At 39.6% G+C, this 72,089-nt stretch overlaps 2 pseudogenes; both read right to left on the bottom strand.

Moving 5' to 3' along the window:
• Positions 1–53,345: 53,345 nt before the first annotated feature.
• Positions 53,346–54,445, bottom strand: LOC149181401 (uncharacterized; annotated as a pseudogene).
• On the bottom strand, positions 54,444–56,934 carry LOC149181400 (protein unc-13 homolog; annotated as a pseudogene).
• Between the last annotated feature and the right edge of the window lie 15,155 nt (positions 56,935–72,089).

The raw sequence follows: 72,089 nt of genomic DNA, 5'->3' as shown, positions 1-72,089 counted from the left end.
TTTCTCCCATCTCTGGAAGACTCTACAAGAGTGGGTGTCTCCACTCCTTGATCCTCTGCATGTGGCTACTCCAAATCATCCTGAGGTTCCTCCTTTGGAGCTAAAAGCTCCTCAACCGCATGTAGTTGAAGCTCCCTCTCAAGGGAAAATCTCACGACCTTCTCTTCATTGAATTTTACATCTTTGTGAACCAATGTCACCCTGTTGGTCGACAGGTACACCCAATAGTTGTGAGGTGTATCAGTGTACCCCACAAATATCCCCAACTCAACTGTTGGCTCAAGATTTTTCCGTGCATATTTGGTTACATCGCAGTAGATTGATGAACCAAAAATTCTGAAGTGTCCCACATCTAGTTTCTTCCTTGAAAAAGCCTCTTCTGGTGTATTCATCCCAAGAATTCGATGAGGGCTTCTGTTCTGCAAATAAAAATTTGTGTTTCATGCTTCATCTCACAAGTGTAGTGGTAGGCCCTGATCATGCAACATCACCCTTGCCGCTCCTACAATGCTTCTATTACTCCTTTCATCCACCCCATTATGCTATGGGTTATGAGGTGCTATCAATTCTTGTTGAATGCCTTCTGATGCACAAAATTTCTTGAACTCATTCGACGCATACTCTCCACCGTTATCACTCTTGAGAGCTTTAAAATTTTTTCCAGTATCTTTCTTGGCCAATGCTTTAAATTCAAAAAACTTTGCAAAAGTATGATATTTCTTCTGCATGAAGTAGATCCAACACTTACGAGAAAAATCATCAACAAATATAACATAATACCTGTTCTTGGCCGTTGATGTTGTCGAGAATGATCCACACACATCTAAGTGAACTTGATCAAGGATCTCCTGTGCTTGAATATCTTTTTCATGGAAGGAAGCTTTGGTGTACTTTCCCAATGTACACCCTTTGCATGTGTCTACCTTCTCTAGTGTACCATTGGGAAGATCAGTAGAAATTTGTTGCATGATCTTCAAAGCGCCATGATGCAAGTGACCTTACCTCCTGTGCTACAACTCACCAATGTCTCCGCTCTACACCTTCTCTGCTTTCGTGCTCAAGGCAACATAATATTCTACCTTAAACTTATAGAGGTTCTTTGCTCGAACCCCTATCCTCTTCACCTATCTTGTGGCTATGTGATGAGGGAACACCTTTCCCTTACTAAATATCACATCATAGCTTCTATCCTCCAACATGGAAACATATACCAAGTTCTTCTTCAAATTAGGAACAAACATAACATATCACAAAGTAAGGGGAGAACCCGACTCTCTCTGAAAGGTAACTATACTGAGGCCAGTAGTGCTATACCTCCCATCATCACCCATCTCGATATGCATATGGAGATCCTTCTCCTCCAATTTAATGAAGAGCTCTTTCTTACTGGTCATGATGAAAGAAGCTCCACTTCTAGGTACCATACAATACCCATCAATGATGACACCATACAAGCGATGTGGGTAAAGTCCTGTTCGAATTGTGAAGCAAGAGCCTCAGTTGTCGCTCCTCTTGTGGGCTTCTTACCATCCTTCTTGAGTGGATACTTTGTGGAAAAATGTCCCAGCTTGTGACAGTGAAAGCAATTGACTTTTGACATGTCCTTCTTCTTGCTTCCCCGACAAGAATCTGATTTGGAATGGAATGACTTCCCCTTCCATTTCTTTGCCTTACCCACTAAGGTACAATTATCCTCATCATCAGGCTTTGATGAGGATCTATCTTTGGTGTTCTGCTAAATCTCTTCCTGTACCAAGTTGAACCACAACCACTCCCAATATGGTAGCTCCTCCCTCCCATTAATTGAGCCCTAGTAATTGTGCCGACTCTTGGGAAGTCCTAGAAGTTCTAGGCTCACCAGATCGTCTTTGGCAACAATAATCCTGACACTTCCAAGCTCATCCTGATAATGGGTGAACTTGGCCAAGTACTTCAGAATTGAGTCGCCCTTCCATCTTGATCTTTTTGAGATTGTCCTTTACTGAAAACTTCCTATGGTCACTACTATTTTTAAATAGGTCCTTCAATGCCTTCCACATTGCGTATGGAGTGTCCTTACCATGGAGACTCGAGACAATGTGATTCCGAAATCCTTACAGGATAATCCTTCTCACTTTTTCCACATACTTTCTCCATTTAGCCAGATCTTTAGCATCAGATGTTGGAGGCTTAGGAATTTCATGATCTATGAAATCCTTGAGGCCATTTTCTTCCAACACTTCCTCCATCCTGTTCTTCCAAGCTATGTGATTCGAGCTGCCCTCTAGGGCATACTCAAGTCCCAAACTGTAGAATGACATATTGCTGACTCTGAAGCATGAACTTGCAAATTCAATTTTCACCTACACAACAAACTCAAATTCTCCTCTTTTATATTGTCTTCAGCTCCGATATCATGTATATTTTTACTTGTAGATTCAACAACTTATGTGATATGCTAAAACACAAGACAAGAATATACTCTACTCTTCAGCAGAAACCAAAATTTATCGATGAAAACAATAAGCGAAAAAGGAAGAATTTCAGTCGCACATAACACAATATTTCTCTGGGAAAGCAACTGTTAAAAACCTCAACTATCTATATTGCATTAACCAGAATATATAAGAATAAAATACAATGCTTTTTCAATCCAAACATTTCCTGCACTAGTACAATCTAACTCTCTGCCTCACAAGCCAACACTTAGCCAATTCTTCTACCTTCCAAGCCCCTACCTCCTTGCATAATTCCTAAGAGAATTAGCTCGTATTTAATTGGGAAATATACTCTCAATAAATACACAATCCATCCATAGGCCCTCAACTTATTACATGCACCATCTGTACAACTTGGAAAATTATACAACTGGTAGTACAATTCCCTTGAACTCTAATCTCAACTAGGTCTTCCTTTGAACTAGCATGCATGAGTTATTTATGATTGAATCTTCAGTTAAATGGTGTGGCACCAAGGATGCACTGGTTCCCGTCCCCACTACTAGACGTCCTACTAGTTCCTCCAAAAATTAGAACTAGTTTAACTCACTATAACACAGTTAGACTGATTTAATTAATTACAACTCAAAAGAACTCAACTTGGGCCCCTAAAATTTAGGGATCACTCTACATGAATCTAGATAGACTTCCAACTCAAATTTCCTAAGTTAATTAAGTCAATTTAACTTAATTAACTATTACAAGTTGCTATGAGAATATAATTTCGATTTAATTCATAATTTAATTCAAGAAAAAGTAAATTGGAATTTCTTATTGCTATTTTTAACACCAAGAAGAGCGCGTGGTCAGTGGGGAGCAAGGGTGCTTCTACAACCGGTAAGAAGGAATCATGGAATGGTCTGAAAGCATTTCAGGAGAGGAAGAAGAAGCGGGAGGACTTTAGTTATAGTGACACTTCTGAGAAGGGTGTAGTCCATGCTACAAGGTTTGTTGTAGTTATGGGTGCTAGGAGTTGGGCTAGTGTCACCAACAATGATAGTTTTTGGGTTGTGTTATATTATTTCCATGACTAGATCCCCTAGTTAACTAGGGGGTTAGAGGGGAGGGGGGGGGGGGGGGGGGGGGGGGGTAGACCCCCTTCATTGCGCCAATTGTGCAATGGGGGGTTCATAGGGGGTGCGGTTAGCCCCCCTCTATGGGGTTCAGGGCATCGCCCCGGGGAATTTTTTTTGCACCCTATATTAGGTGGGCGGACCTACCTAAGGTTTTGTGCATGGTTTTCGCACATGGTTTTGGCCGCGATGGTTTTCGGTCCATGGTATTGGATGCTTCGGCATGTATATATATTTACTATAACATTGAAAGAAACATAATTAGAAATCAATCTGGTAGTCCTAGTTTTGGGATACAGGGGAAAATCTCTGTGTATATGTGTTTTATGTGTTATTCTCTCACATTGTTTATTTTCTATGTTTTAGAATTCATATGCAGGTATTTTTTGTATGGGGTTAAAACCTACATTTGGTATTAGAGCCGTTTTGGCTTCAAGGGGATGCCTTTGTTATTGAGGGGTTTCGCTCGAGCCTGTGGTAGACCCTGTTCAGTGGGAGATCTATGGGATTGATTCTAGTGGTGAAAGAAGATGATGAGCAGTGGAAAGATAGATATCGAGAAATTTAATGGTCAGAATTTTGAGTTATGGAAACTCAATATGGAGGATCTGTTGGTAGATAAAGATCAATTGATTGCGGTAGATCCGGGTACTAAACCAATGGGAATGTTCGATGAAGAATGGAAGAAGTTGGATTGGAAGGAAAAGAGAACAATATGATTGTGTGTCTCAGATTTAGTATTGCTGAATGTATCAGGGGAAGCTATGACTAAGGATTTGTGGGACAAGTTAGGGACTTTGTGCCAATCTATGTCTCTGGTGAATAAACTGTTCCTACAGAAAAATCTATATAACCTAAGGATGAAAGACGGAGACTCGGTGACAGACTATTTGAACACATTTAATACTGTGGTAAGTCATTTATTATCTGTTGATATTAAAATTTCAGATGAAGATAAGTGCATCATTTTGTTGTGTTCTCTACCAAATTCATGGGATAGTCTGGTTATTGCAATAGGTAGCAGTGCAACTGCCTTGTAGTTTGATGAAATAGTATCATCCTTACTGACAGAGGAGATGAGACGGAAAAATATGGAGAGCCAGAATGGTGATGCCTTGTCTATATGAGGATGGTCCTAGAATAGAAACAAAAATAAGTCATCGAGTGAGAGATCTAAATCTAGAGGGAGATCTAAATCTCCAGGAAAACCTGTAAAGGTGTGCTGGAAATGAGGAAAGGAAGGGCACTACAAGAGGGACTGTAAATCTAAAGCTCTTGACAAAGGGAAGGGGTCTGATGATGCTCCTTCTGCAGAGGAGAAAACCAACTTAGATGAAGGTGGGGATGTGTACTTGGCTTCTTCAAGTACACATGTAGATCATGAGGCATGGTTGATTGACTCAGGTGCATCCTTTCACTTCACTCCCCATAGAGAGTGGTTCTGTGAGTATGAGAAATATGATGGTGGTGATGTCTTCTTGGGGTATGAAAAGAAGTATAAAATTGTTGGTCGTTGAAATGTTAAGTTGAATTTGCAAGGTGGAACGATTAGAACACTTCAGGGTGTTCTGAATATTCGTGCATTGGCTAGAAATCTGATTTCTTTAAGCAAGCTGGATGATGCAAGTGTAAAAGTAGTGTTCGAGAAGGATACCTGCAAGATGGTTCGTGGAGCACTGGTATTGATCTGGGGAGTTTGGATTGGAACTCTGTACAAGATGCAAGGTAGCACTGTTTTTGATGGGTGCATCAGTTCTATGGTTCCTAAAAGTGGAGAAGAAAATCTAGTGGTCTCTGGAGAAAAGACCATGCTATGGAATCAAAGGCTTGGACATATTGGGGAGAAGGGCCTTCGAATAATTCATGGTAAAGGAATGACTAATAGCTCTTTGGATTTTGATTTCTATGAAAATTGTGTATATGGGAAACAAAATCGGGTGAGTTTCCCCTCTGGTGGTAAGAGGGCAAAACATATATTAGAGCTTGTGCATAATGATGTGTTTGGACCTCTGAAGGTTCCATCACTGGGTAAGTCTGTGTACTATGTATCATTTATAGATGACTTCTCAAGGAATACATGGATATATTTCCTTAAGAAGAAATCTGAAGTCTTTGACAGGTTTAAATAATTTAAGGCTCTAGTGGAAAACCAGATAGAGAAGAAGATAAAGGTGCTGAGGACAGATAATGGTGGAGAGTTTTGCAAGAAGGAATTTGAAGAATTCTGTAAGAAGTGTGGTATAGCACGACAAAATACTACTCCATACACACCTAAGAAAAATGGAGTTGCAGAAAGAATGAACAAGACATTGATGGAAAGGGCAAGAAGCATGCTCAGTGGTGCCAGGTTAGGACAAGAATTCTGGTCAGAGGCAGTGGAGACAACATGTTACCTGGTCACAGATTACCTTCATCAGCATTGGAGGATAAGACTCCACAAGAGGTATGCACTAGTAATAAATCCTCTCTTTCACATCTGATGGTATTTGGATGTGATGCATATTTACATGTTCCAAAGGAGAAAACAACAAAGTTGGATAGTAAATATGAAAAGTGCATATTTATTGGGAATAAGAATGGTTGAAAGGGTTATAAACTTTGGAACCCAGTAACAAGGAAGGTTGTGTACAACCAATATGTGGTGTTTAAAGAGGTGAAATATGTTATTAAAAATGAAGTCCAACCAAAGGAACATGAGAAGATAGAGTTTGAGCTAAAGGAGAAAGAATTAGACTCTACAATAGAAGAGGAATCAGAATATGAACATCCACAAACTCCGGTTGTGAGAAGATCAGTTCGAGAAAGAAGGCAACCATAAAGGTATAGTCCATCTACTTTCAGTTCAAATTTTTCCTTGTCCATTACTGATGATGATCCAAGAACTGTGAAGGAAGCAATAGATTTAGAGGATGGAAAACTCTAGAAAGAGGCCATGGTTGATGAAATGGCATCTTTGCACAAAAATGAGGCTTGGGATCTGGTGGAGTTGCCGGATGGAAGGAAACCCATCGGAAGCAAATGGGTGTTCAAGAGGAAGACAAATGCAGAAGGAAAGGTGGAGAAATACAAAGCTCGGTTTGTAGCAAAAGGTTATTCCCAGGTGCCAGGAATTGATTTTGGTGATATTTTTTCTCCTGTTTCCAAGGTAGATTCTATTAGATTACTTTTATCTGTTGCTGCTGCTTTTAATTTTGAGGTAGAACAGATGGATGTGAAGACAACATTTCTTCATGGGGATCTGAAAGAAGAGATCTACATGAAGCAACCTGAAGGCTTTGCGGTGAAGGGTAAGAAAGAACTGGTATGCAAGTTAAAGAAGTCTCTATATGGGTTAAAACAGTCACCAAGGATGTGGTATTAGAAATTTGATACATTTATACGGGGACTTGGCTTCACCAGAAGAAAAACAGATCACTGTGTGTATTTTAAATTAATTGGTGACTGTGTTATTTATCTGGCCTTATATGTGGATGATATGTTGTTAGTTGGAATTGACAAAGAAATTATTTAGGATTTGAAGACCCAATTGTCCTCCAAATTTGACATGAAAGATCTTGGTGTTGCAAACTATATTTTTGGCATGGAAATTAAAAGAGATCGGGCAAAGAGGAAGCTCTGGTTAAACCAGAAGAAGTATGTCAAGACAATACTGTAGAGGTTTAATATGCATGATAGTAAAATGGTGAAGGTTCCTATTCCTGTATGTGTAAAGTTATCTACTGAACAATATCCCAAGACACAAGAAGAGGAAGAGGACATGTCTCGTGTTCCATATGAAAGTGTAGTCAGTAGCCTGATCTATATGATGGTATGTACTAAACCAGACATTGCACATGTAGTGGGAGTATTGAGCAGGCTTATGTCAAAACCAGGGAAGGAGCACTGGACAACAGTGAAGCAGGTTTTCATGTATTTGCATGGCACTAGTGATTATGATTTGTGTTACCAAGGAAGAAGAAGATTGGACAGAGTCTTGGATATTCATGGCTTTGTTGATGTAGACTGGGCTGGAGATCTGGATCAGAGAAGATCTACAAGTGGGTATGTGTTTAACCTATTTGGAGGTGCATTCAGTTGGATGAGTAAGAAACAATCTGTAGGAGCACTATCAACTACAGAGGCATAATACATGGCATCCACTCATACAAGCAAGGAAGCAATTTGGTTGCAGAGATTGTGTTCAAGTATGGGGTTAGTATAGGAAGTTATAAGGATAGACTGTGATAGCCAAAGTGCAATTTTCTTGGCAAAGAACCCTGCTTATCATTCAAAGACAAAGCACATTAATGTTCAGTATCACTTTGTGAGGGATATGATAGAAGACAAAAAGGTGTTGCTGGTAAAGGTGGACACTTTGAAGAATATTGTAGATGCATTGACAAAATATGTGAGCTCTGAGAATTTCTCTTGGTGTAGAGAAATAATGGGCATTGTAGGGCTGGATAAATGACTAAGCTCTCCTGTGGAAAGAAAACAAGTGGGAGAATGTTGGGTTGTGTTATATTCTTTCCACGACTAGCTCCCCTAGTTAATTGGGGGGTTAGAGGGGGGGCCCCCCTTTGTTGTGTTGATTACGCAGTGGGGGGGTCACAGGGGGTTTGAGGGGGGCGGTTATCCCCCCCTTATGGGGTCCAGGGCAACAGCCCGAGGAAATTGTTTTTGGACCCTATATTAGGTGGGCAGACCTACCTATGGTTTTGTGCATGGTTTTCGCACATGGTTTTGGGCATGATGGTTTTCGGTCCATGGTATTGGATGCTTCAGCATGTATATATATGTATTAAAACATTGAAAGGAACATAGTGAAAAATCAATCTGGTAGTCTTGGTTTTGGGATCTAGGGGAAATATCCATGTATATGTGTTTTATGTGTTATGCTCTCACATTGTTTATTTTCTGTGTTTTAGAATTTGTATGCAGGTAATTTCTGTACGGGGCTAAAACCTACAATAGTGATGACAAATTACTTCCTAGTCTTGTAAGCACCTCCCTTGTTAAGAGAGAGTAATGAAATTGGTAGCTTGGGAGGTACTCCAAGCCCTAGGGTTTTGTTGATGGTGCTGGACCGCCAACATGTCAAGGGGATCCTCCCGGTAAGTAGTCCCAACTAGATCTCAGACCGTTTGGTGTAGGAGTCCCAACAGTGGGTCATACGGTATCGCCTTGACTGCGGTTGTGCGCAGAGGTAAGTAGGATGTCCTTGTTGGTAGCAAGGGTGTGACCAGTGCAACAAGCCAAGGAAGGTGCATGAAAGGTTCTAACACATGGAATGGGGAATGAGTGCGCCCCTTGGAAACCTGTGGAAACACACATATTGAAAGGGAACACACAAGCAAAGATACATCACAAGCTCAAAGGCAGGTTAGCCAACAATCCAAAGTGATGGTTAAACCAAAATCACATTTCAATAAGATTCATACATACATATATAGAAAGAGTCCATACATACATGCATAAGAAAACAACTACATATATCATTAGAGTAACCAATACAACTAAACCAAAAATAAAAACATATGCATGAAATGTGTTGGATCTGTTATAATAAGAAAGTGAAAGTTCCAATCATACATACAACCATGACCAACTACTAATCTCGACAACAGAATGTTATAGTCACTGCCTCCTTCTCCTCCAAAGAGATATACTAGCTCTGCACTGTGGATAAGCCAATGCTCGTCACAATACACTCCAAGCTTTCTCTAAGATACACCTATAGGAAGCTTGGCTCCAAAAAGCCTCTATAATGAGTTAAGAGGTTCTATAAATAGAAAAGGGTGGGGTGACCCTTGACATTCCCCTTTGTGACTCTTCACCTTCCCTCATGACTCTTCAACTACTACATGTCTATTACATTCTTCTATCAACACTTGTTCTTTCACGTTTACAAGATTTTAAATTACAATATGCACATGTACCCTTGTGAGACAATATAGTCTTGAGTAAGCCATGCAAGACATCACTAAGACTTGGACAACTATGGGAAGACCAACTCTTCGACATCCTTGCGATGATCGATGGTGGCGAACCGATGCCAAGATGATGGTGTTTGTGTACTCTGTGGTGATATCCTTTTGGAAGCAAACTCTTGCCTCCGTTGCATCCGGGTACACTATTTTGGCACCTCTATCCAACTCGTCTATTAACATGCGCATCATAGACTTGAGTGCAACCGGACCAACAACATACTGATGCATAGTGTCTGCACTGATCTCCAAGTGTGCACTGGTGGCTATGCACATCAACTCATCAAAATACATGTCCAGCTACAATCGGACTTGGTTCTTTGTCTTCACCTTGGTGAGTGTGCCAATAGATGGGATCGCATGAGTGCGCACAATGAAATCCATGCTCCTGAACACCCATGCATGTGATCGACAGCACTGCGCACCCTGTCTGATTTATGCTAGCTGCTAGGATCGGTCTATAACCTATATGGGTGCAGTTTCATCAATCTGTGCATGTTACTCCTCCTTCTGTACCCGTTCCTGCTGTGCTTCCTTCTCTCCTTTGCGCAACTCTTGTTCTTCCCTGAGTTGCCGCTTTGACTCCTGCAACTCATTCTCTATTTCCTCCATCCTCTATTTCTCTCTTTGCCTTTGCGCGATCCTCTTATCGCACGGTCTCCTCTTAGCCTCAATCTCCAAAGTTGCTTTCATCACAAGTGGATCTTCTTTGACCTTGCAGCTTTGCTCCGCCTCTGCGCTGTCAACAACCTTTCTCTTGCCTTTGTCATGCACATGTATGCTACCCTCTGTTGCTACTGATGGTGATGATCTCTGCAATGCTGCTGCCATTTCATCTTGATATCCTTATCTATGAACAAATTGGTGTCTTCATAGATAGGAAAGCTCATAGACACTTTCTCAACTGCATCTCCAGTTGCGCTCTCAACGATGTCCTTTGACCTTGCTCACTTGGAGGCCATTGTACCTGTACTGCTGAGAGGCAGACGAACACTGTCATACTTGGAGACATAGAAAAACTCATGGAAAACAATCTTTCAGTTGAAAACCAAAACAAAATGGAGGACTGACATGCAACATACCTGTGTGACTGATTGTGAAGATTGTGCAATTTTCACTGGGATGCTGGGAGACTAGTTACCAAAACTGCGCAAGGCATAGTCTAGGCTATCAGGAGGCTCACTGACTACTGAAACTGCACAATGCATAGTCCAACCTAGCCTGCTGAGGACTGAAACTGCATAATGTGCAGTTTCAGTCAGCAGTGACATGCATACCAGCAAACTATATTGTGCAATTTCTGGGGCCAACAAGGCACTCCCTCTCAGAATTACACAATGCAAGCCTAGAGGCCAGTGATGGGCCAAATTTGTGCAATTTTTGGAGGGAAGGCAGAGCCTTCACTTCCAGAAATACGCATTTGCTAGCTGGGCAAGGTAAGGTATGGGCCAAGGTAGCCCAGACCCGCCGACAGGCGATTGAAAACATGAGAAGTCTAAATGCATAACGAAGTTGAGTGAAAACAAGAGTGAATGATCATGCATGCAAACAATGAGTGCAAGATTCAAAAAATGGGAAAACACACATGTGTGTGAAGCGAGTCACTGCAACGATGACCGTGAGTGTAGAAACAATGTCATGCATGCGATAGCAGTGAGATGCAATAAAAAATTGAAAGAGTTCTTCTACAAGCTAACATGCATCAAAATGACAACAAGCGTTCATCGAAACCAAGCAGACAACACTCACACAAGCATACCAAAAGCAACAAAAGCCATGTAAAGCAGGCTTACCTAGAAAAAGCTGGGTTGAATGTGCCGAAGACTCCTAGATGTGATGTGGGATGTTAGAGCTGCAAGATCGATGTGAGGAATGAGCTCTGTAGCATCTGGTACATATGTTTTGATAATATTGGGGCTTATGATGTACATGACACAAATCTAGGGAAAAACGACACTTGGAGGGAATTTTCTAAAACAATCTTTGCATGTGACCTTTAGCTGCTAAAAATAGATCCCTAAAATCTAGGGATGCTTTTTGATTTTTCTTTTTCAGGAAAAGAAGCCCATGCATGCAAATCAAGATTGCTTAGTCCTGGAGGGAACTAGTAAACCTGAAAGCACATGAAGTAGTCTGCAAACCTGAGTATGATATTTGCGCAGTTTCTGGGTTGAGCAAGAATGGCTGTCCCTCAGGCAGTACACAATTTTTGGGGCTAGCAGAGCATTGCCTCCAAGAATCAAACAATTTCTGAAATGAAGCCCAATGTTGGGCTAGATTGTGTAATTTCCAAAGGGAGGGTTGCCTGGCTGGATTGCACATTTTTGGAGACCAGTAGGCAGCTCAACAGGATTGCACAATTTCTAGAGGGAAGGCTAGTTCCCCTCCAGAATTGTGAAATTTTCAGGGGGAGTATCTCAGCCAAAAAAATGACTAAGTCCGGAATGACAGCCTATGGGTGGGAGACAAACAAGTTGATATGCACAAGATGGTGGGCCATTGAAACTTAGCTGAAGCCTATTTACTTGACAGTGCAAGATATGCTGCTAAGGATGGTTGGTAGGGAGGCTCCAAAACGAAGGTAAGGAAAAATTTTGGAGGGTGGTTGTAGCCGCTACAACAGGTTCAATTTTTTGGAGGAAGGAGCACCAAAAAAGTGCTTTGTGGACTTAGAATCCAAGGTGTGGGATTTTCATCCATGCATGTGGGTGTGAAACCACAAGGAAATTTTGACAATTCGCACTTGCAGGATGTAAGGGACCCTTCGAGGAGTAAGGGGACACTTAAAACACCAAGATATGTCATGTGGTTTTGGAGATACGAATTTATTTTTTTGTTGGTTAGGTTTTCACAAAAAAGTCAAGTTGGTTGGGTCAGATTTGGCCCTAAAAGACAGGTCATTGGAGCCCATAATATGCATATAAATACAAGTGGGCGTGAAGGTTAGTAGATACATCAAAGTGTATCAATTCATAGTAATACATCATCTAAGTTAGTCGTAGCAAGGAAGAGGACAAGGATGTGGAGTCTTGGGACTGTTTAAGGTTTGTTTGATATCCATTGGAGGTTCAAGGTGTGCAGGAGGCTAGCGGCATGGGTTAAGGACAAATCTTGGTTTTTTTTGTATGTTAATTTGTGTGGGCCATGACACCTGTCTTGGAGAGCAGGCAACCCAGACTTAACAAGGAAACAAGGCTGCAGTTGTACGTGCATTATAGAAGAGCTTTAAAGGGATAACAAGGGTTATTAGAAGCCTTGACATGTGATTAGAAGTTACAACAGTTTATATCAGCCCAGGAAGAGTCAAAAGTTATGTTGTGTTGATGTATTTCAGTTGTTTTAATGTTAGTGGATGAGTATTCTAGATTGGATAGATTGTTATTGGGTGAATCAAGGTTGTTGGAGGGCAACAAGGATGTGCTCAAAGGAGCCCTAAGAGTAGTGCAAGGAATGACACTTTGTTTTCTAGGAGAGGCATATTTGTGTAAGCTCAGGACTGATTCTTGAAGGACAAATAAAGGAGGTCAAGGGAGAAAATTACACCAACCCAAGTTCTTTGTTGGAGAAGGACATGTTGCAGTGATAGGTGGCATCCCTTTAGCCCAAATTTTGTCTTCATTGGAGCAATGCAGGAAGGCATTAGAGGGAAGAAGTCCCAAAGGAGTTGAGGATAAACAACAAGCATTTGAATGTTGTTCACAAATAGAGTTCTGAACAACTCAACATGAGTCTCTATGTGTTGATTCATTGATGGACTAACAATCAACTAGAAAGAAGTTGGAGAGTCGTGTTTAGTGACCTAAAGGAGTAGGACCATTGATAGAGGCAAGAGGTGAAGATTGGGAGCATAAGGACCAACAATTGTGTTCAGGGTACGATCGAGGAGCTGTGATGGTGCACAACATCAACTAGATGATAAATGTATATTGTTGTTGTATTCTTGTATCCTTTGATGTATGAGGGCCATTATCCTTGGTACAAGAGCCCTAGACAATTGTATTATCAGTTTGTTAATTTAACGAAGTTGGGTTTTGTAAAAAGTTGTTTATATTTGTACACATGTTGATTTACCAGCTATATTTTGTTTCGTAGTGCAAAGTAGTTTGTTGTGATACTTGGATTGGTAACATTAGTGATTGTAAGATTCTAACCTAGACTCTAGTATCGTGGAAAAAAACACTTCCTTGTTCTCAATTTCGTCTATGATATTTTGGAAAAAGATTCCCATGGCTACCAACCTTACTAGTTTTTTTAGCCAGAGTAGTATAGAACGGATTCTTGAGTTTTGCATTCTCTATTTGCAACAAATAATTGGCTTACTACAAGTGAATAATATCATTAAGAAGTTGATCAACTACCTTCTTCCCATGTATTTCCTACAATCTTTTACTCATTGTGATAAATTATTCACAACACAATAATTAGCAAATGTGTTTCCACTAGCTAAAGAAACAAAAGTACTACAAAATAAGGCTAGAGGATGTGTAGATTTGAGTGTTAATTATGCAATCACAATGATAGAGTTAACACACTAAGAAAGGGGATAAGCAAGGGAATAATACAAGTTAGCATGTAGACACCATGACACAAGCTGGTTTGAACATGAAATCCATAGGATCATAAATTCTATACCCCTTCCATGAATTAAAGGTGAAAAAATCACATGGATAGTGTAAAATTATTCATGTCTAGTTCATGATTATAAGCCATGATTTGCAACAAATATTTTCAATCCAATGAATGCAACTATAAACAACCAAAATTTTGATATTGTATCCACACAAAGAGATCACCCCAAATCAAATGAGATATATATATTTTTTACAGAGTATCCCTTCACTCACAAAGACCACTGAAGGAAAGGAAAGTCATCATTTACTAAGGTTGTATAAGAAGAAAGAGTGTATAAATACATAACTTGAAGGTTTTCATATCATAAGAGAGAGAAGTCATTATTATTTGTTAGAAAAATACCAATACTAACATTGGTCTCCACAATACAACAACCTATCAATCCAACTATCCATTTGATTCAATTGAGAAATCAATACAATACTATATCCATGTTCTTTAACAATCCAATGACTAGTAATATTAATTGACAATGATCTCTTTATTCACTAGTAATGGTCATCTAAGAAAAAACGATGATAATGATCTCTTTATTCACTAGTAATGGTCATCTAAGAAAAAACGATGATAATGATCTCATTATTCACTTGTGACAACAATCTAAGAAAAACCTCCAACCCAATTTTTTTCTATCTTGTTACCTATCACATAGAATATTGATGCGAAATTACTCAAAAAGGCCATTTCAAGGAGAAAGTAAACAAAGGGGTTTCTAGTTTTCAAAGATACAATTTTAGTGTTTTGTTCAACTCTGTGTTATTGTATCCTATGCTTAGTCCATGCTAAACAGATGCTACGGTTGGTGTATTTGTCAATGACCTTCACAACTACTATTGATAGACACCTTCAATCCCTTGATTATTGCACCTTCCCATTCAATTAGTTCTAATAGGTTAAAAACCAACAACAACACCATTGTCAGTAAGAGATACACACATAAATTGTTGGTTGGTGGTATATATTCATGCTCACCACATAATTTTCCAACTACCAAGTCCAAAAACCATTTGGAGAAGCCAAAGGAGTTCTTAACCTCTTTTCCAAATTGGAAGAAAAGGTTGATTGCAAGTTGTAGATGTTGGATGGTTCATTTGGCCCCCATAGCCATTTACAACCTTTTAGATATATAACAATACTTCCCTCAACCTTTATTTCTTAAAGTCCCAAATCTAAATCATTGATAAAAAAACATCGTCTGTGCAACAATATATGACTCTTAAGTGACACGATTTGTAGTTTTTTCATATCTACCTCAACAATGTGATGTGAAAAATAATAATCAACCCTTCAAGATAGAAGATATAGAAGCTCCAAACTGGATTTAGACAGGCTTCAAGAAATCTATAGTGGATCACTCGAGGTGATTGTGTTGATATTGATTAGATATAGATGGATACATGATGGATAGATTAGACAAAGACCTCCCAAGTTTTTTCACACCAACCCAAACTAAAAATTAAACCCAAAAAATAGGGTGAAAACCCAAAAAAGCTAAGATTAGAAGTATGGGTTGAAGCCCAAGAATTTTTTTACTCAAGTAAGGCAGGAAGCACCTGCTATAATACCGTTTAAGAGCATCTTTTATTTCACTGTTGTATTAAAATATGCACAGATAAGTCGTCCATATATAACAATGGAGAAGGCTCAGAGTTAACTAAAGATAGTTATGACAATTGGGCGGATAAGAACCTACATGAGCTTACAACTCACAATAGTTGGTTCATTGGAAAAGAGAGTATTGTAAAATACTGATGTCAATATTTTTATTTTTATTAATAATATATTGTAAATTAATTTGATGTATGTATTAATTTTAACAATGGTATACTTTAAAAGTTTCCAATGTATTGACATTATCAATTATATATTGAAAAATAATTTGATGTATTGATTTAAACAATGACACAATGCAAATTATCTCGTGTTAATTTTAACAATATTGTGACATAAAAATATTGGTTAATTGATTTTACAATGTAATACATGTCTCCAATATTCCTCTTTCATATCCCTTTCTTTCATCAATTTAACTTTGGAGCTTGTGAAAATGGGAAATGAAACATAATTTTAAGACAATGACTAGGTCTTCTATTTTAGCCTTGAATATATGTTTACAAGATTTCATTCACATGCATGTAAATAACATTTATAGGAGGGATAATACTAGATGCATTAAAAAAATTATAAATACAAAGGATTCACTTATTTAACACTCACATTTGATGATGTCCTCATTACTCTAACCCAGTAAAATAAGAATATCCCCAACTATGGTTTCATTCTTAAAATATCTATTAACTATGGTTTATTTGACTAAATTTCCTCTTCATTGTAAGAAAATCAAATTACTTATTGAGAGTTTATTTTGGATTAAAAATCCATAAATCACTAGGACTGTATTTTTAAAAATAACCATTAATATTGGAAAGAAAGAGCATTAGGGTCTCACCTTAGATCAAGTGTTCGAGAATTTTCCACAGATTAGGATAGCGACACAACATGCTCAAGTTGAGACTTAATACATAGATAAATACACATGCAGGATTACCCAGATCTATCGAACAATGATCATTATTAGGTGTGTGGGAGATGGGATTGGTATGTGTGATTTGATGTTAAGAAGACACTCAATAATGGAATTTGATCCCTCAAAAATACTTATGGTGCTCAGTCATGGTTAGTGATGAATTCAGTTGGTTCAGTTGCTTCATCACACCTCTAAGACCTCTAAAGAAAATCAATCTAATGCTTGAATAGTGGAGAAATTGATGGAGTGGTTGATGACTTGGTCAAGTAAACAACTAGTGAGCAGTTGATTGAGTGGTTGACTAGTGAGGTTTCCGATTGAGTGGTCATAGGAATTGACTGGATTATCAATTGACTCGGGTAGTCAATTAGAAAATGAGAATTGGGTTGACTAAATAGTCAACTAGCTAATGAAACAACACATATTTCATGGAAATGGTTGGAATTTCTAATTCTCATTTATGGACCAAATGTTCCACATTTCAATGAAGTTGGTTAGATTTTGGAAACTATAAAATAAAGGACCCTATGGGTTAAATATGATATACCAAATGTTGAATTATGAAAAACATGATTGTTATTTCAACCATGCATTGTGATGGTATAGACAAAATGCACTATGCTTGAGTGTCATAATGATGCCTTCAAACACTACCCATTATCTTAGGGCATGATTACTCTTATATTTAGATTCTAATTTTTAGTCTCTATTCTCAAATTCCCTCGATTCCAAATATGATATCAAAGCTATTTGTTTTGACCTAGCCTTATTTTCTTCAAATTGCATTGAGTCGAATCTTGTAGTGATTGAATCTAGGCTAATTGATTTCTATTTGTAGATTAATGTGGTTGGTAATGTTTTTAGATTGTATAACATGATAATAACCCACATTTCCATATTGTTATGATCGATGTTTTGAATCTAAAACAAGATTCCAATTGATTTGTCAATTGGAACTTGATTTGATAATCTTTATTGCTTTTTCAATTGGAGCCTATTTTTTAAATACATGAAATCTATTAGAAATATAAATATGGCTTTCAATATTGATCCTATCATTTATAATGGATGGAATTATGTTGTTTGAGCACCATTCATGGAAACCCTGTTGAAGAGCAAAGGGCTTTGGAAATATACGAAGACCGCTCTTCCAAATCCGAAGGATAACCAAATGAATTTTTTTAGCAATAGAAATAAAGATGAGGTTTTCAGGGTCATTGTGACCCTTTTCCCTAGGAAAAATCGTAATTTCCATTATATAATAATGAAAGTTACATGTTTTAGATGCCAAAAGGCATATGCTGAAATAAACGTCTGAAAAAACATATCATCAAAATATCACTAAACTATACTTTTCTACCCTTCTTTTTCTCCTCTTTCTGCTAACAATCAAATGTGGGATTGGAAGCTACAATAGCCAATTGAGTTTCCTTTATGTTTACAAAAGTTTATTTTTCAGAGAGAGAGCTCTCTGATGCATGAATTATTTTGGTACCACTTGCTTCTTGTTCTTGAGAGGTATTAACGTTCTGCTGTTGAAGAAATGTAGGTGTTGTTTCTTTGGATGATGTCACTGGTTCTATCCGCTCTACCTCGATCTTCTCTATGATTTCCTGAGAGTTCTGTTCGACATTAGTTGTAGCATTTTTTGGAATTTTCTCTTCCTCTTCCATATATTCCTATCTACCCGTGAATTTACATCCCTTTGGATTTTGGTCTCTTCTCTTTTTCCTTTAAAGATTCTTTGCATGGGGACATGAATGTTGGAGGTGTCCAGTTTGTAGATATATACGACATCTGAATGTTGTATTTTCAAAATCTAGAGTCTGGGTCCATTGCACATTATTATGAATCAACATAATACGATAAGGTAATCCTTTACTAAGGTCTACCTTGACACAAATCCGTGCAAATGTGAATATTCCTTTTGTAAGTCTGTCCGTGTCCACCTTTATGAATTTTCCAAAAGCATTTCCAATTCCTTCTAGTACTTTGATATGCCAAAAATGCAAAGGAAGATTATGTAACCTGACCCATACTGGCATTTTGGAGACCACCATGGTATTTACATCAAATACCAGAAACCATGGGATCATAAATAGACTTGCACTGCCCCAAAACCATGGTCCCTCTTTTATGATGAAATCCATATATTTTGTTGTATCAAATTTCACAATAAAAAACCCTCTAGAGCATAGGTGAATATCACAATTTTCAGTCCAATTAGAGGTTATCCATTGATGTAAGTCCTCCGTCTTGGGCCAAAATCCATTAAATCTGCATATAACTGCTCTTGAATGGAATTCTGAATAGAGCTCATTGAATTCTGGGATATTTATTGTCAATTCCAACACTTGGTTCATTTGTTCCACAATATAGGGCCCTGGGAGATTGGGGGGATTATCAGGTTGTTTTTGTGAGCCAGGCCTTCCTTTAACTACATCCTTGAAAGAGACTAGACCTTTGGAGCTAGATCTTGGGAAACCTCCAAGTAATCTCATATTAAGGATAATAGTTGAATCACATTTGATTCCATAGTCCTTCATCTTGTGGTCGTCTTGCAAATATTTCCCTGCAAAAATCAAATTTTGAAGATCTACTGGGATACCCATCTGATTTTGTATCCTCTGCTTCAAGTTTTGTATCTTCTCTCCATTCCAAACTCTCATTGAAATTGATTTCCCATTTATATTTTTAATAAAAATTTGGGAATTTTCCTTTCTCTATTGATTCATCCCTGAATTTGTCTTTTTCATTGCATTTATGATCAGATATGTGGGAATCTATTCCAGATCTAGAGTTGAACGATGCCAAAATGTTGTAGATTGGTCCAGACAGTGATGATCACACTGCCCTTTTTCCCAGGTCCCACCCTTCACTACACAAGCCATCAAAGAAAAACACCCATTGCAATCATCCTGAGAGAAGTCTAGTCGATGCAGGGCCACTCAAAATGAAAGGAGAACTCCCGATCTGGCCAAAGGAGAGGTCGATCTATAGTTGGGAAGACTAGATCTAAAATTCAGTGGTATGATCTATGTAGGGCGACTCAAAACATAAAGGAAAAATTTCGATATGGCCAAAGAAGAGGGTGATCTACAGCTGGGGAGTCTAAAGTTGAAAGACGGTGGATCAAATCTTCATCTAGGGTAAGTGAATAGTTCTAGTTGAGTCTTTAAAGAGACATTCCAGTCATCACAGAAACATAATGCCTCACAAATGTGACCTGAAATGGTCCCTCCCTCTGTTGAGATCTTAAAGCAACAAACCCAATAATAAACCATACTCTAGAGCTGCGAGTCATCTTCCAGTTATCATTTAATATGTTAGCACAAACCGTGAGCTTGTCTTCACACCTTCGCTGGGTATGTTGATCTCCCATCTTGCAATTTCCATTCACATCAAGGTCGAGCAGAGGCATGAGGGAAACAACATAGCAGGAATCACATGAAGAAACCATCGCCATTTCGTCCTTTGTTGACTCAGGATATATCTATATATATATATATATATATATATATATATATATATATATATAAGACATCAGGAATGTATGAAGCAAGGTTGAAGGAAACGGTTGGAAGGTGGCTCTGGTACGGCATGGATTGAAACGGGGTTAGTGGGAACAGGGTTTTGCAGGCCGGCATCGGTCCTGCAGCCACCCCTAACACACCTCGGTACCCTCACCCCAGGACCGAGATCACTTTCACCATTAACTTTTTTGGCTAAGAGGGTTTTTACTTACCCTTATCTCTTTTACCCTTCCTCTGCTTAGATCTCTATTTGGTTATCGAAGAACAACGTACAGGCAGGCCACGGACTCTCCCAGTTGTTTTTTCCCGCCTACTCAACCTGGTCGGTATCTCTGCCTCCACATTTCTTGCCGTAGAACGGTCCCGATCCACCATTGCTGTCGGTGCCGGTTTCCGTCGGTTATTTGATTCCGAGGTTTTTACCCTGTTTAGCATTTGGCGTTATGGACCTTGATGAGGTGGACTACTCGGACTCTCCACTGGCGGAAGGTTCCATTTGGTGCTCCACATTTGTAGCTTCGAGAGGCCTATATAGTGAAAGTCTGACTGCCAGCTTCGAGGACCTCACTCAGTCTTCTGACCCTGTTCTCTCTGCCTCTCTTTAGTCGGAGGAACCGACCTTGACGAGGTGGACTACTCGGACTGTCCACTGGCGGAAGGCTCCATTTGGCGCTCCACGTTTGCAGCTTCGAGAGGCCTATACAGTGAAAGTCTGACTGCCAGCTTCGAGGACCTCACTCAGTCTTCTGACCCTGTTCTCTCTGCCTCTCTTTAGCCGGAGGAACCCTCCTCCTGGACGCCCTTCACTGTGCCTTCCCTAGCCTCCCTTGGTTTCCTCTCGGAATGCTTTCAAACCTCGCCAATCCATGCCAGCCCCTCGGAACTGCCGGGTCCTCACCCTCCTCTGCCTCAGTCAGGAGCCTCCCCCGAAGTTCTTCCTTAGGCAGCTCCCTTCCCTCCCCTGGCTCCCCCTGTTTCCTCCGACATTTTTAATTCGATCCCCCCCTTTCCGGAAGCTATCCTCGACCCCCTCCCGACCCCAAACCCTCCCCCCCCGCTCGCTGCACTGGAAGAAGCAAGGGTTCCTGCAAACCCTAAGCGCATGTCCTCCCGCCCCTCAAAGAAACAACGTTGCTTCAAATCTCGGCCAGTGGACATTATACTGCATCTCGAAGAAGATATCCAGTGGGGGGATGCGATGGATCTAGCGGACAGAGTGCTAGTGGGGCTCATTAGAGGCAGAAATTATTCTATGGAAAGGATGAAATTATGGGCATCGGAGATCTAGGGTCAACATCTGGTGGAAATCCCTTTCGTCCAAGCATTTGTGCGGGGATGGTTTGAACTGAGGTTTGCCAGGGCAGACCACACGAGCTGGGTTCTCTCGTCCTTCTAGCACTTCGAAAAAGCACCTGTACTTCTCAAAAGATGGACGCCCCTCTTTGACCTGGAGACCGAACAAATTGGAGTTGGGCCGGTGTGGATCAGACTCCCGGGCCTGCCCCTCCAGTACTGGTCCGAGGATGTTTTCAGGAGAATCAGGAACTCTCTGGGTACATTCATGGAGTCTGATATGTCTTATCTCACAACGGGAATGATGGCATATGCCAGGATTCTAGTGCACCTAGATACAAGAGGGGTCTTGCAAGAATATATCATAATACAATGGAAATCATTTTTGAGGAAACAGAAGCTTGACTACGAAGGTATCCCCTACCACTGTAGGAGGTGCCACCAAGTGGGTCATCTATACAAAGACTGTCCCCTCCTCAAGAAGAATCATCAGGATACCCGAGAGCATGACCATGATCTAGAAACCGAGAATCCCACTCCTCAGGCTGCTGCAACTCAAAAGGCGGAACAAATCAAAACTTCGGACACTGTGGAGGTGCCGCTTGCACCTTTGCAGAAGAAGAGGGGCAAGAACCCGATCAGGCCTCCTTCACTGCCACTGATGCACTCCAAAGCAACAAAAGGCGACGTCTTCTCATCGGGTATGTCTCTATCACCTGCTGCCTTTGTTTCTCATCATTCTTCTTCATTTTTATCACTCTCCTCCCACCTTCCCCCTCCGATCTTGATTTCCTCCCCCCCCTCCCCGTCGACACTCGACCTTGTAGCAGCTTCCTCGCCGCCTCCGCCCCCCATTAGGACAGGTCACCTATATATGACTTGCTCCCTCCCGAAGCCATCACCCACCTTCACCTCGTGCTCCCTCTCATCCACCCCAATCCCCTCCCTTCTGACTCCTTCCCCCTCGGTAAACTCCATGCCGAGGTACTCCACTCGCTCGACTGCCAAGCAGAAAGAGCCGGATGCCATAGGGTTGGATGTTGCCCCTCCTATCCTCTCGCCCAGACAAGGTAGAGGTAGACCATCCAAGATACACAAAGCAAAAGAAAAAGTAGGTGACGAAGTGGTCCAGGGCAAACAACACACCATTGAAAGGGTTCTTAGAGCAAAGGACACCCTTCCCCACCCCCCTCCATGAAGATTCTGTCTTTCAACTGTAGAGGGCTGGCTAGCCTCGATAAAAAGCTGGCCTTGAAGCGTCTCCTTATATCTGAATTGGTTGATGCTATCCTGTTACAAGAAACCCTTTGTAAGGCGGAATCGGTCATCCCTATCCTAAGCTCTTGGTTGCCGGGATGGACTTTCCATGCTCTAGATGTCTCGGGTCGCTCTGGGGGGATCGCAGTTGGGTTCAAGAACAACTCCATTATCCTGAAGAACATTTGGGGAGGTGGGGGTTTTCTGGGAGCGGATATCTATTCCAAGGATCTGGAGGAAGAGCTGAGAATAATCAATGTCTATGGACCCTGCCACAATAGGGAACCTTTTTGGCGAAGGCTTCTCATCTCCTCCCTCCTTCTAGTTGATAATGTGATCCTAGGCGGGGACCTGAACTTCTCACTGGGCTTCATGGAATCTTGGGGACACATGGCGCAGACAGACCCACTATCTGATTTCTTTGAGCAGCTGCTAGAGAATTACCTTTGGATAGATATCCCCTCGGCTAAGATACAACATACCTGGAGAAACAACCGAACTGGTAGTCAAAGTCTGGCTAGGAGATTGGACCGCTTTATTATCAAGGAGGCTTTCCACAACAGCCACCCCAAATCAAGGCAATGGGTCGGAAGCGGATGAATTTCGGATCATAGGCCCATTTTTCTGGAAGTAGTCGATAGGCAACACAAGATCTCAGCCCCTTTCAAATTCAACTCTACATGGCTTCGAGACCCCTCTTACATCAAGCTGATATCTGATTTCTGGAAATCTCATCCAATCACTGAGGTGGAGGATTTAGCAAAAAGTTTTGTCAAAAACCTCTCTGAAATTAAGGGATTATCCAGAGCTTGGGCACACAAGAAAAGAGAACAGGAAGACCTTATATTAACCCAAGCTAAGCAGGCTATTACAGATCTTGAATCTCATTTGGAGGGTACCTTTACATCTATGGAACGAAAGACCATTATGAAACTTTAACCAAGTAGAGGGCTCAAGTTCTTAAAGACAGAGAAGCAAGCTGGCGACTAAGAAGCAGAGCGATCTGGCTCAAGGAGGGGGACGAAAACACAAAGTTCTACCACCACTTTGCAAATGGTCGGAAAGCCATCAACACTATCTGGGAGCTGCAAAATGAACTGGGGCATCAGGTCCACACCTCCAGAGAGCTCACCTCTTTGGCCACCTCACATTTCAGGAACATATATGCGGCCCCGAGAGAAGCCAACCTGCTAGAGATCATGAGAGTGGCTAAGCACTTCCCCAGATTTGTGGAAGAAGGGGAAGAAGAGGACCTTACCAAGGAGGTTTCACTGGGGGAGCTTGAGGCCACCATCCGAGGCTTTCAAAGAGACAAAAGCCTGGGTCCTAACGGCTGGTCCATTGAATTCTACCTTGCCTTCTTTGATATTCTAGGTCAGGACCTTCTCAAAGTGATCGAACAATGCCGCCTCTCTGGAAAAATTCCCCCGGCCATCAAATCCACTTTCATAGCCCTCATCCCCAAATCCGACAAGCCAACCTCTTTCAATGACTTTCGGCCCATCTCGCTATGCAACTGCCTCTATAAGATCATAGCCAAAATCCTAGCCAACAGACTCAAGCCCATCCTCTCGGCACACATATCCCCTGAACAGTTTGCTTTCCTTCAGCATCGCCAGATTCACGAAGCCATTGGAACTGCACAAGAACTCCTTCATTCAGTGCAGAGTAAGAATCTGAAAGGTATGATCTTAAAAGTGGACCTCTCCAAAGCTTTCGACAGAGCAAGCTTGCTCTACATCCGCATGATCCTTACCCATCTGGGCTTCCCTTATATGTTCATCAAATGGATTATGAGCTGTATTTCTGATGTGCCTTACAGTGTCCTCCTTAATGGAACTCCTACTCCTTTCTTTTCAGCCGAAAGGGGACTTAGGTAGGGATGCCCTCTCTCACCACTACTTTTTTTGCTCTTCATGAAGGGGCTAAGCATATTGATCGGGGCAGAACATAGAAGGGGAAGGATAACAGGGATAAAAATAATGGAAAATTGCTTTCTCATCCACCTCCTGTTTGTAGATGATGTCCTCATCTTCTTAAATGGCAGCATGGCCGACACCTCTGCCTTACAGAATGCTTTTGACCTCTTCCAGAAGGCAACAAGCATGATCATAAATGTACAAAAATCCACCCTCACAGCTATAGGTTGCTCGCATATTGAAGTACATTACACATTTCGCCGTTTTCCCTTCACCTCACATCCCATGGAGGAAGGGCCGAAATATCTAGGTTTCCGGCTGAAACCTGCGGGCTACAAAATTGCAGATTGGATTTGGCTCATTGTTAAGGTGGAAAATAGGTTGAATGTGTGGTACAATAGGTACCTAACTCGGGCAGGAAGACTCACCCTCATAAAAGCCGTGTTGGAAGCAACATAGTATACTGGATGTCTCTGGCTGGATTCCAAGGGGAATTCTAGCCAGACTGTAAAAAATCTGCAGCAGATTCCTATGGAAGGGCAACAAGAAAGGGAATCTATTTGCATGGGTAAAATGGGACACAATTACGAGGCCCAAGAAATGGGGAGGATGGCATATAAAGAGGTTGGATCTATTCGCCAAAGCACTGGCAGCAAAGCTAGGATGGCAGCTCATTACCTCACACAGCCTCTAGATAAGAGTAAGAAAAACCCATGGACTGGATCTGCAGGGAACATAGGATTAGCGGTAGCCTATCCATCATCTGGAAAGTAGTACTAACCTCACTCCCCCTCATTCGGGAAGGCTTAACATGGCGGATACATCAGGGGAGTGCTGTTCGCATAGGAGTGGATCCCTAGATTGGATGTGGAAATTCCTATAGGCTCCCAGCACAATTCATAGCCTTTCTAATGGATCAGGGCTTTACTCATATATCCAACATTGCAGACCAGGCAAATTCCACTCTTTTCCAGCAAGCCTGGAAGTCAGCCCAAGAACTCCACATCCCGGGACACTGGCGGCAAGACTGGGAGGTTTTCACGGAAGCTCTCACACAAGCACACATCAGGATCACGGAAGGGGAAGACGAAGTAGTGTGAGCATATGCAAAAAATGGAAGATACTCTCCCAAGGAAGGCTACCTAAAACTCATGGAGCACATCAAGCCAAAAAACGTTCAGCACTGGTGGAAAGCACTATGGAAGCTCAAAGCAGCACCCAGAACGCGAATGCTTATGTGGACCATCCTCTTCAACAAAATCCCCACGGGCTCAAATTTGATGAGGCGATCTTTCCACGGGCCGTTCTGGTGTCACCTTTGCAGGAACAATGAGGAAAACACCGATCACTTATTCCTGTACTGTCCTATTGTCTCTGAGCAATGGACCCTCATCTCTTCATCCTCCCCTTCCTTACATCAGTGGCAAGGGAGATCCATCATGGAGGCCTGGCTGGACTGGCTAGAGAAGCACAAGGGTAGAGACAGGAATCTACCCCTCCTAATGTGTTGGGCTATTTGGACGGCGAGGAATCGAGCCATCTTTGACCGAAAGGATCCCCTCTGGCCTGCCATCAGAACTCATATCCTTGCCGATTTCGGCCACCTCCCTGAAGACCCCTCACAGACTCTTCCCAGAACCATACGACCTGAACTCATTGATAAAGCATACCCTTGGGCCTTTTTTGACGGTTCAGCCCAAGAAGAGGGTTGCGGGGGGGGGGGCATTCTCTACCTAAGGGATGACCACTGCTTTAAGATCCAAATGCACCTGGGAAGGGGCACAAATAATTTTGCAGAGCTTTCCACGACCAAACATCTCATCCATTTTGCTCTTGAGAAACGCTGCACAAAACTCCAACTGTTTGGGGACTCAAAACTTGTTTGCAATTGGCTCAATAGAACATCTCACTGCTCTGCTTTTTCATTGAGACACATATTGGATGAGGCTCACAGGCTTTCAACATCTTTTGATAAATTTGTTTGTCAACACATTTACAGGGAGCGCAACTCAGGGGCAGACTACTTATCAAAGGAGGCAGCGCACAAGCAGGAAGAGGACTGGTTGATACAAGAAGAAGTGGATGGAACTTTCCATCAATATTACCATAGGCCGTTTGTATATCTGCATTCTCACCAGGATACATAACCTCACTGTTTTTTTCCTTTCACTCTCAGGGTTTTTGACTCACTGTGGTTCTTGAAAATCGCTGTTTATATCTACAATTATCGTAATGATTTTACTATAGTTTTCTCAGAACTTTCTGACAATCATCAACATCGACTGTTTTTCCAAAGACTGGTTTTGACCTGCGGGTTTTTTTTTTATGAGACCTATGTGGCCTCCCTGCGTGGAGCATACGGACAATCTCACTGCAAAACAACTACCTATTATGGTTATCCTTGTTTTTCTGTTATTTCTTTGAGACTTTATGAACTCCCTGCGTGGAGACAGAAGACACAATGCTTTTACATGGTCGTTGCTGTTCAAAAACCGTTTTTTTGCTATATTCGGGAGGCTACCAGCCTCAATATGCATATGCCTAGGCATCTATAGAATGTAATTTCTCACTATTAATAGAAATTACGACTTTTTCCATGGGAAAAAAAAATACATCAAACACAAAGCACCCCAGGTCATTGTGACCTATATTGATTAGGAAATTGGTTTTCATATGAGTGGGATCGATTGTGCTCATGAGCTTTGGAAGCAACTAAAGTTGTTGTTTGAAAAAATCAACAAAAGTCAAGTCACACAGTTAGAGAAAGAGAGTTTCAGTGACTTGATCCTCATTCATTTGAAAGGATTGAGGATTATATGAGTCATGTTAAAGAGATATAGTTTAAGCTAGGTGAATGCAGGAAGAAATTTCCGATGAAATAAAGATGGAAAATTCATTGAACTATTCCTAATGAATATGAGAACACGTTATGATGTGTTATATTCATCATTTTTAACCAACTAGAGATCACACATGAATGATGATAAATAATACACCTTCAACACCTTTTGTGATTCATTGATCAAGGAATAAAAAAGGTTAAATAATGAAGGGGAGCTTGATTTTAAAACTAGACTCACTTGCTCAAAGGAAAGGTAAAATAAAATAAAATGGAGAAGGGAAGCATGTTAGTATGCCTTGATAAGAAAGATAAATAAAAGATTGATGGTTCAATATCAATGGGAAATATAAAAAGAAGAAGACATGTCGCTATTGTGTAAATTTAGGACATGTGAAGAAAACCTAATGGAAGAAGCATGATGATCTAGAGGAGAAGGTTAAGCAACTTAACAAAAACGTGTTGGCTAAGAGATGAATTAGTTGATCAGTCGTAAACTTCACTTTCTTAGCTAGAATTTGAGTATTGCGTGCTCATATCATGAGGAATGAATGGGTAGTTGATTCTTGATGCACTCATCATATGGTGAAGGATGCTTATCTCTTTTCCTCCTTGGATATGGTTTTGGAGAAAAATATTCATCTAGAAAATTATTTTTCTCTTGACATTGTTGATCATGGTGATGTACTTTGTTGACATGGTATAATCATGAATGGCTATCATTTTCCAAAAAAATAATAATGCATTATGCAAAAATACTAAAAATTAAATAAGTACAATATAGATAAAAACAAAAAAGTCAAATTTACTATAAATCTCCACTACCTACTTTCATCTCACTTTCCTAATTCTACCATTCCCTAATAGGTGACCCCTTCAAATTTGTTCATGGAGTTGACATCCCAAATGCAATCCAATACATTGATACTTTTTCCTATTACAGGACTATATTGAAAAATATGGACCATGATTTGATATGCCATATATCCCTCTACCATAGAACCCTAAGGACGTGATCTTTGTTTTACCAAATCCTTCAGTGATTTCAAGTGCCTCTCAACCATCCACATTTATCTTTTGTGTGCAAGTCCACACTTTTCAATCTCCTCAACTTGGTGTATGAGGTAGTGTTCTTGTGTATTGAAAAATGTCAAAGGTAGTTACTTTTTCATTTCACACATTAGACGAGGAATTTTTTTCCTCTAATACTTTATATCTTCTTTATCGTTTTGTTTAGATGAAAACCATATACAAATGAATCAAGAAAATCACAAGTTTCAATAGAAAAGTATATAGTACATGATGACAAGTAAAACACATGCAATCAAATATAAGTTGTACAACAAATTATTGAACAAATTACACTTTTCACATAAATCTCCACTTACCTCATGTATTTTCCAAGATCATATATAACTTGTTTGACATTATTGTCAAAGTTTTTTGGGAGAGATAGAGGTAGAATATATTGTAATAAAAATAATAATCGATCATTATTTATTCCCAAATTAGTAAAAAAAAACACTAACAAGATGTTTCACCAATGTAAAAATATATACACCAAAATAATTACCTTAATGAACGTATGCCAATCATGATTTTTTACCCCACCTAATTCAACTTTCTTTATTAGGATATTCTTTATGTTTGAAGAAAATCCCGTTGGAAAATTATTTTTTCAATAACCTCTTTAACATCCTTGCTTTGTTTCTTTGTCAATAACCACAGAAGAGCACTTATAGTTTGACCATCTCCATCAGTATTTGAACGAACCACACTTTGCATTGCATGATTGGCCTCCTTAATGCCATTACAAATCTTTACAATTTTTTTTTTATCTATCTTTCCATCTCAGATTCACCATAAGGTCTTTGTTACATTCTTCCCAATGTGCATTGTATCAAACAAATGAAAAATTTCTAGGTGTTCATAGTACGGGAGTCTATTGAATTTCTCAACATAACTTTTCATTCATTGTGGAAGTGCCCTGTTATTAATGCCTTAATGACCTACAAGGTGAATAATTGTTAAATATATTATAACACCAATGTATACTGTTAATTAGTACAATGAATAAAGTGACAAAAATATGAAATAATCCAAACATATCATGTATATTGATACATAGACAATTCGATCCATACCTTGAGAGACTCTATTATATTGCAACTTCCATGCATGAGGTGTCATTCTCTGTGGTCTTAATCCAGACTCTTCTTTCCAATTAAAACTATGTTTTCTGGTACTTTGGTATCTATGGTTCTTAGAAAGGAAGTTCCTATACCCCTCAAACACCTACTTTCATAAGCTTCGTGAATGACAAAATTTAATCTTAGGACCACAAATTGGATAAGAAAATTTACCCTTTTTTGAAGACCTGGAAGAGATGGAATAATTTCTATATTAATTATTTTAAGTATGTACAATGAAGGGTCTATTTAAAAAATATACATGAAATGAAATTCATAAAATTAAACACTATTAAAGTGTAGGGTAACGTTATAACATACCACAAAAATGTGTTAGCCCTGGGGAATCGTGAATTGTCCATACAAGCATTTCATGGAATTCAAATTCCCTTTATGCATCTACTGGTCTAGAGATATAATACATAGTGACATTGTTCCATAACTCCACTTACTCATCGATAACATTCTCGATATATACATTCATATCTTTGACTTGTTACTTACCTAGTTGATTGAACACACAATACATAATTACTACATATAGGAGTAAATAAAAAAAATATAAGACATAATTAAACATATATGAGTAAAAAATTAATACTTGGAACAACATATTGTGTTAAAAAAATTATTCTAAGAAAATTAATACCTGGAACAATAATTTTTAACATTATGTGCTTCCTCTTTATTGGCTTCCATGGAGGAATGTTATTTTTGATAACAAAAACGGGCCACTCCAAGTAAGTAGATATGAGCTCTCCAAATTGATTGACACCATCAACTGCTAATGAAAGCCTAAGATTACTAGGGTTTTTTTTTTTTTTAATTTTGCCATCTTTCCTCTATATTACTAAATGCAGATCTAGTTGTAGGTATTCAAAGAACACCATTTGTACTTCTATCTCTTGCATGGTAATCCATATGTTGTGTTATGATTTTTCACCTAAACATTTGTTGTAGACATGGAATTATAGGAATATAACACATAACCTTGTGAGGCACTTCTTTTTCTACTTTATCAATTTGATATCTACTCTCATCACATTTTGGGAATTTGTCTTTCGACACATGTTCTTTATAATAGAGAATACCATCATTAGGACATGCATGAATAACTTGATACCCCAGTCCAATATCTTTCAAAATGGCATGTAAATCTCGGTACTTACGAGGTAAAACATTTGATAATGGTAACATAAATTCACTTAATAATTTACAACATAAAAAAATAGTAGTACTGGTTAATGTACTAAACAGTATTAATCATGCATATTGCATCCAAATGTTAAAATTAAATGAATTTATTGATTATCAATGTACTAATTACATTAAAAACAAAGGTAAAAATTATTTCTTGATCATGTATATAGTACTAATTAATGTCACAAAATAGATTACATACCTTAGGATTTGTGTCACACATGTTTGAAAAGCCATTCACCACCTTTAAGTTGACTAGCATCAATACAACAAAGAGAAGAGATATTTTTTAGTCTTCATAAATAGGTTCAATTTCCCTCTCAAGTAAGGGTTTATCAAAAGCATGACCATCATGCTGGTTGCCATCATTGTTACAAGCCATTTGGTCACATCTATTCAAAAGATTGAAAACTAACTTAATCAACATCCCTGAACACTTTTTCATAATCCCTTTCCAAATTCCTAAGCATCATCTTTCCAAAAAGTTTGAGTTTCTGGGTCTATCAAATAAAAGACCATGTTTTTAGGTCCAGCGCACTGCATGCTTTCTTACCTATAATGGTTTAAATTTTCATAACTAAGCATATGAACTGATCAATGCAGTTTTCTTTACTTTGTAGGTGTGTTGATTCTAGAATTTCAGGAAAATTAAAAAATATTTTTGAATCTTCTCTTTCAAGAAGCTTCTAAGGTGGTTTTAACCATTTATCATGGATAGAGATCTCGAATTCCTATCTGATCCTACTCTAGTGGTATTATCTCTTATCCCTAGAGCTTATCCTCCCTCATATGTGGATCTTAATCCTAGATTGGTAAAACCTAAACTACCACTTTCACCCTATAAATGTACCGCCTCCCATAGAGTATGGGTTGGATTTTGGATATTTCTAGTGCCCTCATGTTGCTGCTTTGATTGATTTGAATTGGATCATTATATTGTTTCTCATCCATCTTAATGCATTTGGAGTGGAAAAAGTGGGGGAATCAACTCATGGGACTATTTTTACCAGTGGGACCAAGTTTGGCGAAATGGGGTCTGAAACCTTCGTGAGCATTTTGAGGCATCAAACGATGTTTGTTGTGGGGTAAAAATTTGTTGCTTTAAATTTGCACCATTTCATGCTATTATACACATAGATACCTTTCCAATGGTGCAAGAATCGCGTCAATCATAGTCCGTATGCAAATGTTATGCCACTCATAAGTTGACCTTCTTGTTTTCACACCTGTAGTTCAGGAGGATGCCATGTCAGTCCCCATTATTCATGGAAAAGGGCCTAGCACATGTTTGTGATGTAAAATACTGTAGAAGAGTCTATATTATAACTCTAGTTAAGACTTGATGTAGTCAAAATTAACCACTAGTAGGCTATCAGGTTGTGTTATAATGGGCCACTAGGAGGAAGAGGCATTCATTCTTTCGAGAGAATTTTGTTCCATATATAGCAAAGATAACTAGGAGAGATAGGAGGTAGAGAAAATAGAGAGGCTCTGTTCACTATAGTAGCCCATGGGCCACAAGCATTACTTCTTACCTGCAGCCATATTTTTAGATAGAGAAAGAGAGCGAAGCGACCTCACCTTCCAGTTGGGTTTTCTTCCGAAAGAGTTTCCCAAAGAGCATATCTTGTGTCTTGCTTGTGTGTGTGCTTATTTTGTCATTCTTTATTCTTGTGCATAATTTCCATTCACATGCATGCACTAATTACAATTAAATCCACAAATCTTGAAGTTTAATAAACTGTAATAGTGTAGAATTTTCAGAGTTTTAATATAATAATTTTAGATATGTTGTGATGCACTGTCTAGTAGAATATCCATGGTAGTTTATAGATCATTTGGTATCAAAGTAAGTTTCTTTGGGTATTTGTGGATATTTGCAGGGGATCTAGGTCAACGGGGTTAAAAATCGTAAAACCCTAGTCATGGCTGATGAATTTGTAAATGAACCTCATGATCCTACAGAGGTGAGGTTTTTGTGGCTTGAACAACAAGTCACGGATATAAAACATAATGTAAACCTCCTCATGGCAGCCCTAAGATTTAAGATGGGGATGTGGCTTCGAATGCAGAGGAAAAATCAGAAGGGGTATTGGGAGATCATGAAGACATGGAGAACCAACCGAAGAAAGAACCCTGAAAAGATCAACCCAGGTCAAGTGTCGTCAATCAATCCCTATTCAAAAGGAAGCAAAATTCGATATCAATCCATACGACGACGAGATCGACGCTCTGAAGTTAAACCACTGGTTGTAGCAATTGGAAGTTTATTTTAGCGTCCATCAGATCGAGGAAGGAAAAATGTCTCATTCACGTGACTGAAATTAGAAGGCCATGCACTGACTTTGTGGGAGAGCCACATGGAAATCCTAAGGTTGGAGGGATAACCTCTAGTGACTAAGTGGGAGGATCTCAAAACACTCATTAAGTCACAATTTTATCCCATTGGGTATGTGGAGGAGTAGTGGATCCAGTGGCATTACTTCATGGAAAATCTAGGCCAAAGCATGCAGGAGTACACCAAAAAATTTAGAAAAATGGCTATAATGCTGGGTATCTCATCAAAGAACCTAGATGTAATTCTCAAGTATTTGGGGGGTTGGCACCACCATCTACATGAGATAGTGATGTTGTTCAATTCAAAATCGGTGGATGAGGCTTGTGTCTGGAGAACATGGGTCTAAAAAGAGTGCAATCAAGTTGATCGAAGTAGAAGGATCAACAGGAAGCTTCTAAGGAGGAGGAGAAGAAGAAAAAAGGTGGAAAAGATAAAAAGAAGACAACCACAACACACAAGTGTGCAAATATCCTAAAAACCACTGCAACTACTGCAACATTAATGGCCATACTGAGGAGAAGCGATGGAAGTTGCATCCAGAGCTAAACCTGAAGAGAGAGAAGAAAGATAATAAGAAGAAGAATCTCATGGCCAATTTTTCGAGCAACCAATTTGAAAGCAGCTCGGACGTGGATGATAATATCATTTGTACATCAGTGCAGAAGGAGGTGAATCTGAGTAGCCTTTAGCAATAGGAAGAGAAAGAAATGACCAAACTCTTCCATATAAAGATACAAGTTAAGAAGACAGCGATTGATGCTCTGTTTGACTCAGGATTGTAGGCGAATCTCATTGTACAAAATATGGTCAAGAAGTTGGGGCTAGAAGTTCGTGATCATCCAAACCCATATCCATTAGGATGGGTAAATAAGGATGTAGAGCTGAAGGTAACAAAACAATGCAACATTAGACTTGTTATCATTGCTGATTTTATTGATGAAGTAGATTTGGATGTGGTTCCACTTGATGTATGTGGAGTTGTGTTTGGGAGTCCATACATGCGTGATGCAATATTCTGAGGAGAGATAACTAGTACCGACTCATCAAGGATGGAAAATCGTTCATCATTGATGCGCACAAAGGTAAGTAAAAAATTTCACTGGTAAGTGCCAACCAAGCCAAGAAATTGATTAGTTCCAACAAGAAGTATGCTTTATTGTTTTTAAGATAAAGTTAGTCTAAAGAGGAGTCAATAAAAGGGAAGGCATCCCTAGAGGGGTGTACTAAGAAACATAAAAAAAAATTGGAGTTGTTACAGGCATACAAGGATGTGTTCCGAGATCCTAAAGGGTTACCACCTAAGAAAAAAGTGGAGCACGAGATCCAGTTATTTCCTGACTCCCCATTGCCAAATATTGGGTTGTACAGGAAATATGTTATAGAAGCAAGTCAGATGAAGAAACAGTTGTAGCAGCTACTGGAACAGGGTGTTATTTCGATCGAGTACATCACCATGTGGGTCATCCATCATTATTGTGCCAAAGAAGGATGGGACTTGGCAAATGTGTATAGATTACAAGGAGTTGAAAAAAATCATGCTCAAGGACAGATACCCCCTCCCCAGGATAGACGATTTGCTAGATCAATTGTAGCAAGAAAAGTATTTCACCAAGATGGACTTGAAGTTTGGATATCACCAGGTTTGAGTCAAAGAAAAAGATACATGGAAGATCGCCTTCAAAACCAGGCAAGGTATGTATGAGTGGTTAGTTATGCCATTTGGCCTATGTAATGCACCATTTATGTTTATGAGATTAATGAATGATATACTACACCCTTTTATAGATTCATTTGTTATTGTCCATCTAGATGATATACTAGTATATAGTGCTACATGGGAGAAGCATATTTCACATTTGATGCAGATGCTAGAAACATTGAATAAGCATAGTTTTTATAAAATCTCAAGAAGTGTGAGTTTGTGCAACAACCCTTGGTGTATAACAAAGTTACCGATAAAGCGAGAACTATTACCTCAAAACGATAACTCTAACCAAAAAACATGAAAAAACAACCTAAAAACTAAAAATGTTGATGTTGGAATAACCTTTTTTTTGGGGGTAAATTTTCAACATTTTTTAAAAATGGAAGTAAAAGCCATTTCTTTTGGGCAAAAAACACCCTAAAAATGAAAAATGTTGATGCTGGAATAACATATTTTTTTTTTGGGGGGGGGGGGATTGTCAACATTTTTTAATAATGACGTTAAAGATAAAATATCATGACTCTGAAAAGCCTTAAAATTCCTACTATAGGCATGACATTAAAGATAAAATATCACGTCTCCTTAAAATTCCAACGATTTTTAGGCATGGTATTAAATATAAAATATCATGTCTCTGAAAAGCCTCAAAGTCCAAGGATGACATTAAAGATAAAATATCACCTCTATGAAAATCCTTAAAATCCAACAATTTTCAGCCATGGTGTTAATATTTTTTTTTTTTAATTATTACCATTTAATTTATATTAATTTATTTTTGTTTTAAGTTTATCATATTAATAACAATTTATTAAATATAATGTTTTTTTATATAATGTATTGAAGTCATTGGATAGGTAACACTTCAGTTATGATGAATGAACAACTTTACAAAACAAATGAATTTATATGTGATTTTGGAGTTTTTGATACTCTTTGCATTAAAACATTTGTTTTTTTGGAAATTTGTGTAAATATTTTATTTTTAAATAATTCTAAGAATTTGAAATTTGAAAATTGTTTTAAAAAAACTATATTTCATTATTGTTGCATTAGTACTTTTCAAAATTAGCATGAAAATCACTAACATTTTAAAACAAATGTTCATACTTGATAAAACAAATGTTCATACTTGATACATAAAAAAAAATTAAGTGTCAAAAATAAGCCCTCTAAAAAAATGGGTTGATGTTGCATCAACACTTTTCAAAATCAGCATGAAAATCAGTATCATTTAAAAAACAAGTTACAAAAGAAATTTTGAAGTGCCAAGAACATGCTCCAAAAAAAAAATGTTATTATGAATAACCACTTTTCAAAATCGGGTGTATTTTTTGCTACCTCAAAAAAACGGGTAATCGGTAATTTTCTCGTTTGATCGGTAACTATATTGTATCTAGGGTATGTGATCGATGGAGGAGAGTTGAAGATAGATCCTTCCAAGATGGAGGCCATCATGAAATGGCCGATGCCTACTAATGTTTCTAAGGTCATGAGTTTCACTGGGGCAACCTAATACTTGAGGAAATTCATAACATCATTTTTAGCGGTAGCCGCACCACTCCACACCATAACAACAAGTCGCAAGGGTTTTCAGTGGGAAAAATGTCATCAGAAGGCTTTCGAGGAGTTAAAGAAGAAGACTATTCAAGCACCAGTTCTGGCATTACCAAAATTGCAACAACCCTTTGAAGTGGAGATAGATGTGAGTGGGTATGCTATGGGACTTGTCTTGATGCAAGGAGGAAAGCCTGTTTGCTACCATTATGAAGTGTTTCATGGGGAAGTTCATAAATACCCTACCTATGATAAGGAGCTCTATGGCATGGTGCAATCTATGAAGAAGTGGAATCACTATCTGATGGGAAAGGAGACAGTAATGCACACAGATCATAATCTGCTACAGTACTTGTAGGCCCAGAGTAAGCTACAACAAACTAGGCATTACAAGTGGATGGGATTTTTATAGCAGTTTCATTTGGTGATCAAGTATAAGAAGGGAAGCATAAAAAAGTTGGTCGATATGCTTTCAAGGCCACCCACATCAAATATTACATCTTTGGGCACTCTTATGTACATGGAGACATTCACCCATGATGCATATAGAGAGGCATATTCAAAAGATGGGGAATTCAAGGAGGTGTATCAGCAGTTGTAGAGTCAGAGTCATGTGCGCGATGGTGACAACACCGTTGACTACCATCTCCAGGATGGGTTACTCTATAGGATGGATAAGCTATGTGTTCCTAAAGGTGAGCATTTTCAGCTGATTAGAGAGGCTCACACCTACAAGGTTGCAGGTCACTTTGGTGTAGGGAAGACCATGGCTAACTTGCATAGGTATGTGTATTAGCCCAAGATGTAAGAGAAGGTAGTTATGTCCATAAGAGGATGCATGCTTTGTTGTACTAGCAAGCCTAGGTACAAAAAAAAAGGGTTTGTATCATCCCTTACTTGTAACTAGTCGTCCTTGGGAAAGCATTTCCATGGACTTTGTGGGAGGTTTACTGACAACCAGGAAGGGACATGACTACCTATTCATGGTAGTTGACAGGTTTAGCAAGATGTGTGTTATGATGCCCTGTAAAAAGACCATCAACAGTTAGGAAGTAGAAAAATTGTTCTTTGGACAGGTCTGGGTGCACTTTGGGATACCAAGGAGCATCATTACTAACAAGGATAAAAGATTTCTCAATGCATTCTCGACTACATTATGCGATAATATGGACACAAAATTGAAGAGATCTACAACATTCCATCCATAGACAAATGGGCATACAAAAGTAGTGAACATGACTTTGGTGTGACTTCTAAGGGGATACAACCAAAAGCATCCGAAGACCTGGGATGAAAATATGGTATATATACAACATTCTTATAACAGAGCAGTCCACACTTCTATAGGAAAGTCCCCATTTGAGACTTGTTTTTGATATTTGCCACATTCACCTTTGGATATTGCATATGGGAAACAAGGAGGAGTGAGGGAAGATATTATAGGAGATGCTTTGAGGGATGAAAAATTTATAGAGAAGATCAAGAAGATCCATCTATAGGTACATGAAACATTGCAGAAGTCATAGAAGAAGTATAAGGTCAGGCATGATCAACACATAAGAGAGAAACCATTCAAGGTGGGAGATAGAGTATGGATACAGTTGAATAAGGAAAGGCTGCAGGAGTCTGGCAAGAAAATCAAGGCTCTAAGGTGTTGAAAATAGCAACAAGAAATACTAAAAATAGAAATGCTAAAAATAACATTGTTATAAATAACATTTTAGAATATACTCCAACTCTTTTGGAAATAGGAAAAAATAGAAATGCTAAAAATAGCATTGCTATTAATAGCATTTTAGGATATATTCCAATTTTAATTAGTCCCTGAATTAAATTTGAGAATTCAAAATCGAATCTCACTAGCTATTTGAAAAATAATTAATTAATTCATCTTGAGTTAATTACTTGGAGAAAATCAAACATGAAGTCTATGTGAAGACATGCAACAATTATCCCTTTGATTGAGGAAGTTATCTGTTAATTAAGGAGATAAGGATGAGTTGTATTTGAGTTTTAATTAGTTAGCTCAGTTAATCGAGTTAAGTCCAGTTAACTTAGTTCTAAACAATTTGTGGAACTAATTGTGAGTTTAGTCAGTGGATGCATGCATGCATGCAACTAGTGTTCTCTAGATAACTGAATATTCTCTCATAAATAACTCATGCATGTTAGTTCAGAGAAATACCAAGTTGAGATTAAAGGAAGGGACAATGTACTATCAGTTGGAGGAATTTTACTATAAAGGAAAATCATCCATGCAGAAGGAATTATCTCCTTCAGGATTGCGTAGTTATTTCAGAGGTCAGTGTTGTGTGTGAGGTGAGAATCACACAGGTTGCAGCTAGAGGACCAAGGAGAAACTACGCAAGGAAATAGGAGGCTTGGAGGACTGAAGGAAGGCATATGTGTTGTTTATTCTATCTATGAGCAGCAGTGAGGGATTGTAATGAGAGATGGATAGCTTGAGAGCTAAAGCTTTGTGTAATCTTGAGATATTTCCACTTGTATGATAATACAGATAGCAGGGTTTTTAGCTGAGGCTTTCCCCAGAGTATTCTTCTGTGTTTCATGTGTGATTGAATCTTCTTCTCTGTTATATGTGTTCTATTTGATCTTGCTCAAATTGATTAAGCTTCCGCAAAGTTTGGTTGTACAAGTAGATCAAGTATTTTTCTTTAGTTACATTACATTATTAGGTGATATACAGTGAAATTTCTACATGGTAGCAGAGCAAAGGTGATCAAAGCAGTGAACAATATACGAAGAAGAAAATTCAAAGTAAAAAAAAAATTGGGCTGCGAGTTTTCAGAGCAGATCTGAAAATTTTTGTGCAAAAAATTCAGAAAAAAATAGCAGATCTGAAAATTTTTGTGCAAAATTTTCAAAAACAAATAGCAGATCTGAATTCCTTGTGGAAAAATACTCAAATTCAAAAAAAAAATCGGCTGAATCGGAGTTTGGATGAGGGAGATATCGCTGATTTAAAATCATCTCTTTTTCCAGAAAATTTCGTGACGGCAGGAAAGATGAAACAGATTGGTGTGCTAGCCAAGAACTTGTATGCAGTTGAGATACAAGATGCATGCAAAGCCTTGAGGAGAAAGGAGAAGGTTAGATACTTGGTGGTTGAGAGGAAGAGTAAATTACCTCTCAACATGCAGCGCCTGAAGAAGTCTCAGATAATTGTGGAGGAGCCACAATTGGAGAAGTCAGTAGAGGGATCACATGCATCCATACCTCCAGGTGTGAGGTGGGGTGATGTGAAGTGATAGTCCCAAGAAGGCTGAAATAGGGGTAGGATCCTTGAGGTACTTAGCCTGTTTTATTAGACCTTGCTATGGGAGCCCCGACGAGGAGTAGCAGGACTGGCTAAGTGGGTAGAGATAGATGCGGATGGAGCGGCAGAGGGAGCTTCAGCATCAAAGGGTGTTTCTAGCCAAACAGGGAGGTTAGTTGGGAGATCAGTTACTTACTTCTCAGTAACTGAGTTGCAGTGCAACAGTGGTCAGCACGATGCAACATGATGAGAGGAGGTGCAGTGTAGATGCAGTGCTGGGAGACAGGACCAGCAGCAACACAGACGCAATAGGAGAAATCAGTGTGATTGATGTAGTCAAATACTGAAGAGCACAGAGGTGCAGAGTTTTTAATCAACAGAGGGAATAGCAGTCAGAGACTTTGATGACAGAGGCATCATTCTGATTCAGGTTGGATATTTTTTGTGTTCCTAGAGTTGCTCAAGCAACAACAGTTGAGAGAAGTGTTGCATGCAAAACATTCCAAAGGTTCAGGATCGGGTTTGAGTTGAATGCCTTTCTTCTTGAGAGGGAGTGTTGAAAATAGTAAAAAGAAATGCTAAAATAGCATTTCTATAAATAGAATTTCAGGATATACTCCAACTTTGTTGGAAATAGCAAAAAATAAAATGCTAAAAATAACATTGCTATAAATAGAATTTTAGGATATATTCCAATTTTAATTAGTCCCTGAATTAAAATTGAGAATTAAAATTTGAATTTAGTCTCACTAGCTATTTGAAAAATAATTAATTAATTCATCTTGAGTTAATTACTTGGAGAAAATCAAACACGAAGTCTATGTGAAGACATGCAACAGTTATCCCTTTGATTGAGGAAGTTATCCCTTAATTAAGGAGATAATGATGAGTTGTATTTGAGTTGTAATTAGTTAGCTTAGTTAACTGAGTTAAGTCCAGTTAAATTATTTCCAAACAGTTTGTGGAACTAATTGTGAGTTCAGTCAGTGGATGCATGCATGCATGCAACTAGTGTTCTCCAGATAACTGAATATTCTCTCATAAATAACTCATGCATGTCAGTTCAGAGAAAGACCCAGTTGAGATTAAAGGAAGGGACAGTGCACTATCAATTGGAGGAATTTTCCTATAAAGGAAACTCATCCATGGAGAAGGAATTATCTCCTTTAGGATTGCGCAGTTATTTCAGAGGTCATTGTTGTGTGTGAGGTGAGAATCACACAAGTTACAGCTAGAGGACCCAAGAGAAACTGCACAAGGAGGAGGCTTGGAGGACTGAAGGAAGGCATATGTGTTGTCTACTCTGTTTATGAGCAACAGTGAGGGATTGTACTGAGAGCTGGATAGCTTGAGAGCTAAAGCTTTGTGTAACCCTGAGATATTTCCACTTGTATGATAATACATATAGCGGGGTTTTTAGCCGAGGCTTTCCCTAGAGTATTCTTCTGTGTTTCATGTGTGATTGAATCTTCTTATCTATTATATGTGTTCTATTTGATCTTGCTCAAATTGATTAAGCTTCCGCAAAGTTTGGTTGTATAAGTAGATCAAGTATTTTTCTTTAGTTACATTGCATTATCAGGTGATATACAATGAAATTTATACATAAGGTATGGTCCCTTTGATATATTAGAAAAGGTGGATGATAATGCCTATCGAATCAGTTTACCACCATATATGCAAATTTACTCAGTTGTGAATGTAGAGAATTTGAAACTCTATGAGCTTTCCATGCTAGATCAAGAAGAGGAATAGGTCCTCCCTTTTGTGGAGGATTTGGTACCAAATGCTCAGGTAGAGTTGGCTAAAGATATAATTTTGTAGAAGAGGTCCAGAACTATAATACATGGGCAACATGACCTTTGGTAGATTGGGTTGAAGGGACAACTTCCAGGAAGAGATAAATGGTAAACCAGAGAGAAGGTGGAGGAAAAATTCCCTCACCTCATTCAGTAAAAGATTTTGGGGACCAAAAGCCCCCAAAATGTGGAGGTGTGATCCAAATTGGATCATTATATTGTTTTTCATCCATATCGATTCATTTGGAGTGGAAAAGTGGAGGAATCATCTCACGGGACCATTTTTACCAGCAAGACCCAGTTTGGTGAAACAATGTCTGAAACCTTGTGGGAGCATTTTGAGGCATCAAATGACATTTTTTGGGTATAAAACTTTTTTGCTTTAAATATGCACCATTTCATGCTATTCTACACATAGAGACCTTTCCAATGGCGCAATAAGCACATCAATCAGATTTTATATGCAAAAGTTATGCCACTCAGAGGTTGACCTTCCTGTTTTCACAACTATAGTTCAGGAGGATGTCGTGTCAGCCCCCATTATTCATGGAAAAGGGGCTAGCCACATGATTATGATGTAAAATATTCTAGAAGAGTCTATATTGTAACTCTAGTTAAGAGTTTATGTATTCAAAATTAACCACTAGTAGGCTATCGGGTTGTGTTATAACTGAGCCATTAGGAGGAAGAGGCATTCCATTCTTTCGAGAGTATTTTGTTCCATACCCGAGAAAAGATATCTAGGAGAGATAGGAGGTATAGAACACAACAAGAACTTGTGCATTATAGCAGCCCAAGGGCCACATGCATTACTTCTTTGTACTTGCAGCCATATTTCTAGATAGAGAAAGAGAGCAAAGCAGCGTCACCTTCTAGTTGGGTTTTCTCCCAAAAGGATTTTCCAGAGAGCATATCTTGTGTCTTGTGTGTGTGTGTGTGTGTTTGTTCTTATTTTTTCGTTCTCTATTCTTCTGCATAATTTCCATTCGCATGCATGCACTAATTACAATTAAATCCACAAATATTAAGTTTTAATAAACTGTAATAGTGAAGGATTTTTAGAGTTCTAATATAAATTATTAGATCTATTATGACGCATTTTCGAGTGGAATATCCACGATATTTTACAGATCATTTATCTTAAGGAATCATCATCCATTTGCATTAGGGTTGAGTGTGAAGGTTTTCTTTGTGGTAAGGAAGGACAAGACAACTGGGGAGACATCTACAAAGTCATCTTCTATATATGGTTGTATCTCTCTCCTTTATTTATTAATACAAAAAGCACTTTGTTTTCCTATACTTATGTCATGTTGATGCTTATGTATTTCAATTCCATGTTGACTCATTAAATAGATATATTGGATTATGCTATATGGATAGTGTAGTTCCTTTGCTTGTTTTAGTCATTGTTGCGGGTTCCATTTATAGCGTGTGGAGCTAGGATTTGAGCTTACAAGTAAAGAGAAGAAAAATTGCTATAGATTCCAGATAGGTCTCTTTTCCATAGTCTATTCTCTATGGAAACCATTGATGCTTTTGGCCTCTGATGTTCTAAATCATACCACTAGATCTAGGGAGTTCATTTTTGTCCATAGAAGTGATTTTTCCATATAAAAATCATCATCCATTCCAACATTACTAAATGTCTCCTGTATCAATCTATTTGTCCCATCTTCTTCCACTATTTTATCAACATCGTTATCTTCTTCCATAATATCATTAGCATGATACTCAATATCTGCTCCATGTTTTTGAATAGGTGCTTGTACTAAAACCACCTCTTCCTTGTCGAGCAATGCCCTAGGGGGTCGATACTATACAATTACAATCAATAAAGTAATATTAGTATATATAGAAAATATTTGAACGTTGATACAAATGTTTACAAATATAATATAGGAAAGCAAAGACAAAAACGACAAAGACAAAGAAAAATAATCAGGTGAGAGCGAGAAACAAAGACAACAAATCAATGATGATGCTTGTGCAATTTATCAAGATATTTAAGAATATGTTGAAAAAATCTAGGAAAGATGTTACTTTTCTTGATATGTAGGAAGAGAGACACCTTTTGTAACAACCTTGGTAAAAATATATATAAGACCAAGGTCATGGGAAACTTATTCCAAGCTGAATGTTGGGAAAAAAATCCTAGTGTGGGTGTTCATTTCGATTATTATGGCTAAAGGAAAATGGAAAAGGCAAAGGATTTGGAAAGGCAAGAGGAAATTAATTGGCATTTTATTTATGAAAATAATGGAAAATAGGAGAAAAGGAAGGTGAAAAGTCACAAGTTTTATGTGAGGAGGAAAATGAAGGAAAAATAATGGATAAAATGAAGGAAAACTAATGGAAATTGAAGAAAATAGAGGCCTCATTAATAAAGAGGCTTATGAGGATCAGTTGATACCTTTTTTTCAGTTTAGTTTTGCAGCTCTCTCTCTATTATCTCTCTCTCTATCACTCTTGGATATGTAGAGTTTTCTTGGAGCACTTCAACATTGGATCAAGGAAAGAAAATAAGGCAAGATGAAGCAAAGATCAAGCAAGGAAGAGCAGGATATGATAGCTACATCGAGATTATTTGCAGGTATCGATTTGCATGTGTGATTTCCTTATTAGTTTTGGCATGCATGATTATGCATGTGTCTTCTTGTTTCACTTGTTGTCTTGGGCATGGGTTTTTCCTGGTCCAATAATGTTCTTTAGCATTTCCTTTCTGTTTCCGAATAGCCATGGTGTGATGGGTTCTCATGTTTTTTATTGAGCTGGATTGTGGATGGATTCAAAACTGAGTGAGGTGGATCTATAAAAGAAAGAAAACATGGCATAGTCACCCCTAAACTAGATTGTGGGTTGCAGTAAAGCCATTTTTTGTGTACCTCGGTGGGCCTAGGTGATCCAGGTGGATCTTGGTGGCCACCTGCCAAGCCCACCTGGACCCCCACCATTGTTCTTCTCAGCATTTTCAGTTTCCTTAATTGTAGCACAACTTACTATTTTTAGCAGTTTTTCGGGTCCTGAACTTCCGGAGCCGTTTTGAGGCCCTAAACGACGTTTTTTGGGGAATCCGAGGGCAACATGAGTCCATGTAATGGACTGATGTTGCCCGTTCCAACAATGGTAGTGCTCGGATAGATCTTTCTAATGAGCTATTGTATGCGTCAAACGGAGATCGTATGCCAAAGTTACGACCCCGGGAAGTTGATGTACCAACTTACCCCAAACGGGGCCCATAGTTTGGCGTTTCATCTTCTAGGGTTAGGTTTTGGAATGTTAAGGGTTTTTCCACTGTTTCTCAACAATAAATAGGCCTTCGAGCCTCATTGTAAGACAGTTCAGAGGCATGTAGCCACCACATCTCTTCTCAGAGATAAGCTACCATCACCCTAGCTGGGTTGTTTCCATTACTGTTTGTAAGCATATTTCAGTATTCTACATTAATGAAGTAAAGTGTTATTCCCGCTGCATATCTATGTTTATTGTTATCTCTGTTTTTATGGTTATCGCATCTCTGTATTTATGGTTATCTTTGTAATCTATTGCATTCCTGCTTAAATCCGGATCAGTGGTATCAGAGCGGTCTGCTTTTTCTCTGTTTTTCTTTGCATGTCCCCAACGAGGTCGGGATATAAGGAGTTAGGGCTTGAACTGGTCGAACCTTTACAAGACCAGCCTCGCAAATCCCAATGGCCTCCCATGGTAGACGAGAAGAAAGACGAGGGGGCAGGAGATCCTATCAAAATCTTGCTCGAAGAAGCCCTCGAGCGACAACGGAACGCGATGATGGACAGTTTCGCCCAGATCCTTCAGCGGCTACCCAGAAGCGACGCTTCAGCTTCTAGCAGCTACTCTGGAAATGCCACGCCCTTTAAGGTACAAGTTAATTTTGAAATCCCCATCTTCGAGGGTAAAATAGACGCAGATGCGGTAGATAAATGGTTAAATCTGCTAGAAGGGTATTTTTCTGTTCATGAATTTTCAAGTCGAGAAAAGATTGTTTTCGCTCTTCTCAAAGCAGCCCCCCACGTCAAGGACTGGTGGGAAACCTACTGCGAGCAGAAGGATGAAACTACCGGCTCGCTATTTTCAGTCGCACCCACTTGGGATTCATTCCGCGATGCCATCAAAGAACAGTACTACCCTGTCGGAAGCTATGAGGATGAATACATAAAATGGACCACGCTGCGGCAGGGAAGGGACCAAGACGTGCCGGAGTTCACCAATCTCTTCCATAACCTTCGCACAAAGTTGGGTATCAAGGATACGGAGCAGCATTTGATACTCAAATACCGCGGCTGCCTGCACAAGTACATTCAGGAAGAAATACAATTCCTGAACATCCCCTCGCTCGGCACAGCATACCGATATGCCGTCAAGGTGGAGCAGAAGTTTAAACAAAAGAAGCGAGACTTTGGATCTACGAATCCGAAGCAAGGGAAAGGTGCCCCTAAAACGCAGAACAAAGGGCAAAGCCAAGGCGGGGCAGCCCAAGACAACTCGCCAAAGCTGCAGACAAAGAACGGCACTGCGAAGATGAAAAAGGACACGGGAAAATGGTGTGAGTTCCATAAGAGCTCCACTCACAACACCAGTGAGTGTCGGGCCAAGCAGTCACTGGTGGCCGAGCTAAAGGGTCCAGAATCAGATACCTATTCTGACTCTGAGTCAGAACTCGACAAGGGGAATGAAAAAGGGAAGCAGATCATTGACGCGGATCCCAATGCCACTGTTGCTACTGCCAAGATCCAGAAAAGTGAACCTGAAGATCCAGAGGAGGAGGAGCGTCTCTTCCACTCCCAGATGTGGGTAAAGGGCTCCCTGCTACAGTTCATTGTCGATAGCGGGAGCCAAAAGAACCTCATTTCGGCGGAGGTCGTGAAGCGGTTGGGCTTACCGACCACAGCACACCCACAACCATACACCATCGGGTGGCTTCACCAAGGACGGGATCTTCGTGTGAGCCAACAATGTCGCCTTCCGTACAACATCAAGCCCTTCACGGATGAGGTATTGTGTGACATCGCTCCCCTTGAAGTTTGTGATGTATTATTAGGACAACCATACTTGTGGAAGCGACATGCTGTGTATGAATCAAGGCCCCGGGCTGTTATTGTTACATTGGGAAAAAAGTTGTACAGGATACCAGAGGTAGCACCGCCTACCGCCATCTCCTTGATTAGTGCAAAACAATGTAGTAAGCTCATTTCCAAGACTGGGAAGTTTGTTTTCCTGATGATACGCCCTCAAGGAAAGAAGAAGTTGGTGGCCATGACCTCCAGACAGGACCCCTCCGCACGGCAACTACAGATGGATAAGGTCGTGAAGGAGTACGAGGACATCTTCACCTCCCCCGCAGGGGTTCCTCTGCACTGTCAGGTCAAGCACTCCATCGATCTAACCCCAGGTGCGCCACTACCCAATGGTCCAATTTATCGGCGTTCGGTTCTAGAGAACGATGAAATCAAGAGGCAGATTCAGGAGTTGCTGCAGAAAGGTCACATCCGTCCGAGCTCATCGCCTTGTGGGAGCCCGATCGTGTTGGTACAGAAGAAGGATGGGACTTGGAGACTCTGTATTGACTATTGGGCGTTGAACAAGATCACTGTTCGTAATAGGTACCCGATCCCACGGATTGATGACCTCTTGGACCAACTAAAGGGGGCAAAGTACTTCAGCAAGATCGATCTGAAGTCAGGATATCACCAGGTACCGATCAAACCCTCTGATGTGTGGAAGATTGCCTTCAAAGCCAAGGAGGGCCTCTTCGAATGGTTGGTCATGCCTTTCGGATTGACGAATGCTCCTGCAACCTTCATGAGGCTAATGGATGACATCTTGCGGCCATTCACCAACTCATTTGTAGTGGTATACTTGGATGACATTCTAATCTTCAGCCAGAGTTGGGAAGAGCACCTCCACCACATCCGACAGGTTCTTCAAACACTGCGACAACACAAGTTGTGTGCCAATTTGGAGAAATGCACTTTTGGCATGACCCAGGTTCAGTATCTAGGATACATTATTGATGAAAAGGGGGTGCATGTGGATCCGGCCAAGATCCAAGTCATTCGGGATTGGCCAGCCCCGACCACTCTGACAGAGCTCTGCAGCTTTCTAGGCCTTGCCAACTTCTATCGCCGGTTCGTGTTGGGGTTTTCTCATATCGCTTGGCCCTTGAGTCAAGTCACCAAGGGAGGAGCGAAAGCGAAATTCTTTTGGTCTGAATCTCAACAGAAGGCATTCATAGAATTGAGAGATTGCCTCTGCACGGCACCAGTGCTCACGTTACCAGATTTACAACAACCATTTGAGGTCGAGACGGATGCCTCTGACTATGCTATTGGGGCAGTCCTTACTCAACACGGGCATGCAGTGGCATATCACAGTGAAACACTTTCAGACACAGTCCGAAAGTATCCAACCTATGATAAAGAGATGTACTCCATTGTGCAGGCCTGCCGACAATGGAAGCATTACATTTTGGGGAAGGAAACAGTCATCCACACAGACCACCGACCCCTGCAGTTCATACAGACCCAAGGGAAATTGCAGAATGATCGCCATCAGAAGTGGTCTACATATCTGCAACAGTTCCATCTGAACATCAGGTACAAGAAGGGCAGCACCAATCATGTTGCAGATTGCCTCAGTCGACCACCAATCATGGCCTTAACCACTGTGCTCAACTCTTGTGGGCACGAGACTTCTGATTGGCCACTTCTCTACAAAAGTGACTGAGAATTTGGCCACACATACCAGACACTCTTGGGGGGTCAACATGTTCCAGATTTTCACCTCCAAGGTGCACTATTATGCCACCTGGGTCATCTTTGTGTTCCTTCAAGCGAGCGTGCTAAGATGATTTGGGAAGCACACTACAGTCGGGCTGCTGGACATTTCGGGGTTGAGAAAACAGTGGCAGTACTACCAAAGTATTTCTATTGGCCAAATCTTCGACAGAATGTCGAGAAGTACATCAGATCATGCACTGCCTGTGCCATTGCCAAACCAACCATCAAGAAGCAAGGCCTCTATACCCCGTTGCCTACCCCTAGTCGACCTTGGGAATCCATCTCCATGGATTACATGTCAGGGCTTCCTTCCACCAAGCATGGAAATGATTGTGTTTTTGTGGTCGTCGATAGGTTCTCGAAGATGGCCATTATGGCGGCCTGCAAGAAGAATATCACAGCAGAAGCCACTGCTAAACTCTTCTTTGAACGAGTGTGGGTGCACTTTGGGATCCCACAATCTATCATCTCAGATCGGGACATTCAGTTCCTCAGTACATTTTGGTCCAGTCTCTGGTCAATGCTGGACACCAAACTCACTAAGTCCACATCCTTCCATCCTCAAACTGATGGCCAGACCGAGGTTGTCAATCGAATGATTGTACACATTCTGCGCATGTACAACTCAAAGCATCCACGCACATGGGATGAGAGCCTCCCCTATGTTCAGCACAGCTACAACCGAGCTCTTCACAGCTCGACTGTCCATAGCCCTTTTCAGGTGGGCTTGGGATTCCAACCACTATGCCCCATTGATGTGGCCCTGCCACTTGCAGCTACTCACACAGCTTCAGCTCATGTCCAGTCTGAAACAGATAAGGCAACCAGCTTCATTGAGCACATCCAACATATTCGCCAGCAGGTCCATGACATTCTGGAGAAATCAAATGCCAAGTACAAGCAGCGACATGATCAACACCGGGTGCCACACAAGTTTCAGGTGGGCAACAAAGTCTGGTTGCATCTGCAAAAGGAACGCCTTACTGGAGCCTATCGGAAACTGAGACCACTCCGATATGGTCCTTACACCATTACTAAGGCTGTGGGGGACAATTCATTTGAGCTCAGCATTCCCCCATTCCTTGGCCTACACCCAGTGTTCAATGTGGATCACCTTCGGCCATACTTTCCACCATTGCTAGACACATCCGACATTGGAGAGCAGCTCACACCCACAGAGTTAAACCCAGATTGCATGGAACAGGCTGCAACTGATCGGATCATGGACACACAGATCAAGAACAATCGCCAACAGAATATCCAACTATATCGAGTTGTCAAAGCAGGCCAATTCCTTCACCAGGGCAAGTGGTTCACCAGGGACCAAGTTCAGCAAAAGTTTCCTCATCTCATGGAGGAACTCAACGCAATGGGGACCATTGCTTCCTAAGGGGGGAGGAATGATCCATGTGGATCTTGGTGGCCACCTGCCAAGCCCACCTGGACCCCCACCATTGTTCTTCTCAGCATTTTCAGTTTCCTTAATTGTAGCACACCTTACTATTTTTAGCAGTTTTTCGGGTCCTGAACTTCTGGAGCCGTTTTGAAGCCCTAAACGACGTTTTTTGGGGAATCCGGGGGCAACATGGGTCCATGGACCGATGTTGCCCGTTCCAACAATGGTAGTGCTCGGATAGATCTTTCTAATGAGCTATTGTATGCGTCAAACGGAGATCGTATGCCAAAGTTACGACCCCGGGAAGTTGATGTACCAACTTACCCCAAACGGGGCCCATAGTTTGGCATTTCATCTTCTAGGGTTAGGTTTTGGAATGTTAAGGGTTTTTCCACTATTTCTCAACAATAAATAGGCCTTCGAGCCTCATTGTAAGACAGTTCAGAGGCATGTAGCCACCACATCTCTTCTTAGAGATAAGCTACCATCACCCTAGCTGGGTTGTTTCCATTACTGTTTGTAAGCATATTTCAGTATTCTACATTAATGAAGTAAAGTGTTATTCCCGCTGCATATCTATGTTTATTGTTATCTCTGTTTTTATGGTTATCGCATCTCTGTATTTATGGTTATCTCTGTAATCTATTGCGTTCCTGCTTAAATCCGGATCACTAGGAATCCTTGACAAATAAATGGAGGGATACATGGTAAATCCCAAATAATGGAGTCTCAATTGGGGCATAGTGATCCGGTGTGGGTTGCGGTAAATCCTAGAGACTAGGAAATAGAAAAATTCCTCATGGTGTAGGTGGAGAAACTCCGATGGCATCCATTCTTTTTTAGGGCCTAGTGATCCGGTGAGGATTGCAATAAATCCTGGTTATATTGATGAGGGTGAGGTGTGTTAGCACCCTATAATTACCTTCAGGCTGAGGAAATTTTTACAGGGGTAACCACAAACCTATTTGGGTTAGAAACTGGTCCTTTCTAACAAGAGGGGGTTCCCTCACTAGTAAATATCTAAAGATAATTACCCCGAAGATCAATGATTACAGAGACTAGATCTGGAAGAATCTTAGAATTGATGACAATTGTTGGGAGATTTAAGAAAAGACCACGGAGGAATGAAACCATTAGCATACTTCAAATTCTCAGACCTATAACATCAGTGCATACATGAGTCACCTGTAAAGACAGAGGTAAGGTAGGTACTTGCTTCAAGTAAGCATCAATTGTAGTATAATGAAAAGGATAAATAATAACATAACAACATTCAATCAAATGTAACAAAGCAAACTTCGAATTCTGTCGCATACTTTTTGATCAAATATTTAGAAGAACAAGGTTAAAAGAGCAAGACTAAATTCCATGATGTATGAGGATCAACAGTCAACCAGAGCACCGAAAGGTGAATTCTGGAAACTGCTTCAGCAATACACTTTAGAACGAGACAACAATAACATTAGAATGATATAGAAATAAGACATTTAAATTAAAAAATTTCACAAAAGAAACACAATCACTTGAAAGGGACATACCACATGAATATCTGCAACTAGTGACAAAGTATGCACTTAATAATTTATTCCAACCAACCCTTTCTTCATATTTCTTGTGGCCTTAAATACAATTTTTACATAACAGGCTTATTGAACAGATACATTGCATGTCTTATCCACCAAGTGGATCAAATCATACTAAGTTTAATAACATGTTGTTTTTTGAACCAAAAAGACTAAACAAAGCTAACCATAAAAGCTACAATATTTAGCTTAAAAAAAGCATAAAGCACTTTATCCTATCCATCTAATGACTTTATTCATTCAGTTTCAAATTTATCCACGTCCTCGATCATGACAACATAGTTAAGATCCAAAACAAAAATAGAAACAACAAACAACTTGAGTTTCACAATGGTTGCACAACAACTCCAGTTTGGCATGCACACCTGTAGCATTGAGGGACAACTAACTGATGAACGATGATGTTTAGGTGGTTGAGGTGGAGAAGGACCCATCTAATGTGTCTCTTTACATGTGTAGGCTCCAAACTACTACATTCCAGTTTTGTCGAGCACATGTGCAACAAAATTTAAATTTGTGGTTGAGCCATGTTTTCCCGCTCCAAACAAAACCAAAATCGACAACCAATCACCTGATCCACGATGTTAAGCCAAAAACATCCAAAATTGCAAAATGTATCTATGATATCTCCACAAAACTACAAAAAGAGTCTTGCTGCACAATGAAGAAAAACTCCATCACGCATATGTCATTTACTCCATCAGAACAAGATAGAGCTAATTTTTCTTGAAGATTGAAGGATGAGACGGAAGCAACGGTTTCTAAAAGTCTAGGGTTATCAGTGACAGGTGTTATCTCAAAATCAGATCCTGATAGGCTGCTGGTCAAGTTGACTCTAAGTAACTATTTCAGACCTACTTTAGGCTGAGGCTTAGCCTCCTCAACCTGAGAGGGCTTTCTCTTCAAGGATTAATGATTTTGATTAAAGATAAGATGGCTAACTCTTATAGAACAACTGTGAAAAATATGAATGCTGGAAATACATTAAACAACTATCCATTGGGCTTATGGAGTCAACAACACCTCAATATAACAGCGAACTCAACCTTACATAGAAGTCAGGGCACTCAGCATTTAGACATTCAGAACATAACTCATATAGGACCACAGTTTATAAATGCATACAGGAAATCAGAGCACATTCAGTGAATTCTGAGTGATTATACATCTATACCACTGTAAAAGTTATGGAAAGGAAAAGATCACATATTCTGAACATAAGAAATCCTTCATGAATCCTGAGAAGTAAAGTCAAAATTATATTACTGAAAATGAGTCTTTACATAAGCCAAAAACAAGCTGTATCATAAAATTTTCCAACCCTGATTACCTTTCTGTTTCAGCTATATATAGAGCTTTTATTCTAACTGATCGAGATTCCTCCTCCAGCATGAGGGGAATTCGAAAACTACTTCTAATACTGACCACTCTTAAACTCTAACTACTTAATAAATACAACAAAGTGTTGACTGGAGTTTTTAGAGATCTAAATCAAGTAGGATTCTAACACCGTGACAGTCTTGGTCTACAATCATCTTCGTTCTTTGACATCTGGTCCCCTTCTAGTTTGGCTGTGATGGGTCTTCAAGGCTCCATGTTTGTCTTCAATGTCACATGTTTTCCAATACCCTGAAATATAGGAAACTGCCCCTGTTTGTCGGTCCTTGGTTTGCCTCAAAATATTCGAATCCAAAGAAGCATGCCTTTATCCTTTAATTACCCAAAATAGAGCAGACTGCCACGTCCTTGATGTGTTGTCCACCGTTTTCATGTACCTGTGTGATGACAAAACCTTTCAAAAAGATTTGCTGCTTTGTCAATCATAATTGATCAACTGAATTGTAACATGCAGCTACAGCAGTTTCGTAGCGCGCTACGAAACTGCTGTGTAATTTCAAAAGCACAGTCTTCCTGTCATAGCTAAATGATCGCCACTGTTCATGGCTTAAGACTGCTCTTCTTTAATTAAAAAATTTGGATGTTTGACCTCATTATAGCTGGCATTTCCATAATGCCAAAACAGCAACCATCTTATTCAAGCTTACTCTGTCCAAATCACTAATAATCTCTTCACACTTAATAATGTGACGCATAAAGTTATCAGCGTATAGCTTTGAAGACTTTGATTCAACAATATGAACAATATCCTCATCAATATAAAAGTCAACATCCGCATTTGATATAATTCTTCCATCATGATCAATTGCATGAGTCTTATGCTTGTATGTCATAAGAGTTGTCCTTAAGGTAGACTCATCAACGTCCATAAAATTCGCGAGCTTTTCCATTGAGATGGATGTATACAACTTCAAGAAGCTCCGTAGACCTGACAAAAGCTGTTGCTGTCTTACTTCTGATCAGAACAGCTTCAACTGAAGCCTATATGCATCCTGGTTATAATTTACAAGAGCTTCATCATAGTTTGGTACTGAAGGAGTAATAAATTTAGGACAGGCATATGAAAAAAAATTCGTCATACACGGCCTCATCACTTCTCAACATTCTTGCCATCTTCTCTCCATACTTCTCTTTCAGCTGATTGTTCACATTTTCCTCAACAAGCTTCATTTGTGGACAGATAGAGAGGCATATAGCCAATAGAGCATACATCTGTTCATTTTTCTTCATAATTTGGTCAAACTGTGGAGACTTTTGATGGAACTGTTTGGTCTTTATTATATACAACAGAACTTGATTGAAGGCCCGTATTGCCTCAACATACTTTCTCAACATAAGGTTGGCGAATCCATAATAATAAATAGTTGTGATATGGCTTCCAATCACTGAATTGTAGACACCTGTCTGGTTAACATCTATAGGTGCCAAGCACTTGAGTCCACTGTAATAATCTCCAAGAAGGCAATGTACACGAAGTAGACCAATAATACTAAAGTATCCCAGAACCTTCAGAACATTGCTTCCTCCATTGTAGTCATATCCATCAGTTGCAGTAAATGTTAAATTACCTTCTTTCTCTTCCTCTAGGATCTGGATGATCACAGACTTCTTCAACAAAAGCCTGTAAATAGTTGAGCACACCATAGACATTCCACACCTCATCACATTCCCACAGAAAAGCTAGTTCTTGATCAGTCTTCTGTGTTAGTAGAAAACAAGGGGAAGATATCTGTCACAGGCATTGCTGCTTTTTCCACCAACTCTCCAGGAAGACCATCCCCCTCAGCTTTGAACAGGTTTTTGAGAGCCATGAAATCTTTCTCTATTATTTCAGAATCGGACTTTGAAAAAGCACGAGAAGGACCTCCCCCCAGCAATACCAACAAAAAACCATCAAAACAGGCCTTCATTAATGCTGTAAAAACACGAGTACGAACTCTCGTATGGACAATATCCACTATAATTTCTAGGTTTGATTCAAGTTGTTCAAGAAATGGTCCTATCCTTGCACCCGCTGTTCCCCCAAGGTATAAACCATCCCAGAGCACAATACTCAAATCATGGAAAACCGCCTTGTATGCAGTACATTCACAAAGCTGCTGAATGCCCTCCTTACTGCCAGCCTGGGAAAATTCGAACTTGGCTTCAGGCGCACTTCCAATGGGTGCAAGAGTAACTTTTGATTTCTCATTATCTTTGGCAAAAAGATCCATCTTCCAACCATATGATATTCTTTTTTTCCAGTTGCTCTGTTTCAGTCCGAATGTGATGTAAGGTGTTGATCCGAACACACAGTTGTGACAGTGTCATAGGCTCAGAACTATTCATTGACACTATCTGAGATTTCCTTTTCTAATGGCTTGATGATTTTTCCTTTTTCTTCCAAAACTTTGACCCAGTTGAGCATCTAGTAAGTGCTAGCAAAAGAGGAACATAACTGTTCTTGTATCCACATCCAGATTTAGTTTGGGAAATATAGCGCTGTAGAGCTCTGTCAAGTCTAGCCACAAGATCTGGGAATAGATCTGAATGTTGAGATAATGGCAATTCAAAGAAAGCATCCAGTGTCTCTTCAACAATCCTTAAAACTTCAGCTGCTGAGGGTGCATATTTCTCCTTGTTTGCCACCGGAATCCAGTCTTCTTGTTGCAAGCTCCTGTCTGCCCATTCGCGAAGTCTCTCTAGTCTTTCTTTGATCCATGTTCTTGACAAGTCTTCCAGAATAGAGTCAACCTCATACGGGGGCATTTCCCTTATGACCCCCTTTCCTCCATCTTCATAGTCCACTGAATCTTCAACAGCGATCTGCACAAGGTCCTTCTCTAACTTGTCTGCAGCTTCCAATACATGAACACTTTCAGGTGTCAATGCTATGACACCTGACAAGAACTGCTTCAAATCCCGGCAGACCCTGATCAAATGACACCTAACGACCTAAAACACAACGGATTCTGATAAGTATGACAGCTGGGTGAGATTTGCTATGGATCAGCACAAAATCACCTAGACCGGGTTTCTGCGCTACGAAATCACATGAAACATGTTGTGCTGCGAAAACACCTAAAAATGACTTATGCGCTACGAAATCACCTAAGGAGCTTTGTAGCACATAATAACTTTTGAACAAAACTGACACATGGAAATTGTGTGAATTATGAGACCAGTGGTGAATGAGGATGCACAGTGGACTCCTAAGACTCAGACTCTAAGGCAAACGAAAACTCAAACCTAGACTAGCACCAAATTTTTTACCATCAAACTAAGGTGAGCGGTTTTGAAATTAGAATTCTTAAGTGATAACAACAGGTTTGAAAGAGAGGCGACAACGAAGATAAGGACAGGAGATCAAGTCTTCTATATGCAGTCAGATCTACAAAATCTTAATAAAGGGAGGAGGGTTAATGAACCAAGAAAGAGCTGAAGGATGCCATGGCAGGGGAACCTGGGGGGGAAGAGATCCCCTCCTACAAAAATGTGGTAGCAGGAGAACCGAGTGGAAGTGGAATAAAAAGAGACCCAAAGGAAAACAACAAAGTCGCGCCAGTCATGGGAAATCGATGGAAAACAAGACTTGGGGGCAGATGTCTACCAAGAGCTCAGAAAAAACCAAGGTTCGTAATACCCAACAACAAACTTGAGGATTATAGATGCTATATGAGAGATCATGCTTTGATATGCAAATTTGTAGGGTTTTGGCTCTTGGAAAAGGAGCTGGTAAAATGGATACAACAAAGATGGAAGCCAAAAGGGCATATAGATCTAAAGCTAGGGGCAAAGGGTTTTTTTACAGTGATATTCTCAAACCTGGAAGACAAGGAAAGAACCTTTGAAGGGGGACCGTACTTCATGAATAATGCTGGTCTATTTATGAGGCACTGGGAGGACTGCTACAATCCAGACCAGGAAAAGATGTTAGCAGCACCCATCTGGGTAAGATTGTTTGGCCTACCAATGGAGTTCTGGGACCCTGAAATTCTGGAGGGTATAGGCAATACAATCGGCACTTTTGTCAAAGTTGCAGAGACAACAAAAAGAGGGAAGTATACATCATATGCAAGAATATGTGTATATATGAATATAGCAGAACCATTACCAGAGTTCGTAGAGTTAGAATACCATGACGAAATATGGCAGCAACCGATGGACTACGAGCATATACCCTTCAGATGTAGAAGGTGCCATGAATACGGACATCTCTTCAAAAAATGCCCAATGAACAATGTGGAAGAAACAACAAGAAAACAAGAAGAAGGACAGAAGGAACAGAAGGAGGAGAAGAGGGTTTCCAGGAAATACAAAGAAAAAGAAGACCAGGGAAAGAAATGACAAGAATACAACAACCCGCGAAAACAGTGGCAGTGGAATGTCAGAACAAGTTCGAAGCCCTACAGGAAGAAGAAGGGGAGATGAGAAATGAAGAAAACATGGAGGAACCCATGGAGATCACAAAAGAGACAAAGGAATCAGAACTAAACCAGGACAGTATGGCGGGAGGAGGAGCAGAGGACAGCATGGAGATGTTAGTAGAGCAACCTTAGGGAGAGATTGACATACAAAAGGATAGTCGAAATGAGGAGGAGAGAATAATGAAAAAGCTGTTATAGGACTGTAAAAATCTTGATGAAAGGTTCATCCCGGAAGCCCAAAAGCAATTGTATAAAGAGACATTTCAAAAATACAAAGAAAAAAAAGGAACTACTCAAACAAATCAACTGGATCAAACAGGAACGCAAGGAACTCAAAGTTTGGGAATGGACAACTCTGGCAAAGGTGGTAGGAAACGAGGGAGGTGGACAATGAATGAAACCATACAAGCGGTTGGAGAAATATTGGTTAACTCAGGCAGAGTTATACCTCTCTCAGAGGTCTTTCAACAACCCCCCAAAAAGTTTTAAAATGATAGTTACAAGTTGGAATATCAGAGGCCTTAACAGTAAAGGCAAGCAGAGGTACCTGAAGGATAGGGTAAAGAAAGATAAACCCAGCATAATGATAATCCAAGAAATGAAGATCAGCTCTCAACAATTAGAAGATATAATAAGGAAACAAAAATTCAATATGAGGTAATGGGTCAGGATGCGAATGGCACGACAGGAGGCTTAGCAATCCTCTGGAACCCTGAGGAGGTTCATTTTGAAAACTGGATCAGCTTACCCAGAATTATCTCAGGCTTATTCAGAATGATAGGGTCATCTGAGTGGATCCTCATTACAGGAGTCTATGGACCGCATATACCAAGAGATTGAAAAAACTTCCTCAAAGACATGCAAACCACGAGAAAGATCTTCCCAGGAGTACCGTGGATTGTAGGGGGAGACTTTAATATGATCAAAACAATAGAAGAAAAGAGAGGGGGTATAAATAGACCGGATCAAAATAGGGAGGATTTCAGTGAGATTATTACAGAGCAAAGATTGGTAGACATCCCAACAATCAACGACATCCACACTTGGAATAATCGAAGAGGTGGTAGAAACCAAATAGCTTCCAGATTATATTGATTCTTAATATCAAAGAAAATAATGAACATGGATGTATTTATTGAAGCCACAATAATGCCAGCGATGGGTTCAGATCATTGGCCCATTAGGCTGGAGATAGACATTAAGAAAAACCCCCTTAAAAGACCCTTTAGGTTTGAGGTTTTTTGGCTCAGGAATCCACAGTTTATATCTAAGATGGAGGAATGGTGGACACAAAGTCAAAAAAAAGGAAAATGCAGGATGCATACCTTTCAGTTAAAGCTTAAAGAACTCAAGGGGAAAATCAAAAAATGGAATAAGGAAGAGTTTGGAAACATAATGATGGAAAAACAGAGGCTAGAGAAAAAAATGGAAGAGATACAACAAAAAATGATTACATAAGGACGAGATGAGGAAAGATGCAGAGAAGAAGGAATTCTAATTAGCCAACTGGAGGAGCGGAGGAAATAGGAAGAAATTCTATGGAAACAGAAATCCAGGATAAACTGGCTTTGAGAAGGAGAAAAGAACACCAAGTTTTTTCACCAGGCCATGATACAACACAGGCAAAGGAACAGGTTTTTCTCCATCAAAAATGAAGAAGGGGAGAGGATAACAGAACATGAAGGAATTGAAAAAGTATTAGTAGATCATTATAAAGACCTGCTGATGGAACCACAAGTGGACAGAGGAGAGGCTACAGAGCTAATCTGCAAGGAAATCCCTAGAATAATAATGGAGGAACAAAATAAGGCATTGATGAGAGCAGTAACGATAGAAGAAGTGGAAGAAATTGTGAAGGGAATGAAGAGAAACAAGGCCCCAGGACCTAATGGATATACATCAGAATTTTATCAGGCAAGCTGGCATTTTCTGGGACAAGAGCTACTAGAGGTGGTAGAGGAATCACACATAAATCAGAAGGTATGGCAGGGTATTAACTCTACTTTTCTCACTTTAATTCCTAAAAATGAAAACTCTGAAACTGCCCGTGGCTTCCGCCCAATAGCCCTTTGTAATGTAATATACAAAATAATAGCCACTCTAATGGCTAAAAGATTAAAACCCATTCTCTCTAGCATTATATCCCCAGAACAAACCGGATTTGTGGAGGGAAGACAAATCCTTGATGTATTAGTAGTTACCCAGGAAGTGATACATTCTCTAAAACAAAAAAAGCAGAGGGGGATGTTGATAAAATTAGATTTGTCAAAAGCCTATGATAGACTAAACTGGAAATACCTAACGGAGATCCTCAAGGCTTTTGGATTTAGCAACAGATGGACAGACTGGGTTCATAATATGATATCAACGCCTTTTTTCTCTATAATGTTAAATGGAATGCCAACACCGACCTTCAACCCAACCAGAGGCTTAAGACAAGGAGACCCTCTGTCTCCTTTTTTATTTATCTTGGTTGTGGAGGGTTTGGGAAGATACTTCAAAAAAGAGATGATGGAAAGAAAGATCAAAGGGCTGCAGCTATGGGGCAGCAACCTGCCCATCACACACCAGCAGTTCGTAGAAGACATCATGCTTTTCGGTGAGGTCTTGCTAAAGGAAGTAAGGGGAGTAAAAAGGATTTTTGGCTTGTTTATGGAAGCCTCAGGTATGGAAATTAACAAAGGGAAATCTTGTACCTTTATCTTCAATCCCTCAGAAACGATCAAAGCTCATTTAACCAGAACGCTAGGATTCAGACATGGCGAACTACCAACAAAGTACTTGGGGAATCAATTAGATGTAAATCCCACAAGAATAGCAAACTGGCAGAAAATAAAAGAAAAACTCAAGAATAGATTAGCGAGTTGGTCTTTCCGAATGCTGAATATAGCAGGTAGATTGGTGCTCCTGAAATTCGTTCTCCAATCTATACCAATCTACTCTCTATCGGTCATGGCTGCGCCCAAAGGAGCCTGTACAAAAATGAAGGAAATCTTTGGAAAATTCATATGGGGAGGGCCAAAACAGCAAAGGAAATGGGCACTTGTATCGTGGAAAAGCTTGACAAAAAGAAAAGAAGAAGGAGGTCTAGGACTCCGGGACCAAAACATCCTAAACCAAGTTCTAGGAGCAAAGCTGTGGTGGAGGTGGATGAGGGGAGGAAATGACTTATGGAAAAAAATATGGACACAGAAATATAATATGCCCTTAACAACAGAAGACATTCTCAGATTAAAAGAAACTCCAAAAGGGTCTACTATATGGGAATTGGCAAGCTAGAACAGAAACATCATAAGCAATTATGCCTTCTGGGAAATAAGGGGAGGAGGTATAGCTATATTCTGGGAGGAGGAATGGCAACAGAGAGAGAGATTGGCCAGCATTCGAGCCTTGCAAAGTACACATCAGAAGCCGGTAAGGGAGGGGCTTGAATATGTAAGAGATTAACGAGGAGAAGGGGAGATAGATGAGACATGGAGAACATGGAGAAAACCAGAGGAATGGGAGATCAAGAGCAGAAAGGGATATTTATAAAAGAATTGGAGTTAAGGAAAATCAAAATTAGACCAAGGCCGGATATCCTTAGATGGGGAAAGTCCACAAGAGGGACCTTCACTGTCAAAGAAGCCTATTATTTATCCACACGACAAGAGAGGGAGGGAGAAAATACAGAATGGGAAATAATCTGGAGAAATAAGTGGTGGCCGAAGGTAACTATATTTGCATGGTTAGTTGGAAAATAAAGAATCCTGACGTGGGACAAGTTACAGAAACAAGGCTTCCAGGGACCCCTGAGATGCAGCCTGTGTAAACAAGAAAATCAATCTCAGGAACACATCCTGAACTCTTGCCCATTCGCTCAGCATTAGTGGGATGAGGTCAGAAAACTCTTTGGAGAATCTAACAGGGACCCCAGGGATATTAAAAAGACCATCTTCCAATGGGGAAAGGGTAATTTTTCGTGTAAGGTTGTAAGGAGAACCTGGAATCTTGCCTTAGGTTTTATTATATGGCTTCTATGGAAGGAAAGGAATCAAAGGATTTTCTTAGATAAAGCTAATCCATGAGAAAAGATATGGGGAGGAATACAAAAATCAATCAGGGAGACGGTTTTGGTTGAGACCTGGGAGGAGGAATATTGGAGAGTGAACCCCGAGGAAGGTAGAATCCTAGCAAAACTGAATATGGAATATGGTATGGTGTACCCTTTGAAAGAAAGACAACAGAGACCTCAGACTCAGAGTCCAGAGGAGTTCAGTTATCTGGCGAGAAACTTCATTAAACTGAACTTCGATGGGGCTTCCAAAGGAAACCCAGGGCCGGCAGGCCTTGGAGGTATTTTTAGAGACAGTGAGAGACACACTAGATGGGTGTATGCGAAATGGGGAGGCATAATGACCAACAATGAAGCCAAATTGATGGCTATATATCAGGGTCTTAGAATAGCGGTAAGGAATGGCTACACAAACCTGGAAATCGAAGGCAACTCTCAGATAGTAGTAGAAATGCTTTGAAATCTCAATAATGGGAAGGATTAGGATCAAGTTGCAAGGAGCTGGAGAATGGCAGGGATTATTCAAGATTTGGAAAATATTTTAAAGTGCGTTCAATATAAAATCTTCAACCACGTCAGGAGAAAAGGAAATAAAGCTGCAGACTTTCTTGCAAATTGGGGATGCAAAGAACGGGGAGAAAAGATAGACAACAATTGGTCATCAATGATGAATAAACCAGGATTGGAAAACCTTACTACAATAATCACTCGGGATCATAATGAATCCACAGCTCAATAACAAGGACCCATAGAGACCCCCGATTGGGGTGAAAACAACGGCGAGGAGATCAATTAATATGACGAGAGCGAAAGATAATGACAAGTCATAAGGGATATGGGTAATCATGACGGCGAGCATGAAGATCTGCAGAGAGGATATAATACCAAGGCGAAGCAGAGATGGAGTAAAGAAAGGCAGAAGGGGTGGTAGAAATGCTGCAGCGATGGGACGTGGGCGCGATGGTACAGAAGACAGACGTGGAGAAGTGGGAGATGATGGAAATAGCAGGCGGCAGCGGGAGGTGGTGAAGAGGAATGAGGAGGAGCGGCAAAGGAAAAATCATAAAGGAGAGAGGAGGTGCGAAGGAAAGAACGTGATCTCAGCAACTGCAGTGAGAGCGCAAGGAGGCAGGGTGGTGAAGACCATAACAGAGCTTAAGATAAAACAGGGAAGGCAGAAAGATCGACCACATACCACGAAGAGGAAGAGACGAATGGCAACGGTGAGAAGAACGAGAAAGGAAGTGACTGAGGAGAGCAGAGGCGGAAAGGGGCTGGGGAAGAAAGGGAAAAAGATGGAATCGTGGGAAGCCATGGAGCAATACCAGATAGGCATGGAAGAGACAGAAGATGAAGATGAAATGTATGACTCTGAACAGGACGATCGGGAGCGGCTAGGGAAGAGTGTATCGGAGGCGGAGGGCCCCCCTAAGGTTAAAATTTAGGAAGAAAGGAAGTATGGAGTAAGGAGAGACAGAGGGCGAAGAGCGGGAGGTGACCTGGGCAGCACCTCTGGTATGAAGGATCAGGGTGACAGAATAAAGGAGGATAACAGAGGGAGAACGGGAAGAGGAAGGACCCGCGGCGGTAGAGGGAGAGGAAGACCGGCCGGACAATGGGAGAACAACGAGCAAACTCCGGTGGGGAAAAGGAGGTATAGAAAAACTTTAAAGAAGAGGGTCCAGTACGCAGAACGAGCCTACAACGAAAACACAGACGAGGATATCCGGAGAATAATTCAGAGAATGGAGGAGGAAGCCACACAGGGTCAGTCGGATTCAGAAATGGAGGACTGGGAATACTTGCTGCCGGATCCGGGAAATACCAGAGGGCGCATGACACTGTACAAACATGCATTACATGTTTACTGGGTTATGAAGAGACTATTGGTAAAAGAAATGGAGCAGGTTCCCATGGAGATGGCGGAATTGGCTCAGGGAATTCCTAACATGAAAAAATAGATGAAAAACATTCAGGTAACCCTCATAATGCAGGACAACAAACTGGAAGAGATCAAGCAGCTGATAAGGGAGACCAACTCTGGAATAAAGGAAGAAGGAGACCAATGGGAGGCCATGGCAGACTGATACATGGAGATAAGTAGAAAATTCCTTAGTTTTTGGATGTAGAATGATAGCTCCTAGATTTTGGACACCGTTCATAATGCAGATAAGAACTAGCAGTAATCTGTTTAAATGTCTAGTATACTTAGCTTGGACAAGGAGACTCAGTATTTTTTGTTTTTGGATGGCTGTTAAAAACTTTAGATGGCCAACAGACCCGGTTTCCCCTTGGGGCGGGTTGAGGCCACCATGTGTATGTAAAGGTTTCAACTCGATTTAATGAATATGAATGGTCACTCCTTAGCGTACAAAAAAAAAAACTCCATCACACATAAAAAAAAACCTCCAATAGCTAACAAGATATGTTTAAAATACATCACCTCCTCCTTTTCTTACTAGTTGAGGGCTTACTAGATGATGCTTTGGTATCCTTGCAAGGGGTCTCAGTTTATTTGATTAACTATGATTGTGGTTGTGGCTTTGGCACACTTCCAGATGCTCCAAATGCTTGTTTATATTTTTTCAACAGTCTCCTAGCCCTTGACAATTTTTGTTTCATTAGCCTCAACCTCTTCCTCATAATCAAATTTCTCATATAATAATTTTTTAAATTCCTGCGCAGGGGAAGAGTCCATTTCATAAATTGTTTGGCTCCATCAAGTGCATTCGAGGCTTCTGCAAGTTGAGTATCAACTTCTTTGATGGTCTCATTGATGGCTTCCTTATATCTTTCATTGTTCTCTACTATCTGGTCAGCTTGCCTTTGGAAAATTTCAATTTCTTCAAACAACCTCTGATACTCTTTCCACTCATCAAATTCTGGTTTCTTTATTGCCTGAAAGGTTTCTTCCATTTTCTCTTTCCACCCAGTTGTAGCCCTTGCTTCTCTAGTCATAGGTTTCCTTGGTTTCATTTTAGGTTCTTCCATGTCTTCAACATCTATCACCTGCTTGTAATTTAGATGTGTCACCCTCTACTTGTTGAGCTGCTTGTGATGATGTATGCCTGAGTTCCCTATTCTCCTTTTGCAAATAGGAAATCTGAATGTGTGCTTTAGCAAGATCATCCTGCAGTTTTGCAATTTCACTATCTTTGTCCTCTTCCATTTGAACATTATGTGCTTCACCTGTATCTTTCTCTAGCCTGTCTTATAGAATAGTAACAATTTTTTGAGGAGTTGGCTCCTCAATGACTTGCTTGGTTCCCAATTTGGTTCTTGGTCTAAACACAAATTGTGTTTCCTCTGTTGTTGACACCTTTTCTTTCCCTTTTCTGGTTGCCTTCTTATCCCTAATCAATTTTTCCATTATCTCTTTCATTGTTGCTTCATTCTTGGGCTCTTCTTCTTCTTCATGTATCTTCATTGGGGAGATGTTTGCATGAGGTAGCAGACCCACACTTGACAAGAAGCTTTCCCATGATATCTTCCTCTTCTCTAGTTCATGCAACACTAACAACTTAATCAAGGAAAAATGGAACAAACTGGGCATATGCCTGTCTCTCTTTGCCTGCACTCTCTCAACCATTTTACCCAAACTTTTAAACAAATATTATGGAAAATTAAGACTCTTCTTGGCAGTAAAGTGCATGAGAAGTCTGATATGATATTGGTATACCTTACTAAACCTACCCTCACAAGTAAAATACCTCTGGATGACTTTGAGCAGCTAACTGTAATGGTTTAGTAGGTAAGTTCTGGGAAATGTTGTATCATATTTGTCTTTAAACTGAGGCTTAACAAACTCCTTGAAATAGGTTGCATCTAACTCCTGCCCCTTAAACTAGTTTTCCCCTTGCAAAGGAATGTCTGTAGCATTCGAAACAATCTTCTCTGTAATGAAAAACTCCAGATTACCTAACTTAACTCTGTCCTCCTTGAAATTTAAAGCAAACATGCTTGCTAGCTATACATGGTGGCCATGAGACTGTATCTTCTCACAAAAATAAATGCAACCAGTGTTTTCAAAGGCCACTTTAATAGCTGGATCAGAATTTACAAGGTCTATGTTTCTGGGCTCAAAGTGCACTTGCGTTCCCTCCTGTGGTTTTTTTTTTCCGTCAACGGTGGTAGCCATGTGTCTTTAAAAATGTCTTAGTGGAACTCATGGCACACTCATTGGATGGTGGTAGGACAACACTATACCTATGTGGACAGTGCAATGAAAATAACTAAGACTCAGCAGTCTTGTTTACAACACGCTACACAATAATATGGAAAGGGCGTATTGAGGTAGGTGTAAGGACTATTTCATTAAAAGACCTTTACATACTTTTCACCCAACCCACTCAACTTCGACAACACTTACACAAACCCTAGGTCTACGGTTTGATCCCTAAGTTTGAACTAGAATGAAACAGGGGCTTACATAGCGATTAGGTAGCAGAAAACTCACTAAACTTTAACTGACTTAAGTTAACATTTTAAAAATAGGTTGTGATTAAGGGTAATGTATCCTACGTCATACCTTGATGAGAACCAATTTTTGACCGCATGCATGCTCTATAGGGTGTCGGGGAATGCTGCACAACTGTTGCGCAACAATGTGTGATTTCCAGACTGGGTAGCGCTTGCGCAGTGACCTTCTACAGTGATGATCCACTCAATTTGTTAAAAGTATGATTGTTGGGTTTGATCCTTGAACTTGTGTACTGATGTTGTTTTCTCTAAATAAGCACAATTTGCGTAAGTGAACAGTGAGATGAGATGAGGGCGGTAGAAAAATTTGAATTGTGCCTTTTTGTGTTATCATTAATCCAGTGACCTTGTCACTTGATTGATTTAACTTTGGCTCTTTCTTGAATTTTCATGAATGTAGGGGTTATGGGAAATGATTTAGTTTAGGGTATGATACATAAATAATGATTAGGCATGAGGGTGTGTAGTGATGGTAAGAGTGAATATGAGAAAGTGGATAGTAATGTTTAGAGGATAGGTTTGGAATGAAAGGGGGGAGGGGTATGTAAATGTATATGGGATGGGAATGAAGGGGTGTATGTATGAAGGGAAGGGAAATAGGGTATGGGATGGGAAAATAAGGGGGTAAATAAAATAAGAATAAAAGTATAGATCATAATTGGTGGAGTATTTTAATGACCAAACCTCATAACTAACGAAACCTTAGATTGACACAAATTCATTTCGAATGATTCTGATCAATGAAGACTGACACAAATTCTCCTTTAACCCTACTTGACTCTATGGACACCTGACCTCATAACTTCCACTAAATGAGACATTTCACAACTCCAATGATGTCTAACAATAAGTTTGAGTCTATGATAATAGTAATAGTAATAGGCTAAAATGCTACTCAAAAACTGAAAATCAATGAATAAGGAAAATACATTTGACCTCAAACATTAGGACCCTAACATTGGTTCCAATGGGGATGGAATCCTCCTTGTGAGGTACTAAGAACATTAACGCAGGCTAGTACCCTAATCAGACCATAGGGCAATGGATTCAAACAAAGACACTGAAAAAATGACTAACCGAATGAACAAAATTGACTAACTGACTCACTGACGAAACTTACATATGGCAACAACTCACTGGAACCTTAGGTCCTTCTCCCTGGGCTTCAAATCCAAATGATAACTGCCCACACTTATAGTATTGAAAGTAAACTTCTATATACAATGGAGTGTTGGATGAACTGCAACTCATGGAAGAAAATGTTTCAGTAGCCTGTCATTGACAGGCCCTCCTCCAAGTAGTTCTCATGACGGATTTTTAAGAAAATATGATTTTTTTTCCCTCGAAAGCAACAATTTTGAAAGGTCCTTTCCACAAATTTTCAAAATTCCCGTGCTTTCCTTTCTCCTCATTCATGGAATCCCATTTTAACACCAAATTTTCAATCTGAAAATCAATTGCCTTAGTCCTTTTGTCATAAATATTTTTTATCATATCTTGTATCAATTGAGTATTTCTGAACACGTCTTCTCTAGATTATTGTAGTTGGATGATCTGATTTATTCTTATTTGTATATCATTGGGTTCCACTTCAGCTTCTTGTAAGAACCTCATCACTGGAAATCCTAATGAAGAAGGAAAAATTACACTATTCCATAAAATAATTGAAAAGGAGACATGCCTATTTACTTTTTGTTGCTTACCTGGTCAGCCCATAGTGCATTCACCAATTTCTTATGCCAATTTATTTTATTTTCTTGCAACAATTTCTTAATGATGTTGACCAAACTCTCAAGCCATTACCTTGAGGGTAATAGGCTATTGAGTGTCCAAGAATAATGTTATATTTATGACATAAATCCACCATTTTCTTTGATCTAAAAGCAGCAACATTATCTGCGATAATTTTCTGTGGGTAGCCGAATCTGGACAAAATATTGATTTCCAAGAATTGAATGATAAATGTGTCTATAGCCTATCTTGTTGGGACTGCCTCAATCCACTTGGTAAAATAATCGATTATTGTCAATATCCATTTTTTTTGTTTAGATAAAGTAGGATGAATTTCACTGATGAAAGAGAGTACCCACTATTGAAATGGTGACTCAACCGCTATGGGTTTTAGGGGCAGTGGGAGAAATTTCTTCCTTCCTTAAAAGAGTTTACATTCACTACAACTAGCAAATTTCTTATACACATCAACAAACAAAGTCATCCAATAAAACCTAGCCTATAGAAGTTTGTTTGCAGTGGTCTTCGAAAACAAATGTCCACCATAGTCCCCTTTATGAAACTCCTCTATGGTCCTCTGTGCTCCATATTCTAGTAGATAGTTTAACAACATACCACCTGGATCCTTCAAATACATAAACAGATCTATAATAAACTTTTTTAATGCTTTCAATTTAAGGAAACGAGCTTTGCTTTTGGTCACACTTGGAGGTGTGTTACAGATCCATTTGGGCACATCACTCCCATCATTCAAATCAATACTATTAGGGCTCATCAAACCCTAATTCAGTTGCTACATGCCCTAGAAAAGTCATCACTGTGAATGCCTCCTTCCCTGAGAGTTTCCTAGCCTAAATCCCTCCAGAAATGCCTCCTTGAGAGACCAACGCAACCTTTGTCATGGGTAAATGAACTTTAGTGTAGGTAGGCCCATGTCAGGGTGCATTTCGTAGCACTTAGGCCCTCTTTGACCTATGCTGGGTGAGATTGAGCGAAATCATCATAGGGTTCTAGGAATATTCTTATCTTCTGGAGCTTTCTAGAAGATTCCCACGCTTATCATCTCCTATGAGCTCGAAATTGGATAGGTAATGAGTTAAGTAACCTCCTATCCTCTCATCCTTTCCTCCATGGAAACTAACTCTAAGTTTGGAAGGCCATTCAATAACCTCATTTATGACCAAACCTCCTCCATTTTCCTATAAATTGAGCACTCATCTAAGTGATTAGGGGCTGGATTTTTTGAATTTGTAAGGAGATACTATTGGTGTGAGGTTTGAGATTGTAAGCAAGTATTGTTATGCTGTTGGAGTGTTGTGCTTTTGATGTGATGTTGGTTGAAACCCAAGCTGGAGGAGTGACATTGGATCAGACTTCATGGTTGTAACTCTTCCTTCTACTTAATAAATTTGTTTACACCTTTTCCCATATTCTTGTCTTTATGTATGATGATTATATGTTTAAATGCTTTCGATTCCATTTGCTTATAGTAGATAGATCTCTTACTTTGATTGGTTTTTGTCCTCTGTTTATGATTGCAGGTACTTTTCGAGCAGATTAAGTTTGAGAAGGAGTGACGGGAGCCATACAAAGGAGGCAAAAGGAAATCAAAAGATAACAAGTAGGTCCCTTGTCTTATTTATCTTCTATAGAAAAAGGTTAAACTCTTTAAATTTGTTGTTCTAGGTGTAGCTACCCACCTAGGGAAATTGTATTTATCCGTAGATGCAAAATTCCACATAACAAATTGGCGACTTCGCTGGGGAACGATCATCATTCTGAGTAGTTTACCTTCATCCTAGTACACCCTAGTAGACTTTACTTGCTTCCATTGATCTTGTTTCAGCCTTTTTGAAGTGTTTTTTTGGTAAAAAATGTGCTTGAAAGCCCCTAGGATGTCCTCTCTGGCAACAACGCAGGTTTGGTCAAGAGACAGAGCACTGTAGAGGACCCTTGGCTTGAGGACAGTGCTCTGAAGTGCACTGTCTCCTATTTATGGCTGCGCTAATCCTCCTTAAGTAAAAAAATCCACCTTTGACTTGATTTTTCCCAAATTTCCTTCTGTTTTTGCTTGCTGAAAGATCAATGATTGTTGTACTTATGAAATCAATTTGTGTTTCCTCTCCTAGCCCTAGTTTGGCCTTGATTGTTTAGTGTTTCTTAAATGATTTATTTATCACTATAAATTCTTTTTCAAAGTTAGTTTATAGTCGATTAATCTTTGTTCAAAAGAAAGTGTCGTAAAAGTCTTCATTTCTTTCGAAAAGGAATTGTCGTAAAGTCTTCATTCTTGCAAAAAGATTGATTGATTGTATGTGTATTAGTTTCCTTTTGTTCATCTTAACATTAAGGGAATTGAAAAGAAAAACTTGCACCGTGCATTGAAAAAGTTTGTGTGTGCTCATAGGAATAGTTTAGGGAAATTGCATTTTATGTTCTCTTTGTTCTTTGATTAAAAGAATTTTATTGCTCTATCCCTACTAGCTAAGGTTTTCATTGTTCAAATTGAATGAAAAGAATGCTTATCATATTAGTTGCATTCTAGGAATTTTAAAGACATCATGTGGTGAACCTTGAAAGGAAAATTCTTAATCAAGATCAACTTAAAATTAACCTCAATTAACCTAATGGAGCATTGTCACCTAACCCAAAAAAGTTAGAGTGACTTGTTCATATCAGATTTAGTTTGTGTGTAGCATGTGGAGATAGTACTGAGTACTTGTGAGGAGTATTGTACTATGTATTGCTACATGTTCTCTATCATTATAATATACAGATAGTTGGGGTTTTCAGCTATATTCTTTCCCCATTACACACTGTGTTGATATGTGTGATTGATGTTTCAATGTGTGCATGCGATTGTTTTTTTTTTAATTCCGCAAATTGATGATCAATGGTAGAGGAGGTGATGTATTATGCATGCATTCCGCAAATAGTTTATAATCAGGATAATCTCTGTGAACAAGTGTTATATTATTCAAATTTCTACAATAAGGACAACTCATTAACACAAATATTACCCCTTGAAACAAGAAGAACCAACTTTTGTACAATATGCAAGACTTAACATGCTAAATGAAAACACTCGTGATATGAAGAGAATAGTGTGAACGAAACTTGCAATATATTGGATGACGATGAAGAAGACACATACCAGAGAGAAGATAACATGGAAACATCACTTTTTAAGGTGAAAGCAGGCAAAAGAAACATACGTAAACATGAAAATGAAACCCACGAATGCGAAGGTGTGCAAAAGTGATAGTTTAAAAAAATCACTAAAATAGAAGTACAAACACAACCAAAAGTGAGAGACTATCAATGATAGTGTGCATTAGCTACCGACATGGGTTTCACATTGCACATGCACTGTCTTGATGGAATGTGGCATGCCTGTTCAAGTTTGCATGAAGGAATGTGTTCATGAATGCATTATGGATTGGGCATGTGTTAACATGTGACTTCAACACTTACGATCCAAAAGCAAGCTCAAATACTTGACACAACATCGACCGACTAGGAAATGATGAAAAAATGACTGATCACAAGATCCACAGTAGGCTCCAAAATCCAATTGTATACCAAATTTTAGAGGGTGTGTCATAGCCACAACACTTGGCAACATAATGGTAGAACTCCAACTTCTCAGCCTTAGTAAACTCTCTGTACAGTGTCTAGTTCTTCAATAAGTATTGATTCATTGTTTAGATTACCTTGGCTTCTTCACTTACCCCCTGCATAAACACAACCCCCTTCATTCCTCCCCGGTTAAACACAAACATAAAACTAACAATGTCACAATGTTTCAAGATAAGGTAAGGGTAATGTAGCACATGAATTTTAAATATTCAGAGTATATTTTTTAATCTCTAGTGTTTCTCCACTACCAACAAGCCTAAATAGTAACCCGACACAGTCACTTCAAGAACAAAAACAATGCTTCAATGCCAACAGGCCTAGAAAGTATCTTGGCAGAGTTGCCTGTTTCACCTCCCTATGCAGGAAGCCTTTCTCTTCTTTCACCATTTATTTATTTTATATATAACTGTGCATCTACACTTATGTATTAAATGGGTGGAAGAGGGATCCAAACATATTTAGAGCAAAAGAGGTTGTCCCTTCAGAGAAGTATATATAAAACCTTCGATATTGGTTTGTTTGTTAAGGTTTTCCCTTTGTCCTTCTTTACTAATTGGACCAACATGAAAAACATTGAAACATAAAGAACCAAGTGAAGACAAAAGGCTTCCAGAATAGACACAATGATCATGGTTCGACACAAAGGTTTCCTTATGCAAGGATCGTTTTTCCACCAGAACATCATTGACCAAAAGGTATAACCAAGACAGAGTAGAAGGACTGAAGATTATCCAAATGTTGCATTTTCACAAAGCCCTTTTTTATTTTTCCACATTGTATTTCAAGCCCAAATGGGACACTTGTTGAGATATTTAATAGGTGTATTAATTCTCCTGCATTTATATGTCAATCCAGGCTCATAAACACGAATTGTATTGCACTTTGTACATTCAATTCTTGGTCAGATTTTTAATGTTTCCTTTATAATGATCAACTAAGTAATGGAACACACAAATTCTTGTAAATACACAACTTAAAAAGGGAATCAATCCATCTTTCTAACATAGGTAGAATCAATAATCAAATTC

Source organism: Pinus tabuliformis, chromosome 3_2, assembly GCF_031772625.1.
Source record: "Pinus tabuliformis cultivar Carrire ecotype Pingquan chromosome 3_2, CPIR1, whole genome shotgun sequence".
NCBI lineage: Eukaryota > Viridiplantae > Streptophyta > Pinopsida > Pinales > Pinaceae > Pinus > Pinus tabuliformis.
This window is presented reverse-complemented; position numbering and strand designations above follow the sequence as displayed.